At 46.9% G+C, this 72089-nt stretch overlaps 1 protein-coding gene across 1 annotated transcript; it reads left to right on the top strand.

Moving 5' to 3' along the window:
* Nucleotides 1-1892: 1892 nt before the first annotated feature.
* On the top strand, nt 1893-45213 carry LOC106594288 (receptor expression-enhancing protein 3). The gene is made up of 8 exons (XM_045701198.1): nt 1893-2127; nt 15651-15723; nt 20609-20685; nt 23474-23594; nt 23839-23952; nt 33493-33652; nt 41765-41895; nt 43669-45213. The coding sequence occupies exons 1-8, from the start codon at nt 2096-2098 to the stop codon at nt 43741-43743; spliced, it is 783 nt and encodes a 260-aa protein (XP_045557154.1). The 5' UTR covers nt 1893-2095; the 3' UTR covers nt 43744-45213.
* The last annotated feature ends 26876 nt before the right edge of the window (nt 45214-72089 follow it).

Here is a 72089-nt window from a genome sequence, read left to right on the forward strand (position 1 = left end):
AAGTTACTATTATTACTCATCTCTGTGTCCTGCGCCTGACTCCGCCTTACCCACATCACCTAGACTCTATGACATGAGGAAATAGTCAATATACTGTGATGAACATCATGCCACTGAAAATCAGAGTTTAGTCTGTTTAGTCTCCTGTCCTGCTAATGTTGCTATATCATTGTGGGCCATTAGACTGCCTACATTCTTGGACATTAGCATTTACTAAATAGAAATACATCTATATTTTATATTTCCCGACAAGGGGCTATTATTATGCAAGTAAGCAGTCCACTACTGTATATTAGTAGCAAAGTCTTGTGAGCTAATGTAAAGCTCACTAAAGACCTTGGAAGAAAGCCCATTTGGGTTTAATACAATGGTTTCTTATTACATTAGTCCTCTGCAGTGCATTTGGAGAATGTCTCCCGTAGCTGGGGGTTGATTGGATTAGGTCATGTGCAATGGGATGGTGTGCTGGGGTTTACTTCAATGTGGAGTGGAGTGGACATTTATATTTTTATCTGTTTAAAATAGTTGAAATACACTGTAGGGCTTTCCCCTGTTCACAGACTAAATCCACTGCATGGAAGAAGAGGCTCCCAGTGTACTGCTATACCTCTGATCTCCCATCTGTAGGCTACTGACCAGAACACAATAGTACGGTTCATCAGAAACCTGACCAGACATTTTCTTTTTTGTGATTGTAGTAATCAACATCCACCATGTTAAAGATTTATTCGTGATCTACTCTACTGCGTATATCGTAATATTTTCTAAACCCTATGAAACGGCTCAATGCCTCAAATTATTTTGTTGTTGGACTTTGTACAGTGTTGTATAAGAGAGAATACTTTATAGTACAGGGCATGAAATTAATCAATATATAAATATATTTTTTAATTTAACTAGGCAAGTCAGTTAATAAGGACAAATTCTACACATATAATATTTTCCAATAATTACAGATATAGGTTTCTCTCTGTGTTATGGCTCATTATGTGCTCTCTCTGCAAATGAAAACTACGTGATGTGCATTAATCCAGTATAATTTGTCTATTTTTAAATAAATCCCTGCTAACCGATAAGGTTGTTATTTTACAGTACTTCCTCGCAACAACAACAGCGCATTGTAAAGCAACAATACTATTCTCAACGCTTTGTACCGTGATTGGTTCATACTCGCCACGCATGGAAATCTACACCAATCAGATATTTCATCATAATTCACAAGTACCATCTTCACTAGCCAATAGTTATGCGGCATTGGTGTAACCAGGCACTTCTGTCCAATGAGATAAAGCAGGAGGAAGGTCTATTTGATTTTCCGTCACCTGGTGTGGAGCGTCTTTCTGCGTGCCAAGCACAGACATAGGAGAGGTGAAGGAGTTGGACCCAAAGGAGTTGGACCCAAAGGAGTTGGACCCAAATCATTTAAACATAGCTATATCTAAGTCGTAACTTCTCTCTTTATCCGATGGCTGCTTTAACTTAGATTGTGAAACAACACGTTTTATATATTATTTTTCAAAGTCATGGTTGAGAAGATAGCTCGTAGTTAACTTGTTACCCCTACGGGAGTGTTTTCCGGTGTTTTACCACCACCCCGGTGTAGCCGTTACCTCTCCGGCCCCTGGGCCTCCTCTCTCTCTCTCTCTCCTGCCCCTCTCTCTCTCTCTCCTGCCCCTCTCTCTCTCTCTCCTGCCCCTCTCTCTCTCTCTCCTGCCCCTCTCTCTCTCTCTCTTGCCCCTCTCTCTCCTGCCCCTCTCTCTCTCTCCTGCCTCTCTCTCTCTCTCCTGCCTCTCTCTCTCTCTCCTGCCTCTCTCTCTCTCCTGCCTCTCTCTCTCTCTCCTGCCTCTCTCTCTCTCCTGCCTCTCTCTCTCTCCTGCCTCTCTCTCTCTCTCTCCTGCCCCTCTCTCTCTCTCTCCTGCCCCTCTCTCTCTCTCTCTTGCCCCTCTCTCTCCTGCCCCTCTCTCTCTCTCCTGCCTCTCTCTCTCTCTCCTGCCTCTCTCTCTCTCCTGCCTCTCTCTCTCTCTCTCCTGCCTCTCTCTCTCTCCTGCCTCTCTCTCTCTCTCTCTTGCCTCTCAACAAACCTCCATCTGGAAACATGGTGTCGTGGATGATCTCCAGAAGCGTTGTGTAAGTTAAGGGCGAATTTTATATTGTATTTTGCGGAAATGATTATCATTTATAACTTTAAAAAAAAAGTGTTTTCTATAGCTAGCTAGCTGGAGAGGTAAACAACGTTACAAGTTTAGCTAGCTAACCAATTAGCATGCTAACGCTAATGTTAGCATGGCACTTTAAAATTACTTTTAGGCAAAGCAATTTCGCTTATTCTATGGCATTCATTTCGAAGTTATATATTTGTAGAAGTTATGTAAAAAAAAAAATTAAAGTCATAATTTTGTCAACATTTTAATAACAACTATTAGCTAACGTTAGCTAGCAAGCTGTCTTAACGTTAGCTTGTTGTTGTTTAGGTGTTTGGCCCTGTAAGAGTTGTACCATTAGGATGTTGTTTAGCTACTTGTTAACTAGCTAGGGGCAGGTCAGCAAGTCAACTTATACTATCTAGAAACTAGTTAAGTTAGTTAGCGTTGGAACCGCATTACATTCCTGCTGTGTGTACTGGGGGTAGATTTAGAGGTAGGATGTTGTTTCGGGTGAAGTTTGGTGTAATTGAAGCACGGAATGTGGTGCGGTTCAGATTCAGTTTATTTGATAGCGAAGGACATTTCACTTTACGTCAAGTAGAGTTCCTAGAGAGAATACATATGTCTTTGCTGACAGGAAACTATTTTTATTGTTGTTGTAAAGCCGGCTAAGTTACAATGTGGTAGGGTTATTTTCTGTCGCCGTCCACCAGAATAATGCACAACTCAAGTAGCCCAACCAATACACACTCCCATGACTACTAGTTAGCTTGCTGAACGACACAAGTATGTGAGACCAGATGATGGACGAGTTTGTACATTTTTAGAGAAAGAAAACGCCCTAGTTTTTTTATGCTCTGAGTTCCCCTCACAACTCATGGTCCAGTACAATTACATAACTGTACTGTAGGCCACAGTACATAGGAGGGGGGAGACTGCTTCAGGTGTGATTGGGAGAAGAGACAGCACAGTATTTGCAGTCTACTCAGTGTTATGTTCTTCCACTGTAGCCGACACTGGACATGAGTCACTGGTAAAGGCATCCTGTCAATGCTTCAAAACAATCAGACAATTCATTTAAAAGTAATACATAAGTGAAAGCATTAGATGGCATATGTTCTAGTATACAGGGCTAGCTAGCTATATGCATTAGATAACACATGTTCTAGTATACAGGGATAGCTAGCTATATGCATTAGATAACACATGTTCTAGTATACAGGGATAGCTAGCTATATGCATTAGATAACACATGTTCTAGTATACAGGGATAGCTAGCTATATGCATTAGATAACACATGTTCTAGTATACAGGGATAGCTAGCTATATGCATTAGATAACACATGTTCTAGTCTACAGGGCTATATGCATTAGATAACACATGTTCTAGTCTACAGGGCTATATGCATTAGATAACACATGTTCTAGTCTACAGGGCTATATGCATTAGATAACACATGTTCTAGTCTACAGGGCTAGCTAGCTAGCCATATGCATTAGATAACACATGTTCTAGTCTACAGGGCTATATGCATTAGATAACACATGTTCTAGTATACAGGGATAGCTAGCTATATGCATTAGATAACACATGTTCTAGTATACAGGGATAGCTAGCTATAGCTAGCCATATGCATTAGATAACACATGTTCTAGTCTACAGGGCTATATGCATTAGATAACACATGTTCTAGTCTACAGGGCTAGCTAGCTAGCCATATGCATTAGATAACACATGTTCTAGTCTACAGGGCTAGCTAGCTAGCCATATGCATTAGATAACACATGTTCTTGTCTACAGGGCTAGCTAGCTAGCCATATGCATTAGATAACACATGTTCTAGTCTACAGGGCTAGCTAGCCATATGCATTAGATAACACATGTTCTAGTCTACAGGGCTAGCTAGCTAGCCATATGCATTAGATAACACATGTTCTAGTCTACAGGGCTAGCTAGCTAGCCATATGCATTAGATAACACATGTTCCAATCTACAGGGCTAGCTAGCTAGCCATATGCATTAGATAACACATGTTCTAGTCTACAGGGCTAGCTAGCTAGCCATATGCATTAGATGACACATGTTCTAGTCTACAAGGCTGGCTAGCCATATGCATTAGATGACACATGTTCTAGTCTACAGGGCTGGCTAGCCATATGCATTAGATAACACATGTTCTAGTCTACAGGGCTGGCTAGCCATATGCATTAGATAACACATGTTCTAGTCTACAGGGCTGGCTAGCCATATGCATTAGATAACACATGTTCTAGCCTACAGGGCTGGCTAGCCATACGCATTAGATAACACATGTTCTAGTCTACAGGGCTGGCTAGCCATACGCATTAGATAACACATGTTCTAGTCTACAGGGCTGGCTAGCCATACGCATTAGATAACACATGTTCTAGTCTACAGGGCTGGCTAGCCATATGCATTAGATAACACATGTTCTAGTCTACAGGGCTGGCTAGCCATATGCATTAGATAACACATGTTCTAGTCTACAGGGCTGGCTAGCCATATGCATTAGATAACACATGTTCTAGTCTACAGGGCTGGCTAGCCATATGCATTAGATAACACATGTTCTAGTCTACAGGGCTGGCTAGCCATATGCATTAGATAACACATGTTCTAGTCTACAGGACTGGGTAGCCATATGCATTAGATAACACATGTTCTAGTCTACAGGGCTGGGTAGCCATATGCATTAGATAACACATGTTCTAGTCTACAGGGCTGGCTAGCCATATGCATTAGATAACACATGTTCTAGTCTACAGGGCTGGCTAGCCATATGCATTAGATAACACATGTTCTAGTCTACAGGCCTGGCTAGCCATATGCATTAGATAACACATGTTCTAGTCTATAGGGCTGGCTAGCCATATGCATTAGATAACACATTTTCTAGTCTACAGGGCTGGCTAGCCATATGCATTAGATAACACATGCTCTAGTCTACAGGGCTGGCTAGCCATATGCATTAGATAACACATGCTCTAGTCTACAGGGCTGGCTAGCCATATTACGCTGCAGACAAGTTAACTTGGCAGTTAAGGTCTGCCTGTATCCACGTTTAGCGTTTACAGTTCTAAGTCTGAAGTCTTGAGGGCAGAACTAGGCTCAATGCACTGATTCTGACCTCTCTTCCTGTCTGCTTTCACCGAATCAAATTAACCTGCCATGTCATTGATCACATGATTTAATTCACCAATGACAAAAATAACTTCAAGGTACTGGGGCATGTATTGTAGAGCCTTCTTTAAGTGGTTATTACAGTTATTTAACCACGTTATGGTTTAGTGGATTATCTTGTCTCCCAAGTCAGTTTTTCCAGACTGCTGTGTGGCGTTGGCTGGGTCCTTTTCATACCTTTCCATAGGTTAGTCATTATAAGGTGTGTTTATGATTGATTTGTTTTTGAGGCATCGTGGAATAGGAATGTGAAATGAGTCATGTAATATACAATGGACTCTACTCACTGTTTATGGATGATTTACATTTGCTTACATCAATGGAAATGTTGCGGGCTCAATTTTAGTTTTCTAACTACTGAACAAAAATATAAACGCAAAATGCAACAATTTCAAAGTTATAGTTCATATAAGGAAATCAGTCAATTTAAATAAATTAGGCCCTAATCTATGTATTTCACATGACTGGGAATACAGATATGCTTCTGTTAGTCACATATACAGTGCCTTTGGAAAGTATTCAGACCCCTTGACTTTTTCCACATTTTTATGTTACAGCCTTATTCTAAAATTACTTTTTTCCGCCCTCATCAATCTACACACACTACACGCATAATGACAAAGCACAAACTGTTTTTTAGACATGGTTGTTAATTTATTCACTGCTCAAAAAAATAAAGGGAACACTTAAACAACACAATGTAACTCCAAGTCAATCACACTTCTGTGAAATCAAACTGTCCACTTAGGAAGCAACACTGATTGACAATAAATTTCACATGCTGTTGTGCAAATGGAATAGACAACAGGTGGAAATTATAGGTAATTAGCAAGACACCCCCAATAAAGGAGTGGTTCTGCAGGTGGGGACCACAGACCACTTCTCAGTTCCTATGCTTCCTGGCTGATGTTTTGGTCACTTTTGAATGCTGGCGGTGCTTTCACTCTAGTGGTAGCATGAGACGGAGTCTACAACCCACACAAGTGGCTTAGGTAGTGCAGCTCATCCAGGATGGCACATCAATGCGAGCTGTGGCAAGAAGGTTTGCTGTGTCTGTCAGCGTAGTGTCCAGAGCATGGAGGCGCTACCAGGAGACAGGCCAGTACATCAGGAGACGTGGAGGAGGCCGTTGGAGGGCAACAACCCAGCAGCAGGACCGCTACCTCCGCCTTTGTGCAAGGAGGAGCAGGAGAAGCACTGCCAGAGCCCTGCAAAATGACCTCCAGCAGGCCACAAATGTGTATGCGTCTGCTCAAACGGTCAGAAACAGACTCCATGAGGGTGGTATGAGGGCCCGACGTCCACAGGTGGGGGTTGTGCTTACAGCCCAACACCGTGCAGGACGTTTGGCATTTGCCAGAGAACACCAAGATTGGCAAATTCGCCACTGGCGCCCTGTGCTCTTCACAGATGAAAGCAGGTTCACACTGAGCACATGTGACAGACGTGACAGAGTCTGGAGACGCCGTGGAGAATGTTCTGCTGCCTGCAACATCCTCCAGCATGACCGGTTTGGCGTTGGGTCAGTCATGGTGTGGGGTGGCATTTCTTTGGGGGGCCGCACAGCCCTCCATGTGCTCGCCAGAGGTAGCCTGACTGCCATTAGGTACCGAGATGAGATCCTCAGACCCCTTGTGAGACCATATGCTGGTGCGGTTGGCCCTGGGTTCCTCCTAATGCAAGACAATGCTAGACCTCATGTGGCTGGAGTGTGTCAGCAGTTCCTGCAAGAGGAAGGCATTGATGCTATGGACTGGCCCGCCCGTTCCCCAGACCTGAATCCAATTGAGCACATCTGGGACATCATGTCTCGCTCCATCCACCAACGCCACGTTACACCACAGACTGTCCAGGAGTTGGCGGATGCTTTAGTCCAGGTCTGGGAGGAGATCCCTCAGGAGACCATCCGCCACCTCATCAGGAGCACGCCCAGGCGTTGCAGGGAGGTCATACAGGCACGTGGAGGCCACACACACTACTGAGCCTCATTTTGACTTGTTTTAAGGACATTACATCAAAGTTGGATCAGCCTGTAGTGTGGTTTTCCACTTTAATTTTGAGCGTGACTCCAAATCCAGACCTCCATGGGTTGATAAATTGGATTTCCATTGATTATTTTTGTGTGATTTTGTTGTCAGCACATTCAACTATGTAAAGAAAAAAGTATTTAATAAGATTATTTCTTTCATTCAGATCTAGGATGTGTTGTTTAAGTGTTCCCTTAATTTTTTTTGAGCAGTATATTTAGAAAACTAATTTAGTCAGTACTTTGTTGACACAGCGACTACAGCCTCGCGTCATCTTGGGTATGACGCGACAAGCTTGGCACACCTGTATTTAGGGAGTTTATCCCATTCTTCTCTGCAGATCCTCTCAATCTCTGTCAGGTTGGATGGGGAGCATTGTTGCATAGCTATTTCCCCTCAATCCTGACTATTCTCTCTGTTCCCGCCACTGAAAAACATCCCCACAGCATGATGCTTCCACCACCATGCTTCACCGTAGGGATGGTGCCAGGTTTCCTCCAGACGTGACGCTTGGCATTCAGGCCAAAGAGTTCAATCTTGGTTTCATCAGACCAGAGAATCTTGTTTCTCATGGTCTGAGAGTCCTTTAGGTGCCTTTTAGCAAACTCCAAGTTGGCTGTCATGTGCCTTTTACTGAGGAGTGGCTTCCGTCTGGCCTCTCTACTAGACAGATGGCTGGTCTCAGACGATCCTGCAGGTGGCGAAGCCGATGTGGAGGTCCTGGGCTGGCGTGATTACATGTGGTCTGTGGTTGAGGCCGGTTGGATGTAATGACAAATGATCTAAATTGACGTTGGAGGCGGCTTCTCTGGCAGAAGCTCTGGTGGACATTCCTGCAGTCAGCATGCCAATTGCATGCTCCGTCATCATATCTTGGCAAAGGAGAAATGCTCCCTAACAGGGATGTAAACAAATTTGTGCACAAAAATATGCTTTTTGTCTGTATGGAAAATGTCTGGCATCTTTTATTTTGGCTCATCAAACATGGGACCAACACTTTGTTTTTCTATTGTTTTTACTTCTACTGGAACGTTGTGATTTTAGTTAGGATAATGACCAGGACAGATCTGGTTATAAAGGGCTGGAATTTTAACTCGTCTATTTTTCCCAACGCAGTTAATCCTAAACCTTGCCCTGTTATTCAGAGGGCCGTTCTACAGTGCTTTGAGCGCTCTCCAAGTCTCCAAGTCCGGAAGTGAATATCATGGCACGTGAAATTTCAGTCACTGATTTAATAACATTTGCCCTTGTATTTAAAGATTGAAAATATAATAACATAATGACGTGGACCGAACTAGCCATTAAACATCCCTTAACGCTCAGACAGATTCAATGGCTGTAGCATAGTGTATTCCACTGACTGATTTAGCTAATAAATATTAGAGAAATTATGAATAATAAGCATATGCTTTTAACCCGATTTATAGACCACTAATGATAATATAACTTGAAATACCGACCTAGTAACGTTGAGTAGCCTCAGTTAACTAGTAACGTTGAGTAGCCTCGGTTAACTTAGCTGACCTTCAACTGAGGGAATTCAGCAGAGTTCTCTCACATTTTTACAACTTATTGAAACTCTGAAAATAAATACATGGGCAAATGTTAACAAACATGATAATAGGCCTGCATTATGGTAGGACATGATGATGATGATGATAATAGGCTTGCATTATGGTAGGACATGAGGATGATGATGATGATGATGATGATAATAGGCCTGCATTATGGTAGGACATGATGATGATGTTGATGATAATAGGCCTGCATTATGGTAGGCAGCTAATTGTTAAATTACACTTTCCATCCTTACCTTAGAAGGTCACTGTCTCTGCGCTGATCGCCTGTGAGTGAGACAACGCTAGCTAGCCAACGGGAGCGTAGTAATACTGAATAACGGGGTGTAGTTTTGGCTTAACTGCGTTGGGGGGGAAAGGAAAGACGCCATTTTTAACCACAAAAGATGTCTGAAAGGACTGTAGCGACAGATGTGTATTTCCACAGAGGAAAGCTGTCAGCCCTTTACCCTGTAGCTGAAACCAGATGTTGGAGGTGAGCTCTCTGCCTGGATCTTAAAATCCTAACTCTGTCTTTATCCCAGTAACTCTACATCTGACTCTCTCCCAGGCTTCATGCTAGGAGCCGTGAGCGAGCGGTGGGTGTGCTGTCCGAGATTACATTTTATTTTTTATTTCTATTTTTACCAGAACTGGGAAAGTTAATCTAAAACAGAATGTTAAGGCTTGTGTATGGGTGTATTTTTTTTCAGCTACATGCTGCTAGTGAGGCCCCATTTCACACAATTGTTTCAAGAAGCCTCTCTGCAGGCTCTTTCTCCTTCATGTTCAAGGTTTATGGAGAAATAGTCCTCCTTCCCTGTGTGAAAATACTGTGGCCTTCCCCGAGCGAGACAGGGTCTATTTCTGCAGGCCAGGCAAACAATGATTTATGTTTCATTTGGATAGCCCTTCTGTAGATGCTCTACAGACTAACACTAGCTCTAACCTTCACCCTTCTCCTAACCCTTAACATGAACCCTAACCTCTTAACCGTTATCCTAAGCCTGAACTTAACCCTAGCCTTAATGTTAACCCTAAGCCTAAACTTAACCCTAGCCTTAACCCTTATCCTAAGCCTAAACTTAACCCTAGCCTTAACGTTAACCCTTATCCTAAGCCTAAACTTAACCCTAGCCTTAATGTTAACCCTTATCCTAAGCCTAAACTTAACCCTAGCCTTAACGTTAACCCTTAACTTAACCGTAGCAAGTAATTGCTTATCAACAGGTAGTTTGTTGATAGTATGACCATCCTGTAATAAAAAAAATCCAAATACTATCCAAATAAAGCGTGACCCAATGATTGTGTCCCAGAGACTTGACCGTGGGGTACCAGGGACGACAACTTCTCCTTCGACGTCAGCAAGATAAAGGAGCTGATGGTGTACTACAGGAAACGGAGGGCTGAGCGTGCCCCCATTCACGTCGACGGGGCTGTAGTGGAGCGGGTTGAGGAAACGGAGGGCTGAGCACGCCCCCGTTCACGTCGACGGGGCTGTAGTGGAGCGGGTTGAGGAAACGGAGGGCTGAGCACGTCCCCGTTCACGTCGACGGGGCTGTAGTGGAGCGGGTTGAGGAAACGGAGGGCTGAGCACGCCCCTTTCACGTCGACGGGGCTGTAGTGGAGCGGGTTGAGGAAACGGAGGGCTGAGCACGCCCCCGTTCACGTCGACGGGGCGGTAGTGGAGCGGGTCGAGAGCGTCCAGTTCCACTGTGTTTGCATCAATAACAATCTATCGTGGTCCAAACGCACCTACGCAGTCGTGAAGATGGTACCCTCACATCCTCAAAGTTCTTCAGCTGCACCATTGAGAGCGTCTTGACTGACTGCTTGACATCCCACCGCAAGGCGCTGCAGAGGGTAGTGCGTACTGCCCAGTACATAACTGGGGCCAAGCTTCCTGCCATCCAGGACCTCTATACCAGGCGGTGTCATAGGAAGGCCCAAAAAATTGTCAAAGACTCCAGCCACGCTTGTCATAGATTGTTCTCTGTTTCCGCACGGCAAGTGGTACCGATACACCAAGTCTGGAACCAATTGGACCCTGAACAGCTTCTACCCCCCAAGGGTGGCAGGTAGCCTAGCGGGTAAGGGTGTTGCTACGGTAACCGAAAGATCGCTGGTTCGAATCCCCGAACTGCCAGTTAACTCACAACAACTGCTCCCCGGGCGCCGACAACGTCGTTTTGTTTAAGGCAGCCCTCTCTGTGAGTCAGAGGGGTTGGGTTAAATGCAGAAGACTCAGTTTGGTTGAATGCATTGTTGTACAACTGACTAGGTATTCCCTTCTCATTTAGATTTCTAACTAGTTAGTTCAGGATGCTATTTGAACTATTCAACTACCTACATTTTGCACTAACTTGTATGACATCATCACATACGCTGCTACTCTGCTCTGTCTCTATATTCCTAGTTATATGTACATATCTACCTCAATTACCCGGTACTTCCTGTATATAGCCATGTTATTACCTGGTACTTCCTGTATATAGCCATGTTATTACCTGGTACTTCCTGTATATAGCCGCGTTATTACCCGGTACTCCCTGTATATAGCCGCGTTATTACCCGGTACTCCCTGTATATAGCCGCGTTATTACCCGGTACTCCCTGTATATAGCCGCGTTATTACCCGGTACTCCCCGTATATAGCCGCGTTATTACCCGGTACTCCCCGTATGTAGCCGCGTTATTACCCGGTACTCCCCGTATGTAGCCGCGTTATTACCCGGTACTCCCCGTGTGTAGCCGCGTTATTACCCGGTACTCCCCGTGTGTAGCCGCGTTATTACCCGGTACTCCCCGTGTGTAGCCGCGTTATTACCCGGTACTCCCCGTGTGTAGCCGCGTTATTACCCGGTACTCCCCGTGTGTAGCCGCGTTATCGTTATTCATTGTGTATCGATTGTAATTTATTATTACGTGTTTTACTTTTCTATTATTTCTCTATGGTCTTTATCTCTGCAGTCAGGAAGCATTTCACAGTTAGTCTACACCTGTTGTTTACTAAGCATGTGACAAAAAAAATAAAAGATTCTCCTGATGGTGATGGTCTGGGAGTGCTGCCTGAACTCAATGCGCTCTAAACAGTCATTTCATTACACTACCTAATACAGCTGAATATACTGTAGGCAGCCTGTTGATATCCTATAGGACAGATCCTGCTCAAACAGAAGAACTTGGTGAGGTGTAATAATATGAACAGGCTTTATAATTAGTCCACCATTTTTAATGTAAAGCTAAGTCGTTGCTGTCCAGTAGGAAGGGATGTTGTTGTTGTTTTCTTCCCAGTGTAAATCTACTTCCATGGTGTGTCTACCTCCTGCTGTCTGTGTTGTGGGTGGTGCTAAATGAAGCTGATTTTTTTTTTAAAGAACAGCAGCCAAATTAAGGAGAAATGGCACCTATTAACTAAGCACATCACCATTTTAATTTAATAAGTCGCTGTTACATGGAAGGACTTTTTACAAATTAGGTTCCTTCCTTCCTTCCTTCCTTCCTTGTTGGAGGGAGGCTGAGAGAAAGGACTGTCTGACTACAGCCTTCCTTCCTTCCTTCCTTCCCTGTTGTGAGGGAGGCTGAGAGAAAGGACTGTCTGACTACAGCCTTCCTTCCTTCCTTCCTTCTGTCCTTCCTTCCCTGTTGTGAGGGAGGCTGAGAGAAAGGACTGTCTGACTACCTCCTTCCTTCCTTCCTTAGCTTCCTTCCTTCCTTCCCTCCCTGACGTGAGGGAGGCTTAGAGAAAGGACTGCCTGACTACAGCCAACCAGGACTATTCTTAGAGCCCCTGTGTAGCTCCTCTGCTGTTTCTATGGCAACAGCTAAATAAACTCTGTGTTGGAGGCGAGTGAGGTGGGTCCCTGGACAGAGGCCATGAAACACACAACGAACAGGAAGAGAATTTCACTCTTATACGCTCAGTAGGCCAGTTTATTAGGTACACCCATCTAGTACTGGGTTGGATCCTCCAGGACGCTGTGAATTCTTCAGGGAATCCATTTTTATAAAGGGACCTTGAATAAAGAAAAAGCCTTGGAATGAGTAGATGTGTCCAAACTTTTGACTGGTACTGTGTGTAAAGAGTTTTCAGTTTTTACTTATAAAACCAGTTGTTGCTTTGTTGTATATGTGGTGTTGTTGGGCAGTATAAACATTTAGAGTACGGCTGTAACGTAGAAAAAGTCAAGGGGTCTGAATACTTTCCGACTGCATTATACATAGATGCATACATACATACATACATACATACACTGCTCAAAAAAATAAAGGGAACACTAAAATAACACATCCTAGATCTGATTGAATGAAATAATCTTATTAAATACTTTTTTCTTTACATAGTTGAATGTGCTGACAACAAAATCACACAACAATAATCAATGGAAATCCAATTTATCAACCCATGGAGGTCTGGATTTGGAGTCACACTCAAAATTAAAGTGGAAAACCACACTAAAGGCTGATCCAACTTTGATGTAATGTCCTTAAAACAAGTCAAAATGAGGCTCAGTAGTGTGTGTGGCCTCCACGTGCCTGTATGACCTCCCTACAATGCCTGGGCATGCTCCTGATGAGGTGGCGGATGGTCTCCTGAGGGATCTCCTCCCAGACCTGGACTAAAGCATCTGCCAACTCCTGGACAGTCTGTGGTGCAACGTGGCGTTGGTGGATGGAGCGAGACATGATGTCCCAGATGTGCTCAATTGGATTCAGGTCTGGGGAACGGGCGGGCCAGTCCATAGCATCAATGCCTTCCTCTTGCAGGAACTGCTGACACACTCCAGCCACATGAGGTCTAGCATTGTCTTGCATTAGGAGGAACCCAGGGCCAACCGCACCAGCATATGGTCTCACAAGGGGTCTGAGGATCTCATCTCGGTACCTAATGGCAGTCAGGCTACCTCTGGCGAGCACATGGAGGGCTGTGCGGCCCCCCAAAGAAATGCCACCCCACACCATGACTGACCCACCGCCAAACCGGTCATGCTGGAGGATGTTGCAGGCAGCAGAACGTTCTCCACGGCGTCTCCAGACTCTGTCACGTCTGTCACATGTGCTCAGTGTGAACCTGCTTTCATCTGTGAAGAGCACAGGGCGCCAGTGGCGAATTTGCCAATCTTGGTGTTCTCTGGCAAATGCCAAACCTCCTGCACGGTGTTGGGCTGTAAGCGCAACCCCCACCTGTGGACGTCGGGCCCTCATACCACCCTCATGGAGTCTGTTTCTGACCGTTTGAGCAGACACATGCACATTTGTGGCCTGCTGGAGGTCATTTTGCAGGGCTCTGGCAGTGCTCCTCCTACTCCTCCTTGCACAAAGGCGGAGGTAGCGGTCCTGCTGCTGGGTTGTTGCCCTCCAACGGCCTCCTCCACGTCTCCTGATGTACTGGCCTGTCTCCTGGTAGCGCCTCCATGCTCTGGACACTACGCTGACAGACACAGCAAACCTTCTTGCCACAGCTCGCATTGACGTGCCATCCTGGATGAGCTGCACTACCTGAGCCACTTGTGTGGGTTGTAGACTCCGTCTCATGCTACCACTAGAGTGAAAGCACCACCAGCATTCAAAAGTGACCCAAAACATCAGCCAGGAAGCATAGGAACTGAGAAGTGGTCTTTGGTCACCACCTGCAGAACCACTCCTTTATTGGGGGTGTCTTGCTAATTGCCTATAATTTCCACCTGTTGTCTATTCCATTTGCACAACAGCATGTGAAATGTATTGTCAATCAGTGTTGCTTCCTAAGTGGACAGTTTGATTTCACAGAAGTGTGATTGACTTGGAGTTACATTGTGTTGTTTAAGTGTTCCCTTTATTTTTTTGAGCAGTATACATGCATACATACATGCATACATACATGCATGCATACATACATACATGCATGCATACATACATACATACATGCATACATGCATGCATGCATACATACATGCATACATGCATGCATACATACATGCATGCATGCATACATACATGCATACATGCATGCATGCATACATACATGCATGCATACATACATGCATACATACATGCATGCATACATGCATACATACATACATACATACATAGTGACTCCTCACTGCAGCCCTGTCTCCGATCAGGTCAGAGAGAATCCTATAGGGACTGTATATAATACATGGAGTACATCCCATATGGCAGCATCCTCTATATAGTGCACTACTTTTAGACCAGGGCCCCATGGGTAGTGCACTACTTTTAGACCAGGGCCCCATGGGTAGTGCACTATAAAGGGAATAGGATGCCATTTGGCATACAGCCATGTGTAGGCTTTACATCTGGTATGGGTCATCCACTCACTGGGACGTGCTGGGTTGGGGGGGGGGTTCTCTTCCTGAGTCCTCACAGAACCCAATACCCCCTCCCAGAACCCAATACCCCCTCCCAGACAAGCCTGGACCCCAGGATGTAAACGAAGAGCACATGTTAGATCAAATCTCTGTTGAAGTCACAGCTCCCCCTATGTGTAGGGAGTGGTAGTGCATCCTAACACCAGGCTACATAGAGGACGACAGGAAACTCAGGAGGCTGGTTTAGTACAGTCCCAGCTCCCCCCATGTATAGGGAGTGGTAGCGCATCCTAACACCAGGCTACATGGAGGACGACAGGAACCTGAATGTGTCCTTTTGTGTTTTCTCTTGGTGGTAAATGATTTGCCTTGACGCTGATAGTTTCATATTTCTCTGGTCTCTACACAGGCTCGTCTTCGGGACCCTGTATCCTGCATACTATTCCTACAAAGCAGTGAAAACCAAAAATGTCAAGGAATATGTAAGTACAAAGACCCTTATTTCAACATCATTGCTTTCATCATACTAGTGTGTGTGTGTGGGCTTCCCCCAAGGGCGTAAGACGAGGGTGTGTCTTCTATGAGTTTGAAACGCAGCCCGTGTCTAGTCTGAAGGTATTGAGAACAAGTCCAGGCATGTGAATGGGAGTTAACTGCCTATGACTGGAAACAAACACATTGACATGCCTATCTGTGGAGACATGCAGCAGGCTGGGCTCCTGTCATCACTAGAATAATCCAAGCAGGGGCCTTACAGGAATGCTATATTGAGCGTGTGGCCAACAGGTTTTAGGAGAGGTTCTTTATGAGGATATCATCCGTCTCCTCTCCTCAATTTCTTTTTTTTCCCTTTGTTTACTTCATTCCACGCAGATAGGGCTGTGCGGTATATTGTATTTTACTATAGACAGGTATTGTTTTTTTTACGTTACCTTCTATAACGGTATTTCAATGTTTTGGTTTGTTAAATGTGATACGCGGTGTGTAACGTCCATGTTTATAGTTTACTACGTTAGTTGAGTCCTCTCTCTCGCTCTCCTAGCCCCGCCCCGTACTCAAGGTGCGCGTTTGTTGTCTCTTGACCACGAGACGCATGCGTTCAGTCTGCCTGGTCAATGCAGCACAAGCAACAATGATGGCATTTCTACTTTGCTTCTTTAATAGAAATCCACAAGCATTTCTATAATGACACTTTGTGTTCCTTACATCTGCAAACGGCTAGTTTTGTATTTTAGCAAGTTGGGCCTAAATCTTGTTCGCCGCTAATCACTAGTTAGCTGGCTAGCTAGCTAGTAAATGTACTGAGTCGGAGCAAACATAGCTAGCTATTTAGCCTGATAAATACCTTTTGGTGTAGGCCTAAATCAGCATGTTTGTGCAACAGTATCTTCTAAATCAAAGAGGAATAGGTGAAGCTTGAATATGTTAGCTACATGAAGTAGCTAAGATAACATTTTAATGTAACCAAAGATTATAGGGTCCCCTAGGAAACCCTGACCAACACTTTGGTTCCTACCCTGTCACAATAACGCCTCTGACATTTTAATTCATTGTCATGTCAAACAACACTTTTATTCAAAGTGCCTACTTATCTTCTAACTATATAATTAGAATAATCATCATTTTTTTCCCGTTATTCCAACAGTTCGCCCAAGTGTTCTGATCTAAATCGCAAGTCAAATCGCAATTGCAACGTTTGGTTAAAAAAAAGTCCTAGATTATTTGCATGTATCGTGCAGCCCGACATGGCAGTGTGGAAATTATCTCAAATGAGTGCAGGAAATTCAGAAATATAAATTGGTTGAAGTTTATTTGAACAGTCTAAAACAATCAGAATGGAGAAAGACCCATTTTGAAATCACTTAGAATGTATGTGTTGTCACACTCCACTCATAAAGCATTATGATATTTTTGGCGTTATGTCTCCCAGCATGCACCAAGACAACTTCTTTTTAAAGAAATGTGTTGTGTCGTATTATTGCCTGTCCCAGTTTCATAGACACAGCATCATATCTATCAAGGCAGAAGTGGTGTTTTTAGTAGTATTTTATTAGGATCCCTAATTATCTGTTTTCCAAGGCAGTGGCTGCTCTTCCTGGGGTCCAAACAGGAACCAGAACACCACAAACGGAATGAATGCATAATATTCATAACACTACATACAGTGCATTCGCAAAGTACTCAGACCTCTTTTTCCACCTTTTTTTTGTTACGCTACAACCTTGTTCTAAATTAGTTCAAATAAAAAAAAAATCTTTATCAGTCTACACACAGTAACCCTATAATGACAAAGGGAAAACATGTTATTATAATTTTTCGCAAATTTATTTGTCTTTAGACCTTTTGCTCTGAGACTCGAAATTGAGCTCAGTTGCATCCTGTTTCCCATTGATCATCCTTGAGATGTTTCTACAACTTGATTGGAGTCCACCTGTGGTAAATTTAAATTGATTGGACGTGATTTGGAAAGGCACACACCTGTCTAAACTACAGGTCAAAAGTTTTACAACACCTACTCATTCCAGGGTTTTTATTTATGTTTTTACTATTTTCTACATTGTAGAATAATAGTGAAGACATCAAAACTATGAAATAACACATATGGAATCATGTAGTAACCAAAAAAGTGTTAAACAAATCTAAATATATTTTATGTTTGAGATTCTTCAAATAGCCACCCTTTGCCTTGATGACAGCTTTGCACACTCTTGGCATTCTCTCAACCGGTTTCACCTGGAATGCTTTTCCATCAGTCTTGAAGGATATTCCCATAATATGCTAGGCACTTGTTGGCTGCTTTTTTTCTCTGCGGACTCTGCGGTCCGACTCATCCCAAACCATCTCAATTGGGTTGAGGTTGGGTGATTGTGGAGGCCAGGTCATCTGATGCAGCACTCCATCACTCTCCTTCTTGGTCAAATAGTCCTAACACAGCCTGGAGGTGTGTTGGGTCATTGTCCTGATGAAAAACAAATGATAGTCCCACTAAGCCCAAATGTAGGCCTACTGAACCAGCATGGTTAACACAGCATTCTGCAGTGATACGCCATCCCATCTGGTTTGGGCTTAGTGGGACTATCATTTGTTTTTAGATAAACATTAGCATGTGTTGTTATAGTGGGTCTAGTGATCAGGGAACGACTGGAGCCTTCAGACCTGATCTTATAAGACCTTTTCACAATGAGGAAAGGACCGGCACTCGGACCTGTGAGTTAAGACGTTCTGTTATCAAGTCTTACACTTTCTAGATACTAAATGTACAAGTAAAAAAGTGTAGGACCTACTTAATAAGACTGTTGTCATTCATGGCAGTAACTGGGACATGTGGACTAGTGTCAAGATTTGAAAGTTAATTTCAGTAAATCCTCCAGTCAGACTTTAACCGGCTGGGTTTGGTTGTAGAACACGGAGTACAGAGCTTTCTACCACGAAGCCATTTCAGAACGGCATGACTTTGGTTACGATCGCATTTAAATGCACAGTGAACGGCAGACTAGTAATGGAGAAACCTCTCCTGAAAATAGCCTGGACAAATCACGCTTCGTGTTGTTGCTCTTTTCATAGTTGCTTGTTTGTTCTGAAGTAAATACAAAGATCGAAATTATGTAACTATCTGTGTATATGACAACACATACACATAGGACTATAGTTACGACTACACATACAGATAGGAATACACATACACATAGGACTATAGTTAGGACAACACATACACATAGGACTATAGTTAGGACAACACATACACATAGGACTATAGTTAGGACTGCACATACACATAGGACTATAGTTAGGACTGCACATACACATAGGACTATAGTGAGGACTGCACATACAGATAGGACTACACATTCACATAGGACTATAGTTAGGATTACACATTCACATAGGACTATAGTTACGACTACACATTCACATAGGACTATAGTTACGACTGCACATTCACATAGGACTATAGTTACGACTGCACATTCACATAGGACTATAGTTACGACTGCACATTCACATAGGACTATAGTTACGACTGCACATACACATAGGACTATAGTTAGGACTGCACATTCACATAGGACTATAGTTAGGACTGCACATTCACATAGGACTATAGTTAGGACTACACATTCACATAGGACTATAGTTAGGACTGCATATACAGATAGGACTATAGTGAGGACTGCACATTCACATAGGACTGCACATTCACATAGGACTACACATTCACATAGGACTACACATACACATAGGACTATAGTTAGGACTACACATTCACATAGGACTATAGTTAGGACTGCACATACAGATAGGACTACACATTCACATAGGACTACACATTCACATAGGACTACACATTCACATAGGACTACACATTCACATAGGACTACACATTCACATAGGACTACACATACACATAGGACTATAGTTAGGACTGCACATTCACATAGGACTATAGTTAGGACTGCACATACAGATAGGACTGTAGTTGACTGCTGAGCCCATGTAAAGTGAGAAGTACTTTTATACTTATTTTCTGTTGCCAGTGCCTTGTATGTTATAACAAAAATTAATATTTTCAACAACTGTATTTGAGAGAGAGACACTGCCTACCAAACTGATTGCAGCCTTAAGGCCTGCTGTGTGAACAAGGCTTTAGTTACAAATGAGGAATAATCTAGCTGGAACAAGTTGACGTCTCATTTCTCAGAGGCCGTGGCTTGTTGGCTAGGTATGTCCTCTCCCAGAGTCTGTCTGAGAGGGAGGAATGCTTGCTTTGGATGGGAGCCTGTAGGCCTGTAGGCCTGTAGCCTGCAGGCCTGTACTGAGCTGCTCCTGCCTTATTGCAGGCTTCCCTGGTGCTTCTTTTTTGGACATAAAAGACTGTAAAACACCAGCCAATCAGCTCCAAGTGATTTTAATTCAGGAAATCTGTTCCAAAGTATTCCCATCCATAATAGAGAGAGATATCCTATCTCTGTTGTTCCAACAGGTGTATGTCTAGCATACTGTAACATGTATAAAGTGTTGACCATCTCTCTCTCTCTCTGTTCCAACAGGTGTACTGTAACATGTAGAAAGTGTTGACCATCTCTCTCTCTCTCTCTCTCTCTCTCTCTCTGTTCCAACAGGTGTATGTCTAGCATACTGTAACATGTAGAAAGTGTTGACCATCTCTCTCTCTCTGTTCCAACAGGTGTACTGTAACATGTAGAAAGTGTTGACCATCTCTCTCTCTCTCTCTGTTCCAACAGGTGTACTGTAACATGTAGAAAGTGTTGACCATCTCTCTGTCTCTCTGTCTCTCTCTCTCTCTGTTCCAACAGGTGTACTGTAACATGTAGAAAGTGTTGACCATCTCTCTCTCTGTTCCAACAGGTCCGCTGGATGATGTACTGGATTGTGTTTGCTCTCTACACCGTAGTGGAGACCATCACAGACCTCACTGTAGCCTGGTAAGACTGAATACAGACCTCACTGTAGCCTGGTAAGACTGAATACAGACCTCACTGTAGCCTGGGGAGACTGAATACAGACCTCACTGTCGCCCGGGGAGACTGAATACAGACCTCACTGTCGCCCGGGGAGACTGAATACAGACCTCACTGTCGCCCGGGGAGACTGAATACAGACCTCACTGTCGCCCGGGGAGACTGAATACAGACCTCACTGTCGCCCGGGGAGACTGAATACAGACCTCACTGTCGCCCGGGGAGACTGAATACAGACCTCACTGTCGCCCGGGAGACTGAATACAGACCTCACTGTAGCCCGGGGAGACTGAATACAGACCTCACTGTAGCCCGGGAGACTGAATACAGACCTCACTGTAGCCCGGGGAGACTGAATACAGACCTCACTGTAGCCCGGGGAGACTGAATACAGACCTCACTGTAGCCCGGGGAGACTGAATACAGACCTCACTGTAGCCCGGGGAGACTGAATACAGACCTCACTGTAGCCCGGGGAGACTGAATACAGACCTCACTGTAGCCCGGGGAGACCATCACAGACCTCACTGTAGCCCGGTAAGACTGAATACAGACCTCACTGTAGCCCGGGGAGGCTGAAGACAGACCTCACTGTAGCCTGGGAAGGCTGAAGACAGACCTCACTGTAGCCTGGGGAGACTGAATACAGACCTCACTGTAGCCTGGGGAGACTGAATACAGACAGAAGCATTGATTTTTATGCTAATTCTTCATTTGGTTGATTGGCCTTGAATGTGTTAAACCAAACAAACAAGCCCATGTAGTTTTCCGTGTTGTCTTTGATCATCACGCTGTGCCGAAAACAATCCAGGCTTAATGAGATTTAATTGAGATTCAGTCTTATAAATTTGTTGTTCAGTTTTAATGAGGAGCGTCATGTCGGCTGGTTAATAGGATTTCAGCAGTGGATATTACACTGGCAGAAAATGAATAGCGGCGGTAAGCTAACCCAGTGCCTTTCCCTAACCCTAATGCTAACGCTAACCCCAATGCCTTTCCCTAATGCTAACGCTAACCCCAATGCCTTTCCCTAATGCTAATGCTAACCCAATGCCTTTCCCTAACCCTAATGCTAATGCTAACCCAATGCCTTTCCCTAACCCTAATGCTAACGCTAACCCCAATGCCTTTCCCTAATGCTAACGCTAACCCCAATGCCTTTCCCTAATGCTAATGCTAACCCAATGCCTTTCCCTAACCCTAATGCTAATGCTAACCCAATGCCTTTCCCTAACCCTAATGCTAACCCAATGCCTTAACCTAACGCTAATCCCAATGCCTTTCCCTAACCATAATGCTAACGCTAACCCAATGCCTTTCCCTAACCCTAATGCTAACCCTAACCCAATGCCTTTCCCTAACGCTAACCCAATGCCTTTCCCTAACCCTAATGCTAACCCTAACGCTTACCTGAACCTCAGTGAAACTATACCTAACCTTAATCTGACCCTCGTTCCTAACCCTAATGCTAACGCTACCCTAATGCCTTTCCATAACCCTAATGCTAACCCTAACCCAATGCCTTTCCCTAACCTTAATCTGACCCTCGTTCCTAACCCTAATGCTAACCCTAATGCTAACCCTAACCCAATGCCTTTCCCTAACCTTAATCTGACCCTCGTTCCTAACCCTAATGCTAACCCTAACCCAATGCCTTTCCCTAACCTTAATCTGACCCTCGTTCCTAACCCTAATGTGTTGTCAATAAGACAGAAATGAGCTGTTGGCTAAATCTTTTCTCAAGTCTACTTAGACTTTTTGTTGTACGTTGTCCCTGTTCAAATTAACATAATGCTCTCTAGGTTCCCCCTGTACTATGAGATATCTGGTCTCTCTAGGTTCCCCCTGTACTATGAGATATCTGGTCTCTCTAGGTTCCCCCTGTACTATGAGATATCTGGTCTCTCTAGGTTCCCCCTGTACTATGAGATATCTGGTCTCTCTAGGTTCCCCCTGTACTATGAGATATCTGGTCTCTCTCTCTAGGTTCCCCCTGTACTATGAGATATCTGGTCTCTCTCTCTAGGTTCCCCCTGTACTATGAGATATCTGGTCTCTCTCTCTAGGTTCCCCCTGTACTATGAGATATCTGGTCTCTCTCTCTAGGTTCCCCCTGTACTATGAGATATCTGGTCTCTCTCTCTAGGTTCCCCCTGTACTATGAGATATCTGGTCTCTCTCTCTCTAGGTTCCCCCTGTACTATGAGATATCTGGTCTCTCTCTCTCTAGGTTCCCCCTGTACTATGAGATATCTGGTCTCTCTCTCTCTAGGTTCCCCCTGTACTATGAGATATCTGGTCTCTCTCTCTCTAGGTTCCCCCTGTACTATGAGATATCTGGTCTCTCTCTCTCTAGGTTCCCCCTGTACTATGAGATATCTGGTCTCTCTCTCTCTCTAGGTTCCCCCTGTACTATGAGATATCTGGTCTCTCTCTCTCTAGGTTCCCCCTGTACTATCAGATATCTGGTCTCTCTCTCTCTAGGTTCCCCCTGTACTATCAGATATCTGGTCTCTCTCTCTCTAGGTTCCCCCTGTACTATCAGATATCTGGTCTCTCTCTCTAGGTTCCCCCTGTACTATCAGATATCTGGTCTTTCTCTCTAGGTTCCCCCTGTACTATGAGATATCTGGTCTCTCGCTAGGTTCCCCCTGTACTATGAAATATCTGGTCTCTCTACACCAGAGGACCTAGTGTATTATGGGTCAGTGTTAACACTGTGTTAATAATGTAATGCGTTGTCTCTCTCTAGGTTCCCTCTGTACTATGAGATAAAGATAGCGTTTGTTATCTGGTTGCTGTCTCCCTACACCAGAGGAGCTAGTCTCATCTACAGGAAGTGTCTCCATCCTCTACTGTCCTCAAGAGAGAGGGTAAGACTGACTGACTGAATACTGAGCACTTTGTTAATGGTGTATTGAATGTGTTTGAATATGAAGCCAAGGCAAGCAATAGAAGAATACCTTTTTGAATCCTGTATTTGTTTTTTATCCTTCTACTTAAAAAAAGCTGTCAGTTGACAAGATATTTAGCGGTTGTGTTGTCATGGGTGGACATGTTGCGTACTACAGTTGGTGTTCTGTAAATGGACTCTCTGTAACGGTTGTCGTCACCCAGGAGATAGACGAGTACATTGTCCAGGCCAAGGAGCGTAGTTACGAGACCATGGTGACCTTCGGCAAGCAGGGCCTCAGTATAGCTGCTACTGCAGCTGTCTCCGCAGCTGTCAAGGCAAGTACTGCACGAGTCCCCCACCCCCCAGCCCTTGTTACTGGCTGTGACTTTGCTAATGTGATACTTTATTGAGGAAAAATGTACTTACTGTGATATGTGGTTTTCCTACCTAGCTATCTGAAGATGAATGCCCTAACTAAGTCGCTCTGGATAAAGAGTCTGTTAACTTCTCTAGGGCCGGCGGGACGAAATCGTCCCACCTACGTAACAGCCAGTGGAATCCTGTGGCGCGTTATTCAAATACCTTAGAAATGCTATTACTTCAATTTCTCAAACATATGACCATTTTAAAGACAAGACTCTCGTTAATCTAACCACACTGTCCGATTTCAAAAAGGCTTTACAACGAAAGCAAAACATTAGATTATGTCAGCAGAGTGCCCAGCCAGAAATAATCAGACACCCATTTTTCAAGCTAGCATATAATGTCACAAAAACCCAGAAGACAGCTAAATGCAGCACTAACCTTTGATCTTCATCAGATGACACACCTAGGACATTATGTTATACAATACATGCATGTTTTGTTCAATCAAGTTCATATTTATATCAAAAACCAGCTTTTTACATTAGCATGTGATGTTCAGAACTTGCATACTTGCAAACTTCCGGTGAATTTACTAAATTACTCACGATAAACGTTCACAAAAAGCATAACAATTATTTTAAGAATTATAGATACAGAACTCCTCTATGCACTCGATATGTCCGATTTTAAAATAGCTTTTCGATGAAAGCACATTTTGCAATATTCTAAGTAGATAGCCCGGCATCACAGGGCTAGCTATTTAGACACCCAGCAAGTTTAGCACTCACCAAAGTCAGATTTACTATAAGAAAAATGTTATTACCTTTGGTGTTCTTCGTCAGAATGCACTCCCAGGACTTCTACTTCAATAACAAATGTTGGTTTGGTCCCAAATAATCCATAGTTATATCGAAATAGCGGCGTTTTGTTCGTGCGTTCAAGACACTATCCGAAAGGGTAAATAAGGGTGACGAGCATGGCGCATTTCGTGACAAAAAATGTCTAAATATTCCATTACCGTACTTGGAAGCATGTCAACCGCTGTTTAAAATCCATTTTTATGCCATTTTTCTCATAAAAAAGCGATAATATTCCGACCGGGAATCTGCGTTTAGGTAAACAGACGAAAGAAAATAAAGCATGGGGTCGACTCGGGCACGCGCCTAAGCCCATAGTACTCTGATCGGCCACTTGCCAAAAGCGATAAAGTGTTTCAGCCAGAGGCTGCCTCGATATCGTTCAGCTTTTTCCCGGGCTCTTAGAGCCTATGGGAGCGTCACGTTAGAGCAAAGATCCTCAGTCTTCAATAAAAAGAGCCCAGATGAACAACAACTTGTCAGACAGGCCACTTCCCATATAGAATCCTCTCAGGTTTTTGCCTGCCATATGAGTTCTGTTATACTCACAGACACCATTCAAACAGTTTTAGAAACTTTAGGGTGTTTTCTATCCAAAGCCAATAATTATATGCATATTCTAGTTACTGGGCAGGAGTAGTAACCAGATTAAATCGGGTACGTTTTTTATCCGGCCGTGTCAATACTGCCCCCTACCCCCAACAGGTTAAAGGACTGGCGTGTGTGTGTGTGTGTGTGTGTGTGTGTGTGTGTGTGTGTGTGTGTGTGTGTGTGTGTGTGTGTGTGTGTGTGTGTGTGTGAGAGACTCTCTATTGGGTGTAACTGGGCAAACAGCAATGCGCAGACTAGAGGTTGGCCGATTATGATTTTTCAATGCCGATACTGATTATTGGAGGACCAAAAAAAGCCGATACCGATTAATCGGCTGATTTAATTTAGTTGTGTGTATATATATATATAACTTTTTTTATTTTTTTTATAATGACAACTATACTGAATGAACACTTATTTTAACTTAATACATCAATAAAATCAATTTAGCCTCAAATAAATAATGAAACATGTTCAATTTGGTTTAAATAATGCAAAAACAAAGTGTTGGAGAAGAAAGTAAAAGTGCAATATGTGCCATGTAAAAAAGCTAACGTTTAAGTTCCTTGCTCAGAACGAGAACATATGAAAGCTGGTGGTTCCTTTTAACATGAGTCTTCAATATTCCCAGGTAAGATGTTTTAGGTTGTAGTTATTATAGGAATTATAGAACTATTTCTCTCTCTACGATTTGTATTTCATATAACTTTGACTATTGGATGTTCTTATAGGCACTTTAGTATTTCCAGTGTAACAGTATAGCTTCCGTCCCTCTCCTCGCTCCTATCTGGGCTCGAACCAGGAACAGATCGACAACAGCCACCCTCGAAGCAACGTTACCCATGTAGAGGAAGGGGAACAACTACTCCAAGTCTCAGAGCGAGTGATGTTTGAAACGCTATTAGCGCGCACCCGGCTAACAAGCTAGCCATTTCACATCGGTTACACCAGCCTCATCTTGGGAGTTGACAGGCTTGAAGTCATAAACAGCGCAATGCATTGCGAAGGGCTGCTGGCAAAATGCACGAAAGTGCTGTTTGAATGAATGCTTACGAGCCTGCTGCTGCCTACCACCGCTCAGACTGCTATATCAAATCATAGACTTAATTACAACATAATAACACACAGAATTACGAGCCTTAGGTCATTAATATGGTCGAATCCGGAAACTATCATCTCAAAAACAAAACGTTATTCATGTTACATTGCACAACCTTCAATGTTATGTCATAATTACGTAAAATTCTGGCAAATTAGTTCACAACGAGCCAGGCGGCCCAAACTGTTGCATATACCCTGACTCTGCGTGAAATGAATGTGTAGTACCCAGTTAATTTTGCCTGCTAACCTGGATTTCATTTAGCTAAATATGCAGGTTTAAAAATATATACTTCTGTGTATTGATTTTAAGAAAGGCATTGATGTTTATGGTTAGGTACAGTCGTGCAACGATTGTGCTTTTTTTTGTTGCAAATGCGCTTTTGTTAAATCATCCCCCGTTTGGCGAAGTCGGCTGTCTTTGTTAGGAAGAAATAGTCTTCACAGTTCGCAACGAGTCAGGCGGCCCAAACTGCTGCATATACCCTGACTCTGTTTGCAAGAGAAGTGACACATTTTCCCTAGTTAAAAGAAATTCATGTTAGCAGGCAATATTAACTAAATATGCAGGTTCAAAAATATATACTTGTGTATTGATTTTAAGAAAGGCATTGATGTTTATGGTTGGAGCAACGTGTACCTAAGTGATTATATGCAACGCAGGACAGGCTAGATAAATTAGTAATATCATCAACCATGTGTAGTTAACTTTTTATGGATAGGGGGCAGTATTTTCACGGCCGGATAAAAAACGTACCTGATTTAATCTGATTATTACTCCTGCCCAGAAACTAGAATATGCATATAATTGTTTGATTTGGATAGAAAACACCCTAAAGTTTCTAAAACTGTTTGAATGGTGTCTGTGAGTATAACAGAACTAATTTGGCAGGTCAAAACCTGAGAAGATTCCAAACAGGAAGCGCCCTCTCTATTTCTTGGCCTTCTTGATCATCTCTATCCAAAACAGGGGATCTCTGCTGTAACGTGACATTTTCTAACGCTCCCATAGGCTCTCAGAAGGCGCCAGAACGTTGAATGATGACTTTGCAGGCCATGGCTGAAAAACAGTAGCGCATTTGGATAGTGGTCGATCTGAGAACAATGAGACTGCATGCACGAGACGACTCCATGTTTTTATTTTTTCGTCTTTGAACGAAAACAAGGTTTCCCGGTCGGAATATTATCGCTTTTTTACGAGAAAAATCGCATAAAAATTGATTTTAAACAGCGTTTGACATGCTTCGAAGTACGGTAATGGAATATTTTGTTATTGAAGTAGAAGTCCTGGGAGTGCATTCTGACGAAGAACAGCAAAGGTAATCAAATTTTTCTTATAGTAAATCTGAGTTTGGTGAGTACCACACTTGGTGGCTGTCAAAATAGCTAGCCCGTGATGGCGAGCTATCTACTCATAATATTGCAAAATGTGCTTTCACTGAAAAGCTATTTTAAAATCTGACACCGCGATTGCATAAAGGAGTTCTGTATCTATAATTCTTAAAATAATTATGTTTTTTGTGAACGTTTATCGTGAGTAATTTAGTAAATTCACCGGAAGTGTTCGGTGGGAATGCTAGTTCTGAACGTCACATGCTAATGTAAAAAGCTGGTTTTTGATATAAATATGAACTTGATTGAACAAAACATGCATGTATTGTATAACAATGTCCTAGGAGTGTCATCTGATGAAGATCATCAAAGGTTAGTGCTGCATTTAGCTGTGGTTTTGGTTTTTGTGACATTATATGCTAGCTTGAAAAATGGGTGTCTGATTATTTCTGGCTGGATACTCTGCTGACATAATCTAATGTTTTGCTTTCGTTGTAAAGCCTTTTTGAAATCGGACAGTGTGGTTAGATAAAGGAGAGTCTTGTCTTTAAAATGGTGTAAAATAGTCATATGTTTGAAAACTTCAATTTTTCGGATTTTCGACGACTTTGTATTTCGCGCCACGCCCATCATTGGATATTGGAGCAGGTGTTCCGCTAGCGGAACGTCTAGATCAAATCAAATCAAATTTATTTTTATATAGCCCTTCGTACATCAGCTGATATTCTCAAAGTGCTGTACAGAAACCCAGCCTAAAACCCCAAACAGCAAGCAAGCATGTGAAAGAAGCACGGTGGCTAGGAAAAACTCCCTAGGAAAAACTCCCTAGAAAGGCCAAAAACCTAGGAAGAAACCTAGAGAGGAACCAGGCTATGAGGGGTGGCCAGTCCTCTTCTGGCTGTGCAGGGTGGATATTATAACAGAACATGGTCAAGATGTTAAAATGTTCATAAATGACCAGCATGGTCAAATAATAATAATCATAGTAGTTGTCGAGGGTGCAACAAGCACGTCCGGTGAACAGGTCAGGGTTCCATAGCCGCAGGCAGAACAGTTGAAACTGGAGCAGCAGCACGGCCAGGTGGACTGGGGACAGCAAGGAGTCATCATACCAGGTAGTCCTGAGGCATGGTCCTAGGGCTCAGGTCCTCCGAGAGAAAGACAGAAAGAGAGAATTAGAGAGAGCATATTTAAATACACACAGGACACCGGATAAGACAAGAGAAATACTCCAGATGTAACAGACTGACCCTAGCCCCCGACACATAAACTACTGCAGCATAAATACTGGAGGCTGAGACAGGAGGGATCAGAAGACACTGTGGCCCCATCCGATGATACCCCCGGACAGGGCCAAACAGGCAGGATATAACCCCACCCACTTTGCCAAAGCACAGCCCCCACACCACTAGAGGGATGTCTCCAACCACCAACTTACCGTCCTAAGACAAGGCCGAGTATAGCCCACAACGATCTCCGCCATGGCACAACCCAAGGGGGGGGCGCCAACCCAGACAGGAGGACCACGTCAGTGACTCAACCCACTCAAGTGACGCACCCCTCCCATGGACGGCATGGAAGAACACCAGTAGGCCAGTGACTCAGCCCCTGTAAAAGGGTTAGAGGCAGAGAATCCCAGTGGAAAGAGGGGAACCGGCAAGGCAGAGACAGCAAGGGCGGTTCGTTGCTCCAGCCTTTCCGTTCACCTTCACACTCCTGGGCCAGACTATACTTAATCATAGGACCTACTGAAGAGATAAGTCTTCAGTAAAGACTTAAAGGTTGAGACTGAGTCTGCGTCTCTCACATTGGTAGGCAGACCATTCCATAAAAATGGAGCTCTATAGGAGAAAGCCCTACCTCCAGCCGTTTGCTTAGAAATTCTAGGGACAATTAGGAGGCCTGCGTCTTGTGACCGTAGCGTACGTGTAGGTATGTACGGCAGGACCAAATCGGAAAGATAGGTAGGAGCAAGCCCATGTAATGCTTTGTAGGTTAGCAGTAAAACCTTGAAATCAGCCCTTGCCTTAACAGGAAGCCAGTGTAGGGAGGCTAGCACTGGAGTAATATGATCAAATTTTTTGGTTCTAGTCAGGATTCTAGCAGCCGTATTTAGCACTAACTGAAGTTTATTTAGTGCTTTATCCCGGGTAGCCGGAAAGTAGAGCATTGCAGTAGTCAGCCTAGAAGTAACAAAAGCATGGATAAATTTTTCTGCGTCATTTTTGGACAGAAAATTTCTGATTTTTGCAATGTTACGTAGATGGAAAAAAGCTGTCCTTGAAACAGTCTTGATATGTTCTTCAAAAGAGAGATCAGGGTCCAGAGTAACGCCGAGGTCCTTCAGTTTTATTTGAGACGACTGTACAACCATCCAGATTAATTGTCAGATTCAACAGAAGATCTCTTTGTTTCTTGGGACCTAGAACAAGCATCTCTGTTTTGTCCGAGTTTAAAAGTAGAAAGTTTGCAGCCATCCACTTCTTTATGTCTGAAACACAGGCTTCTAGCGAGGGCAATTTTGGGGCTTCACCATGTTTCATTGAAATGTACAGCTGTGTGTCGTCCGCATAGCAGTGAAATTTAACATTATGTTTTCGAATGACATCCCCAAGAGGTAAAATATATAGTGAAAACAATAGTGGTCCTAAAATGGAACCTTGAGGAACACCGAAATTTACAATTGATTTGTCAGAGGACAAACTATTCACAGAGACAAACTGATATCTTTCCGACAGATAAGATCTAAACCAGGCCAGAACTTGTCCATGTAGACCAATTTGGGTTTCCAATCTCTCCAAAAGAATGTGGTCATCGATGGTATCAAAAGCGGCACTAAGATCTAGGAGCACGAGGACAGATGCAGAGCCTCGGTCTGACGTCATTAAAAGGTCATTTACCACCTTCACAAGTGCAGTCTCAGTGCTATGATGGGGTCTAAAACCAGACTGAAGCGTTTCGTATACATTGTTTGTCTTCAGGAAGGCAGTGAGTTGCTGTGCAACAGCTTTTTCTACAATTTTTGAGAGGAATGGAAGATTCGATATAGGCCGATAGTTTTTTATAATTTCTGGATCAAGATTCGGCTTTTTCAAGAGAGGCTTTATTACTGCCACTTTTAGTGAGCTTGGTACACATCCGGTGGATAGAGAGCCGTTTATTATGTTCAACATAGGAGGGCCAAGCACAGGAAGCAGCTCTTTCAGTAGTTTAGTTGGAATAGGGTCCAGTATGCAGCTTGAGGGTTTGGAGGCCATGATTATTTTCATCATTGCGTCAAGAGATATAGTACTAAAACACTTTAGCATCTCCCTTGATCCTAGGTCCTGGCAGAGTTGTGTAGACTCAGGACAATGGAGCTTTGGAGGAATACCCAGATTTAAAGAGGAGTCTGTAATTTGCTTTCTAATGATCATGATCTTTTCCTCAAAGAAGTTCATAAATGTATTACTGCTGAAGTGAAAGCCATCCTCCATTTGCGAAGGCTGCTTTTTAGTTAGCTTTGCGACAGTATCAAAAAGACATTTCGGCTTGTTCTTATTTTCCTCAATTAAGTTGGAAAAATAGGATGATCGAGCAGCAGTGAGGGCTCTTCGATACTGCACGGTACTGTCTTTCCAAGCTAGTCGGAAGACTTCCAGTTTGGTGTGGCGCCATTTCCGTTCCAATTTTCTGGAAGCTTGCTTCAGAGCTCGTGTATTTTCTGTATACCAGGGAGCTAGTTTCTTATGACAGATGTTTTTAGGGGTGCAACTGCATCTAGGGTATTGCGCAAGGTTAAATTGAGTTCCTCGGTTAGGTGGTTAACTGATTTTTGTCCTCTGACGTCCTTGGGTAGGCAGAGGCAGTCTGGAAGGGCATCAAGGAATCTAGTTAGGTTAACTAGTGATTATGATTGATTGTTTTTTATAAGATAAGTTTAATGCTAGCTAGCAACTTACCTTGGCTTCTTACTGCATTCACGTAACAGGCAGGCTCCTCGTGGAGTGCAATGTAAAGCAGGTGGTTAGAGCGTTGGACTAGTTAACCGTAAGGTTGCAAGATCGAATCCCCGAGCTGACAAGGTAAAAATCTGTCGTTCTGCCCCTGAACAAGGCAGTTAACCCACCGTTCCCAGGCCGTCATTGAAAATAAGAATGTGTTCTTAACTGACTTGCCTAGTTAAATAAAGGTCTAAAAAATATATATCGAAAAAAATATCGGCCAAATCGGCGTCCAAATATACCGATTTCCGATTGTTATGAAAACTTGAAATCGGCCCTAATTAATCGGCCATTCTGATTTAATCGGTCGACCTCTAGCACAGAGCAGCACGTGCCAGTCCCTGGGCTAACAGCAATGCACAGAGCAGCACGTGCCAGTCCCTGGGCTAACAGCAATGCACAGAGCAGCACGTGCCAGTCCCTGGGCTAACAGCAATGCACAGAGCAGCACGTGCCAGTCCCTGGGCTAACAGCAATGCACAGAGCAGCACGTGCCAGTCCCAGGGCTAACAGCAATACACAGAGCAGCACGTGCCAGTCCCTGGCCTGTGTCATCAGGACTCAACACAGAGGGACTAGTGTTTTGTTCTCCTTTTCTACTCTTAATGGGACTGTTTTTGCTTCAGAGAGCGAGAGAGAGAGAGTTCCATGGAGGCGTCAGTCTTGTCTGTTGAAGTCAGAGGGATCTGATTGATTGTGCTGGTATTGTGTCTGACTGGTTGTAACTAACAATATGAACATGCTAGTGTTGAGCCCTGTAAAGTTTACCATGAGGACGGAATCCACACCATTTAAAACGGAATTCAACAATATTCTAAAATGTGTTGAATTTAGTAGGAAATCAACTAAATGTGTTGAATTTAGTAGGAAATCAACTAAATGTGTTAAATTTAGTAGGAAATCAACTAAATGTGTTGAATTTAGTAGGAAATCAACTAAATGTGTTAAATTTAGTAGGAAATCAACTAAATGTGTTAAATTTAGTAGGAAATCAACTAAATGTGTTGAATTTAGTAGGAAATCAACTAAATGTATTGAATATAGTAGGAAATCAACTAAATGTATTGGTTTGAACCCAGTTAATGAAAACACATAGTGATTGGTATTTTTCTACAACTTCCTGAAAGGGCACAGGAATGTCCCAGTGTGTGTTGCGTTTGTCTACCTCCCTCAGCATGTTACTGTATGTGTCAGATTACAATAACACAAACACTCCCTCGGCGTGTTACCGTAACGCTCCCTCGGCGTGTTGCCGTGACGCTCCCTCGGCGTGTTGCCGTGGCGCTCCCTCGGCGTGTTGCCGTGGCGCTCCCTCGGCGTGTTGCTGTATTTTGTCAGATTACAATAACACACACTCCCTTAACATGTTGCCGTGACGCTCCCTCGGCGTGTTGCTGTATTTTGTCAGATTACAATAACACACACTCCCTTAACATGTTACTGTAACGCTCCCTCGGCGTGTTACTGTATTTTGTCAGATTACAATAACAAACGCTCCCTCGGCATGTTGCCGTGACGCTCCCTCGGCGTGTTACTGTATTTTGTCAGATTACAATAAGATGCTGTAGCCATGATGTCATGAGGAGGCGTTTAGAGGACAGTGTTATCCCAGTGGTGACGCTAACTGTGTGTGTGTGTGTGTGTGTAGGGCCAGGGAGCGATCTCAGAGAAGCTGAGGAGCTTCAGTATGCACGACCTGACTCAGATACCCCTCGACGACGCAGCAGCCAATCAGATCTATACAGCCCATGCCGGCAACCCTGCCGTGAGCAGGAGGGCACTCGCCGCAAACTTGACCGACAGAACAGGTAGGACGTGGTGTACACACACACACACACACACACACACACACACACACGTCCTTACATGAACCCGTCACCTAGTACCTTCCGGTGGTCTGTTAATCATTGATCTGAAGTGGGATCCATTTATACCACAGTAAGGCTCTGTTCTCCACCTTCCTCAAACGTCCACATGGTTGGGTCTTCTATTGGTTCTGTTCCCCTCGGGTTAACAGAGGATCAGTACAGGGAGGGGTTGGTTCTGTTCTCCTCGGGTTAACAGAGGATCAGTACAGGGAGGGGTTGGTTCTGTTCTCCTCGGGTTAACAGAGGATCAGTACAGGGAGGGGTTGGTTCTGTTCTCCTCGGGTTAACAGAGGATCAGTACAGGGAGGGGTTGGTTCTGTTCTCCTCAGGTTAACAGAGGATCAGTACAGGGAGGGGTTGGTTCTGTTCTCCTCGGGTTAACAGAGGATCAGTACAGGGAGGGGTTGGTTCTGTTCTCCTCAGGTTAACAGAGGATCAGTGGGGCTGGACTGCTCTGGGCTGGGCTGCTCTGGGCTGGACCAGCTCAGCCATGACCTGTCAGAGGTGTGCTAGAAGACAGATAAATCCAGGATATTAAAGATCCTAATAATGGATATAGATCATTGGTGAGATGAATTCGCTGGGCTGGACTGCTCGACCAATAGGTCTCAACAGCTTCATATGATACATAGCCGTTTGCCTTGGACTGTGTGAAGACTAGCATTAAAAAACAAAAAACAACATTTCTTAGCTTACAGAAAGTTTCAATCCTCAAACAAGTATGAATATCCTTGTAGATTTTAATAGTGGCTCCAGATCCCGAGGATACTTTGAGAATGGAGAGCAGATGTGACGAGCTACAGGAACAAAGGAGAGCACTAGAGGCTGTTACTGTGTTACTGCTCCCCCTGGTGGTGGCTGGTAGAATGGCAGCTGTCGTGACTCACAACACAGAACAGACCCAGTCAGTTAGTAGTGGTCATATCCCAGTGACGATATTACAGAACAGACCAGACCCAGTCAGTTAGTAGTGGTCGTATCCCAGTGATGATATTACAGAACAGAACAGACCCAGTCAGTTAGTAGTGGTTGTATCCCAGTGATGATATTACAGAACAGACCCAGTCAGTTAGTTGTGGTTGTATCCCAGTGATGATATTACAGAACAGACCCAGTCAGTTAGTTGTGGTCGTATCCCAGTGATGATATTACAGAACAGACCCAGTCAGTTAGTAGTGGTCATATCCCAGTGATGATATTACAGAACAGACCCAGTCAGTTAGTAGGGGTCGTATCCCAGTGATGATATTACAGAACAGACCCAGTCAGTTAGTAGTGGTCATATCCCAGTGATGATATTACAGAACAGACCCAGTCAGTTAGTAGTGGTCATATCCCAGTGATGATATTACAGAACAGAACAGACCCAGTCAGTTAGTAGTGGTCATATCCCAGTGATGATATTACAGAACAGACCCAGTCAGTTAGTAGTGGTCATATCCCAGTGATGATATTACAGAACAGACCCAGTCAGTTAGTAGTGGTCATATCCCAGTGATGATATTACAGAACAGACCCAGTCAGTTAGTAGTGGTCATATCCCAGTGATGATATTACAGAACAGAACAGACCCAGTCAGTTAGTAGTGGTCATATCCCAGTGATGATATTACAGAACAGAACAGACCGAGTCAGTTAGTACTGGTCATATCCCAGTGATGATATTACAGAACAGAACAGACCCAGTCAGTTAGTACTGGTCATATCCCAGTGATGATATTACAGAACAGACCCAGTCAGTTAGTAGTGGTCATATCCCAGTGATGATATTCACAGAACAGACCCAGTCAGTTAGTAGTGGTCATATCCCAGTGATGATATTACAGAACAGACCCAGTCAGTTAGTAGTGGTCATATCCCAGTGATGATATTACAGACCAGACCCAGTCAGTTAGTAGTGGTCATATCCCAGTGATGATATTACAGACCAGACCCAGTCAGTTAGTAGTGGTGGTCGTATCCCAGTGATGATATTACATAACAGACCAGACCCAGTCAGTTAGTAGTGGTGGTCGTATCCCAGTGATGATATTACAGAACAGACCAGACCCAGTCAGTTAGTAGTGGTGGTCGTATCCCAGTGATGATATTACAGAACAGACCAGACCCAGTCAGTTAGTAGTGGTCGTATCCCAGTGATGATATTACAGAACAGACCCAGTCAGTTAGTAGTGGTGGTCGTATCCCAGTGATGATATTACAGAACAGACCAGACCCAGTCAGTTAGTAGTGGTGGTCGTATCCCAGTGATGATATTACAGAACAGACCAGACCCAGTCAGTTAGTAGTGGTCGTATCCCAGTGATGATATTACAGAACAGACCCAGTCAGTTAGTAGTGGTGGTCGACTGACCAGTCAGTTAGTAGTGGTCATATCCCAGTGATGATATTACAGAACAGACCCAGTCAGTTAGTTGTGGTCGTATCCCAGTGATGATATTACAGAACAGAACAGACCCAGTCAGTTAGTTGTGGTCGTATCCCAGTGATGATATTACAGAACAGAACAGACCCAGTCAGTTAGTAGGGTCATATCCCAGTGATGATATTACAGAACAGAACAGACCCAGTCAGTTAGTAGGGGTCATATCCCAGTGATGATATTACAGAACAGACCCAGTCAGTTAGTAGGGGTCATATCCCAGTGATGATATTACAGAACAGACCCAGTCAGTTAGTAGTGGTCATATCCCAGTGATGATATTACAGAACAGACCCAGTCAGTTAGTAGTGGTCATATCCCAGTGATGATATTACAGAACAGACCCAGTCAGTTAGTAGTGGTCATATCCCAGTGATGATATTACAGAACAGACCAGACCCAGTCAGTTAGTAGTGGTGGTCGTATCCCAGTGATGATATTACAGAACAGACCCAGTCAGTTAGTAGTGGTGGTCGTATCCCAGTGATGATATTACAGAACAGACCAGACCCAGTCAGTTAGTAGTGGTCGTATCCCAGTGATGATATTACAGAACAGACCAGACCCAGTCAGTTAGTAGTGGTCGTATCCCAGTGATGATATTACAGAACAGACCCAGTCAGTTAGTAGTGGTCATATCCCAGTGATGATATTACAGAACAGACCCAGTCAGTTAGTTGTGGTCGTATCCCAGTGATGATATTACAGAACAGAACAGACCCAGTCAGTTAGTAGGGGTCATATCCCAGTGATGATATTACCGAACAGAACAGACCCAGTCAGTTAGTAGGGGTCATATCCCAGTGATGATATTACAGAACAGAACAGACCCAGTCAGTTAGTAGGGGTCGTATCCCAGTGATGATATTACAGAACAGACCCAGTCAGTTAGTAGTGGTCGTATCCCAGTGATGATATTACAGAACAGACCCAGTCAGTTAGTAGGGGTCATATCCCAGTGATGATATTACAGAACAGACCCAGTCAGTTAGTAGTGGTTGTATCCCAGTGATGATATTACAGAACAGACCCAGTCAGTTAGTTGTGGTTGTATCCCAGTGATGATATTACAGAACAGACCCAGTCAGTTAGTTGTGGTCGTATCCCAGTGATGATATTACAGAACAGACCCAGTCAGTTAGTAGTGGTTGTATCCCAGTGATGATATTACAGAACAGACCCAGTCAGTTAGTAGTGGTCATATCCCAGTGATGATATTACAGAACAGACCAGACCCAGTCAGTTAGTAGTGGTGGTCGTATCCCAGTGATGATATTACAGAACAGACCAGACCCAGTCAGTTAGTAGTGGTGGTCGTATCCCAGTGATGATATTACAGAACAGACCAGACCCAGTCAGTTAGTAGTGGTCGTATCCCAGTGATGATATTACAGAACAGACCCAGTCAGTTAGTTGTGGTCGTATCCCAGTGATGATATTACAGAACAGACCCAGTCAGTTAGTAGTGGTCATATCCCAGTGATGATATTACAGAACGGACCCAGTCAGTTAGTAGTGGTCGTATCCCAGTGATGATATTACAGAACGGACCCAGTCAGTTAGTAGTGGTCGTATCCCAGTGATGATATTACAGAACAGACCCAGTCAGTTAGTAGTGGTCGTATCCCAGTGATGATATTACAGAACAGACCCAGTCAGTTAGTAGTGGTTGTATCCCAGTGATGATATTACAGAACAGACCCAGTCAGTTAGTTGTGGTCGTATCCCAGTGATGATATTACAGAACAGACCCAGTCAGTTAGTAGTGGTTGTATCCCAGTGATGATATTACAGAACAGACCCAGTCAGTTAGTAGTGGTCATATCCCAGTGATGATATTACAGAACAGACCAGACCCAGTCAGTTAGTAGTGGTGGTCGTATCCCAGTGATGATATTACAGAACAGACCAGACCCAGTCAGTTAGTAGTGGTGGTCGTATCCCAGTGATGATATTACAGAACAGACCAGACCCAGTCAGTTAGTAGTGGTCGTATCCCAGTGATGATATTACAGAACAGACCAGACCCAGTCAGTTAGTAGTGGTCGTATCCCAGTGATGATATTACAGAACAGACCCAGTCAGTTAGTTGTGGTCGTATCCCAGTGATGATATTACAGAACAGACCCAGTCAGTTAGTAGTGGTCATATCCCAGTGATGATATTACAGAACGGACCCAGTCAGTTAGTAGTGGTCGTATCCCAGTGATGATATTACAGAACAGACCCAGTCAGTTAGTAGGGGTCGTATCCCAGTGATGATATTACAGAACGGACCCAGTCAGTTAGTAGTGGTCGTATCCCAGTGATGATATTACAGAACAGACCCAGTCAGTTAGTTGTGGTCGTATCCCAGTGATGATATTACAGAACAGACCCAGTCAGTTAGTAGTGGTCGTATCCCAGTGATGATATTACAGAACAGAACAGACCCAGTCAGTTAGTAGGGGTCATATCCCAGTGATGATATTACAGAACAGAACAGACCCAGTCAGTTAGTAGTGGTCATATCCCAGTGATGATATTACAGAACAGAACAGACCCAGTCAGTTAGTAGTGGTCATATCCCAGTGATGATATTACAGAACAGACCCAGTCAGTTAGTAGTGGTCATATCCCAGTGATGATATTACAGAACAGACCAGACCCAGTCAGTTAGTAGTGGTGGTCGTATCCCAGTGATGATATTACAGAACAGACCCAGTCAGTTAGTAGTGGTGGTCGTATCCCAGTGATGATATTACAGAACAGACCAGACCCAGTCAGTTAGTAGTGGTCGTATCCCAGTGATGATATTACAGAACAGACCAGACCCAGTCAGTTAGTAGTGGTCGTATCCCAGTGATGATATTACAGAACAGACCCAGTCAGTTAGTAGTGGTCATATCCCAGTGATGATATTACAGAACAGACCCAGTCAGTTAGTTGTGGTCGTATCCCAGTGATGATATTACAGAACAGAACAGACCCAGTCAGTTAGTAGGGGTCATATCCCAGTGATGATATTACCGAACAGAACAGACCCAGTCAGTTAGTAGGGGTCATATCCCAGTGATGATATTACAGAACAGAACAGACCCAGTCAGTTAGTAGGGGTCGTATCCCAGTGATGATATTACAGAACAGACCCAGTCAGTTAGTAGTGGTCGTATCCCAGTGATGATATTACAGAACAGACCCAGTCAGTTAGTAGGGGTCATATCCCAGTGATGATATTACAGAACAGACCCAGTCAGTTAGTAGTGGTTGTATCCCAGTGATGATATTACAGAACAGACCCAGTCAGTTAGTTGTGGTTGTATCCCAGTGATGATATTACAGAACAGACCCAGTCAGTTAGTTGTGGTCGTATCCCAGTGATGATATTACAGAACAGACCCAGTCAGTTAGTAGTGGTTGTATCCCAGTGATGATATTACAGAACAGACCCAGTCAGTTAGTAGTGGTCATATCCCAGTGATGATATTACAGAACAGACCAGACCCAGTCAGTTAGTAGTGGTGGTCGTATCCCAGTGATGATATTACAGAACAGACCAGACCCAGTCAGTTAGTAGTGGTGGTCGTATCCCAGTGATGATATTACAGAACAGACCAGACCCAGTCAGTTAGTAGTGGTCGTATCCCAGTGATGATATTACAGAACAGACCAGACCCAGTCAGTTAGTAGTGGTCGTATCCCAGTGATGATATTACAGAACACAGACCCAGTCAGTTAGTAGTGGTCGTATCCCAGTGATGATATTACAGAACAGACCCAGTCAGTTAGTAGTGGTCATATCCCAGTGATGATATTACAGAACGGACCCAGTCAGTTAGTAGTGGTCGTATCCCAGTGATGATATTACAGAACGGACCCAGTCAGTTAGTAGTGGTCGTATCCCAGTGATGATATTACAGAACAGACCCAGTCAGTTAGTAGGGGTCGTATCCCAGTGATGATATTACAGAACAGACCCAGTCAGTTAGTAGTGGTTGTATCCCAGTGATGATATTACAGAACAGACCCAGTCAGTTAGTTGTGGTCGTATCCCAGTGATGATATTACAGAACAGACCCAGTCAGTTAGTAGTGGTTGTATCCCAGTGATGATATTACAGAACAGACCCAGTCAGTTAGTAGTGGTCATATCCCAGTGATGATATTACAGAACAGACCAGACCCAGTCAGTTAGTAGTGGTGGTCGTATCCCAGTGATGATATTACAGAACAGACCAGACCCAGTCAGTTAGTAGTGGTGGTCGTATCCCAGTGATGATATTACAGAACAGACCAGACCCAGTCAGTTAGTAGTGGTCGTATCCCAGTGATGATATTACAGAACAGACCAGACCCAGTCAGTTAGTAGTGGTCGTATCCCAGTGATGATATTACAGAACAGACCCAGTCAGTTAGTTGTGGTCGTATCCCAGTGATGATATTACAGAACAGACCCAGTCAGTTAGTAGTGGTCATATCCCAGTGATGATATTACAGAACGGACCCAGTCAGTTAGTAGTGGTCGTATCCCAGTGATGATATTACAGAACAGACCCAGTCAGTTAGTAGGGGTCGTATCCCAGTGATGATATTACAGAACGGACCCAGTCAGTTAGTAGTGGTTGTATCCCAGTGATGATATTACAGAACAGACCCAGTCAGTTAGTTGTGGTCGTATCCCAGTGATGATATTACAGAACAGACCCAGTCAGTTAGTAGTGGTCGTATCCCAGTGATGATATTACAGAACAGAACAGACCCAGTCAGTTAGTAGGGGTCATATCCCAGTGATGATATTACAGAACAGAACAGACCCAGTCAGTTAGTAGTGGTCATATCCCAGTGATGATATTACAGAACAGAACAGACCCAGTCAGTTAGTAGTGGTCATATCCCAGTGATGAGGTGGTGTAAATCTCGCCACCGTTGGACTGTGGATCAGTGGAAACTCGTTCTCTGGAGTGATGAATCATGTTTCACCATCTGACAGTCCGATGGATGAATCTGGGTTTGGTGGATGCCAGTAGAACATTACCTGTTCCAACTGTAAAGTTTGGTGGAGGAGGAATACTGGTCTGGGCCTGTTTTTCATGGTTCGGGCCCCTTTGTTCCAGTGAAGGAAAATATTAACGCTACAGCATACAATGAAATTCTAGACAATTCTGTGCTTCGAACTTTATGACAACAGTTTGGGGAAAGCCCTTTCCTGTTTCAGCATGACAATGCCCCCGTGCACAAAGTGAGGTCCAATCAGAAATGGATTGTGGAGATGAGTGCGGAAGAACTTGACTGTCCTGCACTGTGTCCACATACTTTAGGTAATGTAGTGTATGTCATAGCAATCTGTCAGGGGATGACAGCGTTTGGTTGTTGTGGCCTCGGCTGTGGAATTCAGCCCCAGTGATTGGCTTTGTCCCCAGGCAGCCCGTCTCTCTCTCTCTCCAACACACCAGTCTGTCCCCCTCGGACTCAGCACTTTTACCATGAGGACACGATCTAGGAGTCATGTCAGAAGACCAAGTTAACCTGCTTCTGGTTTAGTTGTCCATATCAGTTAGGCATAGTACTCTGGGGAGACATGCACTATGTCTAACTGATATGGACGTGTCTCCCCAGAGTACTATGTCTAACTGATATGGACGTGTCTCCCCAGAGTACTATGAGCAGGAGGACAGGACAGACGAGGAGGGGGAGCAACTTTTCTCAGAGGACGAGGCTGTCACCCAGAGAGGTCTGAGGAGGTCCCAGAGTGTCAAGATCACACGCTCTAAAGCCCGCAAAGATGTAAGTCTGACTATAACACGCCGTAAAGATGTATGTCTGACTATAACACGCCGTAAAGATGTATGTCTGACTATAACACGCCGTAAAGATGTAAGTCTGAATATAACACGCTGTAAAGATGTACGTCTGACTATAACACGCTGTAAAGATGTACGTCTGACTATCACACGCTGTAAAGATGTACGTCTGACTATCACACGCTGTAAAGATGTACATCTGACTATCACACGCTGTAAAGATGTACGTCTGACTATCACACGCTGTAAAGATGTACGTCTGACTATCACACGCCGTAAAGATGTACGTCTGACTATCACACGCCGTAAAGATGTACGTCTGACTATCACACGCCGTAAAGATGTACGTCTGACTATCACACGCCGTAAAGATGTACGTCTGACTATCACACGCCGTAAAGATGTACGTCTGACTATCACACGCCGTAAAGATGTACGTCTGACTATCACACGCCGTAAAGATGTACGTCTGACTATCACACGCCGTAAAGATGTACGTCTGACTATCACACGCCGTGAAAATGTACGTCTGACTACAACGCGCCGTGAAGATGTACGTCTGACTACAACGCGCCGTGAAGATGTACGTCTGACTACAACGCGCCGTGAAGATGTACGTCTGACTACAACGCGCCGTGAAGATGTACGTCTGACTACAACGCGCCGTGAAGATGTACGTCTGACTACAACGCGCCGTGAAGATGTACGTCTGACTACAACGCGCCGTAAAGATGTACGTCTGACTACAACGCGCCGTAAAGATGTACGTCTGACTACAACGCGCCGTGAAGATGTACGTCTGACTACAACGCGCCGTGAAGATGTACGTCTGACTACAACGCGCCGTGAAGATGTACGTCTGACTACAACGCGCCGTGAAGATGTTCGTCTGACTACAACGCGCCGTGAAGATGTACGTCTGACTACAACGCGCTCTGCCGCTGCTCTCTTCTGGCTTGGATGTGTTAAATACTAGCTCTCTAATGCAGTGGTCACCAACCGGTTGATCACCAAACAATTTGTGTAGAAAAGCCAACAATGGGGTATAACGAGAAAGATGCCTAAAAATAAAAACCACTAATTATTTCAATTTATTCTCAGCTGTGCCTGGCAGGTGCTACATCAACTGATCTCTTTTGTTATCAACGCTCAAGTTCTGAAATATAATATGGTCTGAGAATAACAATATTGACAGGCCAGAGAGCTAGCCATTATGCTGTGATAATGTATTACACCAGACATGTAGCAATTATGCTGGGATAATGTATTAGACCAGGCATATAGCCATTATGCTGTGATAATGTATTAGACCAGACACATAGCCATTATGCTGTGATAATGTATTAGACCAGGCATATAGCCACTATGCTGTGATAATGTATTAGGCCTGGCAGATAGCCACTATGTTGTGATAATGTATTAGGTGTACTGCCCAAACCACATTCCTACAGAACTGTTTTTATTGGGTTAATGTTACATTGAATGTTTTAAATAAAAATCTCTGCTTGCTTTTTGAATGTTTAAATAAACATCTCTGCTTGCTTTTTGACACTGAAAGTGATCTCTACTGAGGAAAGGCTGGTGACCACCTCTACAGTCTATACAACTGTCTTCTTCTTCTTCAGTCTTTTAAAGGCTCTGTTCTGTTTCAGGAGGCTGTAATCCTTGTTATTGTACATTAACTAGGTCAGAGTTATACCAGTCTGATGATGATGATGATGAATACATTGTTGTTCTAATCTATTCTGTCCAACAGGCCCGTTATGGATCTCTGAAGATCAAAGGGAAGCGGAGACCGGTTCTGACTGCTGCGACCTACAGTCCAATGTAATGAACACTCCAGGAGAAGTGAACGCTGACTGAATACCATGGATGGGTTTTTCCCTTCTATAGTGCACTGCTGTTGACCAGAGCACTATTGGGGGCCCTGGCCAAAAGTAGTGCACTATTGGGGACCCTGGCCAAAAGTAGTGCACTATTGGGGACCCTGGCCAAAAGTAGTGCACTATTGGGGACCCTGGCCAAAAGTAGTGCACTATTGCGGGCCCTGGTCAAAAGTAGTGCACTATTGCGGGCCCTGGTCAAAAGTAGTGCACTATTGGGGCCCTGGCCAACAGTAGTGCACTAGAAAGGGAATAGGCTTTTGGGACGGACCACGAAATCAGTCAACGATTCAGGAAGGGCTAGAGACGGCTCAGACATCCATATTAGTGACTGGCTACTGACATGTTAGGCCATCCGTTCTATGGAGAACGATGCTGTTGAACTGTTCTCCAGGTGTTTTTTTTATAAACTGTCCTGGGGTCTGTTCTCTTCATGCTGGGGAGCATCTGTCCTTTTTAATTAACCATTAACTCGCTATATTTATTACTTTATTCTGACTCTCTCTCTGTGTGTGGTGTGTGTGTGTGTGTGTGTGTGTGTGTGTGTGTGTGTGTGTGTGTGTGTGTGTGTGTGTGTGTGTGTGTTTAAAAGCATTGTACAGCGGTAGCTGTATAGGAAGAATCTTAAGGTTTCCTGTCTTTTTTTAGTTAGAAGTGTTTTTTTGTTGCATGGATCTTATTTTCTGGAATAGTAGTTTTTAGTTGCGGATGTGGACTTTATATTATCTTTACTTTTTTCTTTAAAGGGTTATATAATTCATTTAGCTTCATTTTGTCATATATGCTGCCTTGCAGATGTTGTATTTTGCGTTTAGCCTATTAAATAGTCGAATTACATTATAATTATAGTAGTGATCATTTTGGCACACTTGAAAAGATTGTTACAAAGTAACAGCCGACCAAAAGTGTCCCTTTATTCCTTCAGGAGGAACATACCAAGGGTGGAGGGAGGGAACAGAGAATCCTGTTATTAGGTGTGTGTGTCCCAAATGGCATCATTTCCTATACAGTGCACTACTACCCTATGGGCCCTGGTCTAAAGTAGTGCACCAAGTAGAGAATCGGGGTGCCATTAGGGATGCAAACCCCAATGTTGAGGTATGTTTGTGTTGACCGTAACTGGCCTGTCCAATTTGAATGACTGCATTTCCTGTTTTTTAGATTTGAATCTAAGCTCTTTTTTTTTTTTTTTTTTTCATAACCAATCTTTTGCACAGTCTTCCAAAAACGATGTCGTTTTGTAATGCTTTGATGTCATCTCGGAATGTATCCAGCTGCACTCTGGGATGCTTTTAACCACGTGGTGAAACGTATTTAATACCAAAGCTTTATCTACTAAACCCGGTGACTTGGGTCTGATTTTCGTGTGGGATTGTATCATAAGGGTGCTGTAAATAAATGTATAAATTCAACAACAACAAAAAATGTCTGAATGTTTTTGTAGAGTAATTCAACTTTGATCATGTGGTTTTTCAATTAAAAACAATGGCAACAGGTAGAATATAATCCATTACTACCGATCAATAGCTGATAGGGATTCCTCGGATGGGAGTTGCAGTTGTCACATGCAGATTTATAACGGCTGTCGACCCTCACTGAGATTCTAACTTACAAGCTCTTTCCCAACGACGCAGAGTCATGACCGTGAATGATGACAGCCATTCTGAGGTCAGACCACAATCACTTAAGAAAACTCTCCTGGTCTGATCTATAAGGAGAGACTGGTCCAGAGACGGTCCGATCTGTCAGGAGAGACGGTCCGATCTGTCAGGAGAGACGGTCCGATCTGTCAGGAGAGACGGTCCGATCTGTCAGGAGAGACGGTCCGATCTGTCAGGAGAGACGGTCCGATCTGTCAGGAGAGACGGTGTGATCTGTCAGGAGAGACTAGTCCAGAGATGGTCTGATCTGTCAGGAGAGACTAGTCCAGAGACGGTCTGATCTGTCAGGAGAGACGGTCTGATCTGTCAGGAGAGACGGTCTGATCTGTCGGGAAAGACTGGTCCAGAGACTAGTCTGATCTGTCAGGAGAGATGGTCTGATCTGTCAGGAGAGACGGTCTGATCTGTCAGGAGAAACTAGTCTGATCTGTCAGGAGAGACTGGTCTGATCTGTCAGGAGAAACTAGTCTGATCTGTCAGGAGAGACTGGCCTGATCTGTCAGGAGAGACGGTCTGATCTGTTAGGAGAGACTGGTCCAGAGACGGTCTGATCTCTCTTGAGAGAATGGTCCAGAGACGGTCTGATCTGTCAGGAGAGACGGTCCGATCTGTCAGGAGAGACTGGTCTGATCTGTCAGGAGAGACTGGTCTAATGTCAGGAGAGACGGTCTGATCTGTTAGGAGAGACTGGTCCAGAGACGATCTGATCTGTCAGGAGAGACTGGTCTAGAGACGGTCTGATCTGTCAGGAGAGACTGGTCTGATCTGTCAGGAGAGACTGGTCTGATCTGTCAGGAGAGATGGTCTGATCTGTCAGGAGAGACTAGTCTGATCTGTCAGGAGAGACTGGTCCGATCTGCCAGGAGAGACTAGTCTGATCTGTCAGGAGAGACTGGTCCGATCTGCCAGGAGAGACTGGTCCGATCTGTCAGGAGAGACGGTCTGATCTGTAAGTAGAAACTAGCCTGATCTGTCAGGAGAGACTGGCCTGATCTGTCAGGAGAGACTGGTCCAGAGACGGTCTGATCTCTCTTGAGAGACTGGTCCAGAGACGGTCTGATCTCTCTTGAGAGAATGGTCCAGAGACGGTCTGATCTGTCAGGAGAGACGGTCCGATCTGTCAGGAGAGACTGGTCCAGAGACGGTCTGATCTGTCAGGAGAGACTGGTCTAGAGACGGTCTGATTTGTCAGGAGAGACGGTCTGATCTGTCAGGAGAGACTGGTCTGTCAGGAGAGACTAGTCTGATCTGTCAGGAGAAACTGGTCTGATCTGTCAGGAGAGACTGGTCCAGAGACGGTCTGATCTGTCAGGAGAGACTGGTCTGTCAGGAGAGATGGTCTGATCTGTCAGGAGAGACTAGTCTGATCTGTCAGGAGAGACGGTCTGATCTGTCAGGAGAAACTAGTCTGATCTGTCAGGAGAGACTAGTCTGATCTGTCAGGAGAGACTGGTCTGATCTGTCAGGAGAGACTGGTCTAGAGACGGTCTGATTTGTCAGGAGAGACTGGTCTGATCTGTCAGGAGAAATGGTCTGATCTGTCAGGAGAGACTAGTCTGATATGTCAGGAGAGACTGGTCTGATCTGTCAGGAGAGATGGTCTGATCTGTCAGGAGAGATGGTCTGATCTGTCAGGAGAGACTGGTCCGATCTGTCAGGAGAGACTAGTCCGATCTGTCAGGAGAGACGGTCTGATCTGTCAGGAGAAACTAGTCTGATCTGTCAGGAGAGACTAGCCTGATCTGTCAGGAGAGACTGTCCGATCTGTCAGGAGAGACTGTCCGATCTGTCAGGAGAGACGGTCCGATCTGTCAGGAGAGACGGTCCGATCTGTCAGGAGAGACGGTCCGATCTGTCAGGAGAGACTTGTCCAGAGAGTAGTCTGATCTGTCAGGAGAGACGGTCTGATATGTCAGGAGACACTAGTCTGATCTGTCAGGAGAGACTAGTCTGATCTGTCAGGAGAAACTGGTCTGATCTGTCAGGAGAGACTGGTCTGATCTGTCAGGAGAGACTGGTCTAGAGACGGTCTGATCTGTCAGGAGAGACTGGTCTAGAGACGGTCTGATTTGTCAGGAGAGACTGGTCTGATCTGTCAGGAGAGACTAGTCTGATCTGTCAGGAGAGACTGGTCTGATCTGTCAGCAGAGACTGTTCCGATGTGTCAGGAGAGACTGGTCCGATCTGTCAGGAGAGACTAGTCCGATCTGTCAGGAGAGACGGTCTGATCTGTCAGGAGAAACTAGTCTGATCTGTCAGCAGAGACTGTTCCGATCTGTCCGGAGAGACTGGTCCGATCTGTCAGGAGAGACGGTCCGATCTGTCAGGAGAGACTTGTCCAGAGACTAGTCTGATCTGTCAGGAGAGACTGGTCTGATCTGTCAGGAGAGACTGGTCCGATCTGTCAGGAGAGACGGTCCAGAGCCTAGTCTGATCTGTCAGGAGAGACTAGTCCAGAGACGGTCTGATCTGTCAGGAGAGACTGGTCTGATCTGTCAGGAGAGACGGTCCGATCTGTCAGGAGAGACTGGTCTGATCTGTCAGGAGAGACTGGTCTGATCTGTCAGAAGAGATGTTCTGATCTGTCAGGAGAGACTGGTCCAGAGACGGTCCGATCTGTCAGGAGAGACGGTCTGATCTGTCAGGAGAGACTGTCCGATCTGTCAGGAGAGACTGTCCGATCTGTCAGGAGAGACTAGTCCAATCTGTCAGGAGAGACGGTCTGATCTGTCAGGAGAAACGGTCTGATCTGTCAGGAGAAACTAGTCTGATCTGTCAGGAGAGACTAACCTGATCTGTCAGGAGAGACGGTCTGATCTGTCAGGAGAAACTAGTCTGATCTGTCAGGAGAGACTAGTCTGATCTGTCAGGAGAGACGGTCTGATCCGTCAGGAGAGACGGTCTGATCTGTCAGGAGAGACGGTCTGATCTGTCAGGAGAGACGGTCCGATCTGTCAGGAGAGACTGTCCGATCTGTCAGGAGAGACTGTCTGATCTGTTAGGAGAGACGGTCTGATCTGTCAGGAGAGACTGGTCTGATCTGTCAGGAGAGACTGTCTGATCTGTCAGGAGAGACGGTCCGATCTGTCAGGAGAGACTGGTCTGATCTGTCAGGAGAGACTGGTCTGATCTGTCAGGAGAGACGGTCCGAACTGTCAGGAGAGACGGTCCGAACTGTCAGGAGAGACGGTCCGATCTGTCAGGAGAGACTGTTCGAGAGACTAGTCTGATCTGTCAGGAGAGACGGTCTGATCTGTCAGGAGAGACGGTCTGATCTGTCAGGAGAGACTGGTCTGATCTGTCAGGAGAGACTGGTCTGATCTGTCAGGAGAGACTGTCTGATCTGTCAGGAGAGACGGTCCTATCTGTCAGGAGAGACGGTCCTATCTGTCAGGAGAGACTGGTCCAGAGACTTTCTGATCTGTCAGGAGAGATGGTCCGATCAGTCAGGAGAGACTAGTCCGATCTGTCAGGAGAGACTGGTCTAGAGACGGTCTGATCTGTCAGGAGAGACTGGTCTGATCTGTCAGGAGAGACTGGTCCAGAGACGATCTGATCTGTCAGGAGAGACTGGTCCAGAGACGATCTGATCTGTCAGGAGAGACTGGTCTGATCTGTCAGGAGAGATGGTCTGATCTGTCAGGAGAGACTAGTCTGATCTGTCAGGAGAGACTGGTCCGATCTGCCAGGAGAGACTAGTCCGATCTGTCAGGAGAGACTAGTCTGATCTGTCAGGAGAGACTGGTCCGATCTGCCAGGAGAGACTAGTCCGATCTGTCAGGAGAGACGGTCTGATCTGTAAGTAGAAACTAGCCTGATCTGTCAGGAGAGACTGGCCTGATCTGTCAGGAGAGACTGGTCCAGAGACGGTCTGATCTCTCTTGAGAGACTGGTCCAGAGACGGTCTGATCTCTCTTGAGAGAATGGTCCAGAGACGGTCTGATCTGTCAGGAGAGACGGTCCGATCTGTCAGGAGAGACTGGTCCAGAGACGGTCTGATCTGTCAGGAGAGACTGGTCTAGAGACGGTCTGATCTGTCAGGAGAGACTGGTTTGTCAGGAGAGACGGTCTGATCTGTCAGGAGAGACGGTCTGATCTGTCAGGAGACACTAGTCTTATCTGTCAGGAGAGACGGTCTGATCTGTCAGGAGAGACTGGTCTGTCAGGAGAGACGGTCCGATCTGTCAGGAGAGACTAGTCTGATCTGTCAGGAGAAACTGGTCTGATCTGTCAGGAGAGACTGGTCCAGAGACGGTCTGATCTGTCAGGAGAGACTGGTCTGTCAGGAGAGATGGTCTGATCTGTCAGGAGAGACTAGTCTGATCTGTCAGGAGAGACGGTCTGATCTGTCAGGAGAAACTAGTCTGATCTGTCAGGAGAGACTAGTCTGATCTGTCAGGAGAGACTGGTCTGATCTGTCAGGAGAGACTGGTCTAGAGACGGTCTGATTTGTCAGGAGAGACTGGTCTGATCTGTCAGGAGAAATGGTCTGATCTGTCAGGAGAGACTAGTCTGATATGTCAGGAGAGACTGGTCTGATCTGTCAGGAGAGATGGTCTGATCTGTCAGGAGAGATGGTCTGATCTGTCAGGAGAGACTGGTCCGATCTGTCAGGAGAGACTAGTCCGATCTGTCAGGAGAGACGGTCTGATCTGTCAGGAGAGACTAGCCTGATCTGTCAGGAGAGACTGTCCGATCTGTCAGGAGAGACTGTCCGATCTGTCAGGAGAGACGGTCCGATCTGTCAGGAGAGACGGTCCGATCTGTCAGGAGAGACTTGTCCAGAGAGTAGTCTGATCTGTCAGGAGAGACGGTCTGATATGTCAGGAGACACTAGTCTGATCTGTCAGGAGAGACTAGTCTGATCTGTCAGGAGAAACTGGTCTGATCTGTCAGGAGAGACTGGTCCAGAGACGGTCTGATCTGTCAGGAGAGACTGGTCTAGAGACGGTCTGATTTGTCAGGAGAGACTGGTCTGATCTGTCAGGAGAGACTAGTCTGATCTGTCAGGAGAGACTGGTCTGATCTGTCAGCAGAGACTGTTCCGATGTGTCAGGAGAGACTGGTCCGATCTGTCAGGAGAGACTAGTCCGATCTGTCAGGAGAGACGGTCTGATCTGTCAGGAGAAACTAGTCTGATCTGTCAGCAGAGACTGTTCCGATCTGTCCGGAGAGACTGGTCCGATCTGTCAGGAGAGACGGTCCGATCTGTCAGGAGAGACTTGTCCAGAGACTAGTCTGATCTGTCAGGAGAGACTGGTCTGATCTGTCAGGAGAGACTGGTCCGATCTGTCAGGAGAGACTGGTCCGATCTGTCAGGAGAGACTGGTCCGATCTGTCAGGAGAGACTAGTCCGATCTGTCAGGAGAAACTGGTCCAGAGACGGTCTGATCTCTCAGGAGAGAATGGTCCAGAGACGGTCTGATCTGTCAGGAGAGACGGTCTGATCTGTCAGGAGAGACAGTCTAATCTGTCAAGAGAGACGGTCTGATCTGTCAGGAGAGACTGGTCCGATCTGTCAGGAGAGACGGTCCAGAGCCTAGTCTGATCTGTCAGGAGAGACTAGTCCAGAGACGGTCTGATCTGTCAGGAGAGACTGGTCTGATCTGTCAGGAGAGACTGGTCTGATCTGTCAGGAGAGACGGTCCGATCTGTCAGGAGAGACGGTCCGATCTGTCAGGAGAGACTGGTCTGATCTGTCAGGAGAGACTGGTCCGATCTGTCAGGAGAGACTGGTCTGATCTGTCAGGAGAGACTGGTCTGATCTGTCAGGAGAGACTGGTCTGATCTGTCAGGAGAGACGGTCCGATCTGTCAGGAGAGACGGTCCGATCTGTCAGGAGAGACTGGTCTGATCTGTCAGGAGAGACTGGTCTGATCTGTCAGAAGAGATGTTCTGATCTGTCAGGAGAGACTGGTCCAGAGACGGTCCGATCTGTCAGGAGAGACGGTCTGATCTGTCAGGAGAGACTGTCCGATCTGTCAGGAGAGACTGTCCGATCTGTCAGGAGAGACTAGTCCAATCTGTCAGGAGAGACGGTCTGATCTGTCAGGAGAAACGGTCTGATCTGTCAGGAGAAACTAGTCTGATCTGTCAGGAGAGACTAACCTGATCTGTCAGGAGAGACGGTCTGATCTGTCAGGAGAAACTAGTCTGATCTGTCAGGAGAGACTAGTCTGATCTGTCAGGAGAGACGGTCTGATCCGTCAGGAGAGACGGTCTGATCTGTCAGGAGAGACTGTCTGATCTGTCAGGAGAGACGGTCCGATCTGTCAGGAGAGACTGGTCTGATCTGTCAGGAGAGACTGGTCTGATCTGTCAGGAGAGACGGTCCGAACTGTCAGGAGAGACGGTCCGAACTGTCAGGAGAGACGGTCCGAACTGTCAGGAGAGACGGTCCGATCTGTCAGGAGAGACTGTTCGAGAGACTAGTCTGATCTGTCAGGAGAGACGGTCTGATCTGTCAGGAGAGACGGTCTGATCTGTCAGGAGAGACTGGTCTGATCTGTCAGGAGAGACTGTCTGATCTGTCAGGAGAGACGGTCCTATCTGTCAGGAGAGACTGGTCCAGAGACTTTCTGATCTGTCAGGAGAGATGGTCCGATCAGTCAGGAGAGACTAGTCCGATCTGTCAGGAGAGACTGGTCTAGAGACGGTCTGATCTGTCAGGAGAGACTGGTCTGATCTGTCAGGAGAGACTGGTCCAGAGACGATCTGATCTGTCAGGAGAGACTGGTCCAGAGACGATCTGATCTGTCAGGAGAGACTGGTCTGATCTGTCAGGAGAGATGGTCTGATCTGTCAGGAGAGACGGTCTGATCTGTCAGGAGAAACTAGTCTGATCTGTCAGGAGAGACTGGCCTGATCTGTCAGGAGAGACGGTCTGATCTGTCAGGAGAAACTAGTCTGATCTGTCAGGAGAGACTGGTCCAGAGACGATCTGATCTGTCAGGAGAGACTGGTCCAGAGACGATCTGATCTGTCAGGAGAGACTGGTCTGATCTGTCAGGAGAGATGGTCTGATCTGTCAGGAGAAACTAGTCTGATCTGTCAGGAGAGACTGGTCCAGAGACGGTCTGATCTCTCTTGAGAGAATGGTCCAGAGACGGTCTGATCTGTCAGGAGAGACGGTCCGATCTGTCAGGAGAGACTGGTCTGATCTGTCAGGAGAGACTGGTCTAATCTGTCAGGAGAGACGGTCTGATCTGTTAGGAGAGACTGGTCCAGAGACAGTCTGATCTGTCAGGAGAGACTGGTCTGATCTGTCAGGAGAGACTGGTCCAGAGACGATCTGATCTGTCAGGAGAGACGGTCTGATCTGTCAGGAGAGACTGGTCTGATCTGTCAGGAGAGACTAGTCTGATCTGTCAGGAGAGACAGGTCCGATCTGCCAGGACAGACTGGCCTGATCTGTCAGGAGAGACGGTCTGATCTGTCAGGAGAAACTAGTCTGATATGTCAGGAGAAACTAGTCTGATCTGTCAGGAGAGACTGGTCCAGAGACGGTCTGATCTCTCTTGAGAGAATGGTCCAGAGACGGTCTGATCTGTCAGGAGAGACGGTCCGATCTGTCAGGAGAGACTGGTCCAGAGACGGTCTGATCTGTCAGGAGAGACTGGTCTAGAGACGGTCTGATTTGTCAGGAGAGACGGTCTGATCTGTCAGGAGAGACGGTCTGATCTGTCAGGAGACACTAGTCTTATCTGTCAGGAGAGACGGTCTGATCTGTCAGGAGAGACTGGTCTGTCAGGAGAGACGGTCCGATCTGTCAGGAGAGACTAGTCTGATCTGTCAGGAGAAACTGGTCTGATCTGTCAGGAGAGACTGGTCCAGAGACGGTCTGATCTGTCAGGAGAGACTGGTCTAGAGACGGTCTGATCTGTCAGGAGAGACTGGTCTGATCTGTCAGGAGAGACTGTTCCGATCTGTCAGGAGAAACTAGTCTGATCTGTCAGGAGAGACTAGTCTGATCTGTCAGGAGAGACGGTCTGATCTGTCAGGAGAGACGGTCTGATCTGTCAGGAGAGACGGTCTGATCTGTCAGGAGAGACGGTCTGATCTCTCAAGAGAGACTGGTCCAGAGACGGTCTGATCTGTCAGGAGAGACTGGTCTGATCTGTCAGGAGAGACGGTCTGATCTGTCAGGAGAGACGGTCCGAACTGTCAGGAGAGACGGTCCGATCTGTCAGGAGAGACTGTTCCAGAGACTAGTCTGATCTGTCAGGAGAGACGGTCTGATCTGTCAGGAGAGACGGTCTGATCTGTCAGGAGAGACTGGTCTAGAGACGGTCTGATTTGTCAGGAGAGACTGGTCTGATCTGTCAGGAGAAATGGTCTGATCTGTCAGGAGAGACTAGTCTGATATGTCAGGAGAGACTGGTCTGATCTGTCAGGAGAGAAAGTCTGATCTGTCAGGAGAGATGGTCCGATCTGTCAGGAGAGACTTGTCCAGAGAGTAGTCTGATCTGTCAGGAGAGACTTGTCCAGAGACTAGTCTGATCTGTCAGGAGAGACTGGTCTGATCTGTCAGGAGAGACTGGTCCGATCTGTCAGGAGAGACTGGTCCGATCTGTCAGGAGAGACTAGTCCGATCTGTCAGGAGAAACTAGTCTGATCTGTCAGGAGAAACTAGTCTGATCTGTCAGGAGAAACTGGTCCAGAGACGGTCTGATCTCTCAGGAGAGAATGGTCCAGAGACGGTCTGATCTGTCAGGAGAGACTGATCTAGAAACTATATGATCTGTCAGGAGAGACGGTCTAATCTGTCAGGAGAGACGGTCTGATCTGTCAGGAGAGACTGGTCTGATCTGACAGGAGAAACTAGTACAGAGATGGTCTGATCTGTCAGGAGAGACTAGTCTGATCTGTCAGGAGAAACTAGTCTGATCTGTCAGGAGAGACTGTCTGATCTGTCAGGAGAGACGGTCTGATCTGTCAGGAGAGACAGTCTAATCTGTCAAGAGAGACGGTCTGATCTGTCAGGAGAGACTGGTTTGATCTGACAGGAGAAACTAGTCCAGAGACGGTCTGATCTGTCAGGAGAGACTGGTCTAGAGACGGTCTGATTTGTCAGGAGAAATGGTCTGATCTGTCAGGAGAGACTGGTCTGATCTGTCAGGAGAGACTGGTCCGATCTGTCAGGAGAGATGGTCTGATCTGTCAGGAGAGACTGCTCCGATCTGTCAGGAGAGACTAGTCCGATCTGTCAGCAGAGACGGTCTGATCTGTCAGGAGAAACTAGTCTGATCTGTCAGGAGAAACTAGTGTGATCTGTCAGGAGAGACAGTCCGATCTGTCAGGAGAGACTGTCTGATCTGTCAGGAGAGACTAGTCTGATCTGTTAGGAGAGACGGTCTGATCTGTCAGGAGAGACGGTCTGATCTGTCAGGAGAGACTGGTCTGTCAGGAGAGACGGTCCGATCTGTCAAGAGAGACGGTCCGATCTGTCAGGAGAGACTGTTCCAGAGACTAGTCTGATCTGTCAGGAGAGACGGTCTGATCTGTCAGGAGAGACGGTCTGATCTGTCAGGAGAGACTAGTCTCATCTGTCAGGAGAGACGGTCTGATCTGTCAGGAGAGACCGTCTGATCTGTCAGGAGAGACTGGTCTGTCAGGAGAGACGGTATGATCTGTCAGGAGAGACGGTCTGATCTGTCAGGAGAGACTGTCCGATCTGTCAAGAGAGACGGTCCGATCTGTCAGGAGAGACTAGTCTGATCTGTCAGGAGAAACTAGTGTGATCTGTCAGGAGAGACAGTCCGATCTGTCAGGAGAGACTGTCTGATCTGTCAGGAGAGACTAGTCTGATCTGTTAGGAGAGACGGTCTGATCTGTCAGGAGAGACGGTCTGATCTGTTAGGAGAGACTGGTCTGTCAGGAGAGACGGTCCGATCTGTCAAGAGAGACGGTCCGATCTGTCAGGAGAGACTGTTCCAGAGACTAGTCTGATCTGTCAGGAGAAACTAGTCTGATCTGTCAGGAGAAACTAGTGTGATCTGTCAGGAGAGACAGTCCGATCTGTCAGGAGAGACTGTCTGATCTGTCAGGAGAGACTAGTCTGATCTGTTAGGAGAGACGGTCTGATCTGTCAGGAGAGACGGTCTGATCTGTCAGGAGAGACTGGTCTGTCAGGAGAGACGGTCCGATCTGTCAAGAGAGACGGTCCGATCTGTCAGGAGAGACTGTTCCAGAGACTAGTCTGATCTGTCAGGAGAGACGGTCTGATCTGTCAGGAGAGACGGTCTGATCTGTCAGCAGAGACTGTTCCGATCTGTCAGGAGAGACGGTCTGATCTGTCAGGAGAGACTGGTCTGTCAGGAGAGATGGTCTGATCTGTCAGGAGACACTAGTCTTATCTGTCAGGAGAGCCGGTCTGATCTCTCAAGAGAGACTGGTCCAGAGACGGTCTGATCTGTCAGGAGAGACTGGTCTGATCTGTCAGGAGAGACTGGTCCAGAGACGGTCTGATCTGTCAGGAGAAACTGGTCTGATCTGTCAGGAGAGACTGGTCCAGAGACGGTCTGATCTGTCAGGAGAGACTGGTCTAGAGACGGTCTGATTTGTCAGGAGAGACTGGTCTGATCTGTCAGGAGAGACTAGTCTGATCTGTCTGGAGAGACTGTCCGATCTGTCAGGAGAGATGGTCCGATCTGTCAGGAGAGACTAGTCTGATCTGTCAGGAGAAACTGGTCTGATCTGTCAGGAGAGACTGGTCCAGAGACGGTCTGATCTGTCAGAAGAGACTGGTCTAGAGACGGTCTGATTTGTCAGGAGAGACTGGTCTGATCTGTCAGGAGAAACTAGTCTGATCTGTCAGGAGAGACTAGTCTCATCTGTCAGGAGAGACGGTCTGATCTGTCAGGAGAGACCGTCTGATCTGTCAGGAGAGACTGTCCGATCTGTCAAGAGAGACGGTCCGATCTGTCAGGAGAGACTGTTCCAGAGACTAGTCTGATCGGTCAGGAGAGACGGTCTGATCTGTCAGGAGAGACTAGTCTGATCTGTCAGGAGAGACTAGTCTGATCTGTCAGGAGAGACGGTCTGATCTGTCAGGAGAGACGGTCTGATCTGTCAGGAGAGACGGTCTGATCTGTCAGGAGAGACGGTCTGATCTGTCAGGAGAGACGTTCCGATCTGTCAGGAGAGACGGTCCGAACTGTCAGGAGAGACGGTCCGATCTGTCAGGAGAGACTGTTCCAGAGACTAGTCTGATCGGTCAGGAGAGACGGTCTGATCTGTCAGGAGAGACTAGTCTGATCTGTCAGGAGAGACTAGTCTGATCTGTCAGGAGAGACGGTCTGATCTGTCAGGAGAGACGGTCTGATCTGTCAGGAGAGACGGTCTGATCTGTCAGGAGAGACGGTCTGATCTGTCAGGAGAGACGGTCTGATCTGTCAGGAGAGACGGTCTGATCTGTCAGGAGAGACGTTCTGATCTGTCAGGAGAGACTGGTCTGTCAGGACAGACGGTCTGATCTGTCAGGAGAGACTAGTCCAGAGACGGTCTGATTTGTCAGGAGAGACTGGTCTGATCTGTCAGGAGAAACTAGTCTGATCTGTCAGGAGAGACTGGTCTCATCTGTCAGGAGAGACGGTCGGATCTGTCAGGAGAGACGGTCTGATCTGTCAGGAGAGACTGGTCCGATCTGTCAGGAGAGATGGTCTGATCTGTCAGGAGAGACTGCTCCGATCTGTCAGGAGAGACTAGTCCGATCTGTCAGGAGAGACGGTCTGATCTGTCAGGAGAAACTAGTCTGATCTGTCAGGAGAATCTAGTCTGATCTGTCAGGAGAGACAGTCCGATCTGTCAGGAGAGACTGTCTGATCTGTCAGGAGAGACTAGTCTGATCTGTCAGGAGAATCTAGTCTGATCTGTCAGGAGAGACAGTCCGATCTGTCAGGAGAGACTGTCTGATCTGTCAGGAGAGACTAGTCTGATCTGTTAGGAGAGACGGTCTGATCTGTCAGGAGAGACGGTCTGATCTGTCAGGAGAGACTGGTCTGTCAGGAGAGACGGTCCGATCTGTCAAGAGAGACGGTCCGATCTGTCAGGAGAGACTGTTCCAGAGATTAGTCTGATCTGTCAGGAGAGACGGTCTGATCTGTCAGGAGAAACTAGTCTGATCTGTCAGGAGAAACTAGTCTGATCTGTCAGGAGAGACAGTCCGATCTGTCAGGAGAGACTGTCTGATCTGTCAGGAGAGACTAGTCTGATCTGTTAGGAGAGACGGTCTGATCTGTCAGGAGAGACGGTCTGATCTGTCAGGAGAGACTGGTCTGATCTGTCAGGAGAGATGTTCTGATCTGTCAGGAGAGACTAGTCTGATCTGTCAGGAGAGACGGTCTGATCTGTCAGGAGAGACTGGTCTAGAGACGGTCTGAATTGTCAGGAGAGACTGGTCTGTCAGGAGAGACGAGTCCAGAGACGGTCTGATCTGTCAGGAGAGACGGTCTGATCTGTCAGGAGACACTAGTCTTATCTGTCAGGAGAGACGGTCTGATCTGTCAGGAGAGACTGGTCTGTCAGGAGAGACGGTCCGATCTGTCAGGAGAGACTAGTCTGATCTGTCAGGAGAAACTGGTCTGATCTGTCAGGAGAGACTGGTCCAGAGACGGTCCGATCTGTCAGGAGAGACGGTCCGATCTGTCAGGAGAGACGGTGTGATCTGTCAGGAGAGACTAGTCCAGAGATGGTCTGATCTGTCAGGAGAGACTAGTCCAGAGACGGTCTGATCTGTCAGGAGAGACGGTCTGATCTGTCAGGAGAGACGGTCTGATCTGTCGGGAAAGACTGGTCCAGAGACTAGTCTGATCTGTCAGGAGAGATGGTCTGATCTGTCAGGAGAGACGGTCTGATCTGTCAGGAGAGACTGATCTGTCAGGAGAGACGGTCAGATCTAACAGGAGAGACGGTCTGATCTGTCGGGAAAGACTGGTCCAGAGACAGTCTGATCTGTCAGGAGAGACTGGTCTGATCTGTCAGGAGAGACTGGTCTGATCTGTCAGGAGAGACTGGTCCGATCTGTCAGGAGAGACGGTCCAGAGCCTAGTCTGATCTGTCAGGAGAGACTAGTCCAGAAACGGTCTGATCTGTCAGGAGAGACTGGTCTGATCTGTCAGGAGAGACTGGTCTGATCTGTCAGGAGAGACGGTCCGATCTGTCAGGAGAGACGGTCCGATCTGTCAGGAGAGACTGGTCCGATCTGTCAGGAGAGACTGGTCTGATCTGTCAGGAGAGATGTTCTGATCTGTCAGGAGAGACTAGTCTGATCTGTCAGGAGAGACGGTCTGATCTGTCAGGAGAGACTGGTCCAGAGACGGTCCGATCTGTCAGGAGAGACGGTCTGATCTGTCAGGAGAGACTGTCCGATCTGTCAGGAGAGACTGTCCGATCTGTCAGGAGAGACTAGTCCAATCTGTCAGGAGAGACGGTCTGATCTGTCAGGAGAAACGGTCTGATCTGTCAGGAGAAACTAGTCTGATCTGTCAGGAGAGACTAACCTGATCTGTCAGGAGAGACGGTCTGATCTGTCAGGAGAAACTAGTCTGATCTGTCAGGAGAGACTAGTCTGATCTGTCAGGAGAGACGGTCTGATCCGTCAGGAGAGACGGTCTGATCCGTCAGGAGAGACGGTCCGATCTGTCAGGAGAGACTGGTCTGATCTGTCAGGAGAGACTGGTTTGATCTGTCAGGAGAGACGGTCCGAACTGTCAGGAGAGACGGTCCGAACTGTCAGGAGAGACGGTCCGATCTGTCAGGAGAGACTGTTCGAGAGACTAGTCTGATCTGTCAGGAGAGACGGTCTGATCTGTCAGGAGAGACGGTCTGATCTGTCAGGAGAGACTGGTCTGTCAGGAGAGACGGTATGATCTGTCAGGAGAGACGGTCTGATCTGTCAGGAGAGACTGTCCGATCTGTCAAGAGAGACGGTCCGATCTGTCAGGAGAGACTAGTCTGATCTGTCAGGAGAAACTAGTGTGATCTGTCAGGAGAGACAGTCCGATCTGTCAGGAGAGACGGTCTGATCTGTCAGGAGAGACTAGTCTGATCTGTTAGGAGAGACTGGTCTGTCAGGAGAGACGGTCCGATCTGTCAAGAGAGACGGTCCGATCTGTCAGGAGAGACTGTTCCAGAGACTAGTCTGATCTGTCAGGAGAAACTAGTCTGATCTGTCAGGAGAAACTAGTGTGATCTGTCAGGAGAGACAGTCCGATCTGTCAGGAGAGACTAGTCTGATCTGTTAGGAGAGACGGTCTGATCTGTCAGGAGAGACGGTCTGATCTGTCAGGAGAGACTGGTCTGTCAGGAGAGACGGTCCGATCTGTCAAGAGAGACGGTCCGATCTGTCAGGAGAGACTGTTCCAGAGACTAGTCTGATCTGTCAGCAGAGACTGTTCCGATCTGTCAGGAGAGACGGTCTGATCTGTCAGGAGAGACTGGTCTGTCAGGAGAGATGGTCTGATCTGTCAGGAGAGACTGGTCCAGAGACGGTCTGATCTGTCAGGAGAGACTGGTCTGATCTGTCAGGAGAGACTGGTCCAGAGACGGTCTGATCTGTCAGGAGAAACTGGTCTGATCTGTCAGGAGAGACTGGTCCAGAGACGGTCTGATCTGTCAGGAGAGACTGGTCTAGAGACGGTCTGATTTGTCAGGAGAGACTGGTCTGATCTGTCAGGAGAGACTAGTCTGATCTGTCTGGAGAGACTGTCCGATCTGTCAGGAGAGATGGTCCGATCTGTCAGGAGAGACTAGTCTGATCTGTCAGGAGAAACTGGTCTGATCTGTCAGGAGAGACTGGTCCAGAGACGGTCTGATCTGTCAGAAGAGACTGGTCTAGAGACGGTCTGATTTGTCAGGAGAGACTGGTCTGATCTGTCAGGAGAAACTAGTCTGATCTGTCAGGAGAGACTGGTCCAGAGACGGTCTGATCTGTCAGAAGAGACTGGTCTAGAGACGGTCTGATTTGTCAGGAGAGACTGGTCTGATCTGTCAGGAGAAACTAGTCTGATCTGTCAGGAGAGACTAGTCTCATCTGTCAGGAGAGACTGTCCGATCTGTCAAGAGAGACGGTCCGATCTGTCAGGAGAGACTGTTCCAGAGACTAGTCTGATCGGTCAGGAGAGACGGTCTGATCTGTCAGGAGAGACGGTCTGATCTGTCAGGAGAGACGGTCTGATCTGTCAGGAGAGACGGTCTGATCTGTCAGGAGAGACGGTCTGATCTGTCAGGAGAGACGGTCTGATCTGTCAGGGAGACGGTCTGATCTGTCAGGAGAGACGGTCTGATCTGTCAGGAGAGACGTTCCGATCTGTCAGGAGAGACGGTCCGAACTGTCAGGAGAGACGGTCCGATCTGTCAGGAGAGACTGTTCCAGAGACTAGTCTGATCTGTCAGGAGAGACGGTCTGATCTGTCAGGAGAGACGGTCTGATCTGTCAGGAGAGACGGTCTGATCTGTCAGGAGAGACTGGTCTGTCAGGACAGACGGTCTGATCTGTCAGGAGAGACTAGTCCAGAGACGGTCTGATTTGTCAGGAGAGACTGGTCTGATCTGTCAGGAGAAACTAGTCTGATCTGTCAGGAGAGACTAGTCTCATCTGTCAGGAGAGACGCTCGGATCTGTCAGGAGAGACGGTCTGATCTGTCAGGAGAGACTGGTCCGATCTGTCAGGAGAGATGGTCTGATCTGTCAGGAGAGACTGCTCCGATCTGTCAGGAGAGACTAGTCCGATCTGTCAGGAGAGACGGTCTGATCTGTCAGGAGAAACTAGTCTGATCTGTCAGGAGAATCTAGTCTGATCTGTCAGGAGAGACAGTCCGATCTGTCAGGAGAGACTGTCTGATCTGTCAGGAGAGACTAGTCTGATCTGTCAGGAGAATCTAGTCTGATCTGTCAGGAGAGACAGTCCGATCTGTCAGGAGAGACTGTCTGATCTGTCAGGAGAGACTAGTCTGATCTGTTAGGAGAGACGGTCTGATCTGTCAGGAGAGACGGTCTGATCTGTCAGGAGAGACTGGTCTGTCAGGAGAGACGGTCCGATCTGTAAAGAGAGACGGTCCGATCTGTCAGGAGAGACTGGTCTGATCTGTCAGGAGAGATGTTCTGATCTGTCAGGAGAGACTAGTCTGATCTGTCAGGAGAGACGGTCTGATCTGTCAGGAGAGACTGGTCTAGAGACGGTCTGAATTGTCAGGAGAGACTGGTCTGTCAGGAGAGACGAGTCCAGAGACGGTCTGATCTGTCAGGAGAGACGGTCTGATCTGTCAGGAGACACTAGTCTTATCTGTCAGGAGAGACGGTCTGATCTGTCAGGAGAGACTGGTCTGTCAGGAGAGACGGTCCGATCTGTCAGGAGAGACTAGTCTGATCTGTCAGGAGAAACTGGTCTGATCTGTCAGGAGAGACTGGTCCAGAGACGGTCCGATCTGTCAGGAGAGACGGTCCGATCTGTCAGGAGAGACGGTGTGATCTGTCAGGAGAGACTAGTCCAGAGATGGTCTGATCTGTCAGGAGAGACTAGTCCAGAGACGGTCTGATCTGTCAGGAGAAACTAGTCTGATCTGTCAGGAGAGACTGGTCCAGAGACGGTCTGATCTGTCAGAAGAGACTGGTCTAGAGACGGTCTGATTTGTCAGGAGAGACTGGTCTGATCTGTCAGGAGAAACTAGTCTGATCTGTCAGGAGAGACTAGTCTCATCTGTCAGGAGAGACGGTCTGATCTGTCAGGAGAGACTGTCCGATCTGTCAAGAGAGACGGTCCGATCTGTCAGGAGAGACTGTTCCAGAGACTAGTCTGATCTGTCAGGAGAGACGGTCTGATCTGTCAGGAGAGACGGTCTGATCTGTCAGAAGACAGTCTGATCTGTCAGGAGAGACGGTCTGATCTGTCAGGAGAGACGGTCTGATCTGTCAGGAGAGACGGTCTGATCTGTCAGGAGAGACGGTCTGATCTGTCAGGAGAGACGGTCTGATCTGTCAGGAGAGACGTTCCGATCTGTCAGGAGAGACGGTCCGAACTGTCAGGAGAGACGGTCCGATCTGTCAGGAGAGACTGTTCCAGAGACTAGTCTGATCTGTCAGGAGAGACGGTCTGATCTGTCAGGAGAGACGGTCTGATCTGTCAGGAGAGACGTTCTGATCTGTCAGGAGAGACTGGTCTGTCAGGACAGACGGTCTGATCTGTCAGGAGAGACTAGTCCAGAGACGGTCTGATTTGTCAGGAGAGACTGGTCTGATCTGTCAGGAGAAACTAGTCTGATCTGTCAGGAGAGACTAGTCTCATCTGTCAGGAGAGACGCTCGGATCTGTCAGGAGAGACGGTCTGATCTGTCAGGAGAGACTGGTCCGATCTGTCAGGAGAGATGGTCTGATCTGTCAGGAGAGACTGCTCCGATCTGTCAGGAGAGACTAGTCCGATCTGTCAGGAGAGACGGTCTGATCTGTCAGGAGAAACTAGTCTGATCTGTCAGGAGAATCTAGTCTGATCTGTCAGGAGAGACAGTCCGATCTGTCAGGAGAGACTGTCTGATCTGTCAGGAGAGACTAGTCTGATCTGTCAGGAGAATCTAGTCTGATCTGTCAGGAGAGACAGTCCGATCTGTCAGGAGAGACTGTTCCAGAGATTAGTCTGATCTGTCAGGAGAGACTGGTCTGATCTGTCAGGAGAAACTAGTCTGATCTGTCAGGAGAAACTAGTCTGATCTGTCAGGAGAGACAGTACGATCTGTCAGGAGAGACTGTCTGATCTGTCAGGAGAGACTAGTCTGATCTGTTAGGAGAGACGGTCTGATCTGTCAGGAGAGACGGTCTGATCTGTCAGGAGAGACTGGTCTGTCAGGAGAGACGGTCCGATCTGTCAAGAGAGACGGTCCGATCTGTCAGGAGAGACTGGTCTGATCTGTCAGGAGAGATGTTCTGATCTGTCAGGAGAGACTAGTCTGATCTGTCAGGAGAGACGGTCTGATCTGTCAGGAGAGACTGGTCTAGAGACGGTCTGAATTGTCAGGAGAGACTGGTCTGTCAGGAGAGACGAGTCCAGAGACGGTCTGATCTGTCAGGAGAGACGGTCTGATCTGTCAGGAGACACTAGTCTTATCTGTCAGGAGAGACGGTCTGATCTGTCAGGAGAGACTGGTCTGTCAGGAGAGACGGTCCGATCTGTCAGGAGAGACTAGTCTGATCTGTCAGGAGAAACTGGTCTGATCTGTCAGGAGAGACTGGTCCAGAGACGGTCCGATCTGTCAGGAGAGACGGTCCGATCTGTCAGGAGAGACTGGTGTGATCTGTCAGGAGAGACTAGTCAGGTCTGATCTGTCAGGAGAAACTAGTCTGATCTGTCAGGAGAGACGGTCCGATCTGTCAGGAGAGACGGTCTGATCTGTCGGGAAAGACTGGTCCAGAGACTAGTCTGATCTGTCAGGAGAGATGGTCTGATCTGTCAGGAGAGACGGTCTGATCTGTCGGGAAAGACTGGTCCAGAGACTAGTCTGATCTGTCAGGAGAGATGGTCTGATCTGTCAGGAGAGACGGTCTGATCTAACAGGAGAGACGGTCTGATCTGTCGGGAAAGACTGGTCCAGAGACAGTCTGATCTGTCAGGAGAGACTGGTCTGATCTGTCAGGAGAGACTGGTCCGATCTGTCAGGAGAGACGGTCCAGAGCCTAGTCTGATCTGTCAGGAGAGACTAGTCCAGAAACGGTCTGATCTGTCAGGAGAGACTGGTCTGATCTGTCAGGAGAGACTGGTCTGATCTGTCAGGAGAGACGGTCCGATCTGTCAGGAGAGACGGTCCGATCTGTCAGGAGAGACTGGTCCGATCTGTCAGGAGAGACTGGTCTGATCTGTCAGGAGAGATGTTCTGATCTGTCAGGAGAGACTAGTCTGATCTGTCAGGAGAGACGGTCTGATCTGTCAGGAGAGACTGGTCCAGAGACGGTCCGATCTGTCAGGAGAGACGGTCTGATCTGTCAGGAGAGACTGTCCGATCTGTCAGGAGAGACTGTCCGATCTGTCAGGAGAGACTAGTCCAATCTGTCAGGAGAGACGGTCTGATCTGTCAGGAGAAACGGTCTGATCTGTCAGGAGAAACTAGTCTGATTTGATCTGTCAGGAGAGCGGTCTGATCTGTCAGGAGAAACTAGTCTGATCTGTCAGGAGAGACTAGTCTGATCTGTCAGGAGAGACGGTCTGATCCGTCAGGAGAGACGGTCTGATCCGTCAGGAGAGACTGTCTGATCTGTCAGGAGAGACGGTCCGATCTGTCAGGAGAGACTGTCCGATCTGTCAGGAGAGACTGTCTGATCTGTTAGGAGAGACGGTCTGATCTGTCAGGAGAGACTGGTCTGATCTGTCAGGAGAGACGGTCCGATCTGTCAGGAGAGACTGGTCCGATCTGTCAGGAGAGACAGTCTGATCTGTCAGGAGAGACGGTCCGATCTGTCAGGAGAGACTGGTCTGATCTGTCAGGAGAGACTGGTTTGATCTGTCAGGAGAGACGGTCCGAACTGTCAGGAGAGACGGTCCGAACTGTCAGGAGAGACGGTCCGATCTGTCAGGAGAGACTGTTCGAGAGACTAGTCTGATCTGTCAGGAGAGACGGTCTGATCTGTCAGGAGAGACGGTCTGATCTGTCAGGAGAGACTGGTCTGATCTGTCAGGAGAGACTGTCTGATCTGTCAGGAGAGACGGTCCTATCTGTCAGGAGAGACGGTCCGATCTGTCAGGAGAGACTGGTCCAGAGACTTTCTGATCTGTCAGGAGAGATGGTCCGATCAGTCAGGAGAGACTAGTCCGATCTGTCAGGAGAGACTGGTCTAGAGACGGTCTGATCTGTCAGGAGAGACTGGTCTGATCTGTCAGGAGAGACTGGTCCAGAGACGATCTGATCTGTCAGGAGAGACTGGTCCAGAGACGATCTGATCTGTCAGGAGAGACTGGTCTGATCTGTCAGGAGAGATGGTCTGATCTGTCAGGAGAGACGGTCTGATCTGTCAGGAGAAACTAGTCTGATCTGTCAGGAGAGACTGGCCTGATCTGTCAGGAGAGACGGTCTGATCTGTCAGGAGAAACTAGTCTGATCTGTCAGGAGAGACTGGTCCAGAGACGATCTGATCTGTCAGGAGAGACTGGTCCAGAGACGATCTGATCTGTCAGGAGAGACTGGTCTGATCTGTCAGGAGAGATGGTCTGATCTGTCAGGAGAGACGGTCTGATCTGTCAGGAGAAACTAGTCTGATCTGTCAGGAGAGACTGGCCTGATCTGTCAGGAGAGACGGTCTGATCTGTCAGGAGAAACTAGTCTGATCTGTCAGGAGAGACTGGTCCAGAGACGGTCTGATCTGTCAGGAGAGACTGGTCTAGAGACGGTCTGATTTGTCAGGAGAGACGGTCTGATCTGTCAGGAGAGACGGTCTGATCTGTCAGGAGACACTAGTCTTATCTGTCAGGAGAGACTGGTCTGTCAGGAGAGACGGTCCGATCTGTCAGGAGAGATTAGTCTGATCTGTCAGGAGAAACTGGTCTGATCTGTCAGGAGAGACTGGTCCAGAGACGGTCTGATCTGTCAGGAGAGACTGGTCTTTCAGGAGAGATGGTCTGATCTGTCAGGAGAGACTAGTCTGATCTGTCAGGAGAGACGGTCTGATCTGTCAGGAGAAACTAGTCTGATCTGTCAGGAGAGACTAGTCTGATCTGTCAGGAGAGACTGGTCTGATCTGTCAGGAGAGACTGGTCTAGAGACGGTCTGATTTGTCAGGAGAGACTGGTCTGATCTGTCAGGAGAAATGGTCTGATCTGTCAGGAGAAATGGTCCGATCTGTCAAGAGAGACGGTCCGATCTGTCAGGAGAGACTGTTCCAGAGACTAGTCTGATATGTCAGGAGAGACTGGTCTGATCTGTCAGGAGAGATGGTCTGATCTGTCAGGAGAGATGGTCTGATCTGTCAGGAGAGACTGGTCCGATCTGTCAGGAGAGACTAGTCCGATCTGTCAGGAGAGACGGTCTGATCTGTCAGGAGAAACTAGTCTGATCTGTCAGAAGAAACTAGTCTGATCTGTCAGGAGAGACAGTCTGATCTGTCAGGAGAGACTGTCTGATCTGTCAGGAGAGACGGTCTGATCTGTCAGCAGAGACGAGTCTGATCTGTCAGGAGAGACTGGTCTGATCTGTCAGGAGAGACTAGTCTGATCTGTCAGGAGAGACGGTCTGATCTGTCAGGAGAGACGGTCCGATCTGTCAAGAGAGACGGTCCGATCTGTCAGGAGAGACTGTTCCAGAGACTAGTCTGATCTGTCAGGAGAGACGGTCTGATCTGTCAGGAGAGACTAGTCTGATCTGTCAGGAGAGACTAGTCTGATCTGTCAGCAGAGACGAGTCTGATCTGTCAGCAGAGACGAGTCTGATCTGTCAGGAGAGACTGGTCTGATCTGTCAGCAGAGACTGTTCCGATCTGTCAGGAGAGACGGTCTGATCTGTCAGGAGAGACGGTCTGATCTGTCAGGAGAGCCGGTCTGATCTCTCAAGAGAGACTGGTCCAGAGACGGTCTGATCTGTCAGGAGAGACGGTCCGAACTGTCAGGAGAGACGGTCCGATCTGTCAGGAGAGACTGTTCCAGAGACTAGTCTGATCTGTCAGGAGAGACGGTCTGATCTGTCAGTAGAGACGGTCTGATCTGTCAGGAGAGACGGTTTGATCTGTCAGGAGTGACGGTCTGATCTGTCAGGAGAGACTAGTCTGATCTGTCAGGAGACACTAGTCTGATCTGTCAGGAGAAACTAGTCTGATCTGTCAGGAGAGACTAGTCTGATCTGTCAGGAGAGACGGTCTGATCTGTCAGGAGAGACCGTCTGATCTGTCAGGAGAGACTGGTCTGTCAGGAGAGACTGGTCTGTCAGGAGAGACGGTCTGATCTGTCAGGAGAGACGGTCTGATCTGTCAGGAGAGACTGTCCGATCTGTCAAGAGAGACGGTCCGATCTGTCAGGAGAGACTGTTCCAGAGACTAGTCTGATCTGTCAGGAGAGACGGTCTGATCTGTCAGGAGAGACGGTCTGATCTGTCAGGAGAGACGGTCTGATCTGTCAGGAGAGACGGTCTGATCTGTCAGGAGAGACTGTCCGATCTGTCAAGAGAGACGGTCCGATCTGTCAGGAGAGACTGTTCCAGAGACTAGTCTGATCTGTCAGGAGAGACGGTCTGATCTGTCAGGAGAGACGGTCTGATCTGTCAGGAGAGACGTTCTGATCTGTCAGGAGAGACTGGTCTGTCAGGAGAGACGGTCTGATCTGTCAGGAGAGACTAGTCCAGAGACGGTCTGATCTGTCAGGAGAGACGGTCTGATCTGTCAGGAGAGACGGTCTGATCTGTCCGGAGAGACGGTCCGATCTGTCAGGAGAGACGGTCCGAACTGTCAGGAGAGACGGTCCGATCTGTCAGGAGAGACTGTTCCAGAGACTAGTCTGATCTGTCAGGAGAGACGGTCCGATCTGTCAGGAGAGACTAGTCTGATCTGTCAGGAGACACTAGTCTGATCTGTCAGGAGACACTAGTCTGATCTGTCAGGAGACACTAGTCTGTCAGGAGAGACGGTCTGATCTGTCAGGAGAGATGGTCTGATCTGTCAGGAGAGACTAGTCTGATCTGTCAGGAGAGACTGGTCTGATCTGTCAGCAGATACTGTTCCGATCTGTCAGCAGAGACTGTTCCGATCTGTCAGGAGAGACTGGTCCGATCTGTCAGGAGAGACTGGTCCGATCTGTCAGGAGAGACGGTCTGATCTGTCAGGAGAAACTAGTCTGATCTGTCAGGATAGACTAGTCTGATCTGTCAGGATTGACTGGTCTGATCTGTCAGGAGAGACTGGTCCAGAGACGGTCTGATCTGTCAGGAGAGACTGGTCTAGAGACGGTCTGATTTGTCAGGAGAAACTAGTCTGATCTGTCAGGATAGACTAGTCTGATCTGTCAGGATTGACTGGTCTGATCTGTCAGGAGAGACTAGTCCAGAGACGGTCTGATCTGTCAGGAGAGACGGTCTGATCTGTCAGGAGACACTAGTCTTATCTGTCAGGAGAGACGGTCTGATCTGTCAGGAGAGACGGTCTGATCTGTCAGGAGAGACTAGTCTGATCTGTCAGGAGAAACTGGTCAGATCTGTCAGGAGAGACTGGTCCAGAGACGGTCTGATCTGTCAGGAGAGACTGGTCTAGAGACGGTCTGATTTGTCAGCAGAGACTGGTCTGATCTGTCAGGAGAGATGGTCTGATCTGTCAGGAGAGACTAGTCTGATCTGTCAGGAGAGACGGTCTGATCTGTCAGGAGAAACTAGTCTGATCTGTCAGGAGAGACGTGATCTGTCAGGAGAGACTGGTCTGATCTGTCAGGAGAAATGGTCTGATCTGTCAGGAGAGACTAGTCTGATCTGTCAGGAGAGACTGGTCTGATCTGTCAGGAGAGATTGGTCCGATCTGTCAGGAGAGACGGTCTGATCTGTCAGGAGAGACTAGTCTGATCTGTCAGGAGAGACGGTCTGATCTGTCAGGAGAAACTAGTCTGATCTGTCAGGAGAGACTAGTCTGATCTGTCAGGAGAGACTGGTCTGATCTGTCAGGAGAAATGGTCTGATCTGTCAGGAGAGACTAGTCTGATCTGTCAGGAGAGACTGGTCTGATCTGTCAGGAGAGATTGGTCCGATCTGTCAGGAGAGACGGTCTGATCTGTCAGGAGAAACTAGTCTGATCTGTCAGGAGAGACTAGCCTGATCTGTCAGGAGAGACTGTCTGATCTGTCAGGAGAGACTGTCCGATCTGTCAGGAGAGACGGTCCGATCTGTCAGGAGAGACGGTCCGATCTGTCAGGAGAGACGGTCCGATCTGTCAGGAGAGACGGTCTGATCTGTCAGGAGAGACTTGTCCAGAGACTAGTCTGATCTGTCAGGAGAGATGGTCTGATCTGTCAGGAGAGACTGGTCCGATCTGTCAGGAGAGACTAGTCCGATCTGTCAGGAGAGACGGTCTGATCTGTCAGGAGAAACTAGTCTGATCTGTCAGGAGAGACTAGCCTGATCTGTCAGGAGAGACAGTCCGATCTGTCAGGAGAGACTGTCCGATCTGTCAGGAGAGACGGTCCGATCTGTCAGGAGAGACGGTCCGATCTGTCAGGAGAGACGGTCTGATCTGTCAGGAGAGACTTGTCCAGAGACTAGTCTGATCTGTCAGGAGAGACTGGTCTGATCTGTCAGGAGAGACTGTTCCGATCTGTCAGGAGAGACGGTCCGATCTGTCAGGAGAGACGGTCCGATCTGTCAGGAGAGACGGTCCGATCTGTCAGGAGAGACTTGTCCAGAGACTAGTCTGATCTGTCAGGAGAGACTGGTCTGATCTGTCAGGAGAGACTGGTCCGATCTGTCAGGAGAGACTGGTCCGATCTGTCAGGAGAGACTGGTCCGATCTGTCAGGAGAGACTAGTCCGATCTGTCAGGAGAAACTGGTCCAGAGACGGTCTGATCTCTCAGGAGAGAATGGTCCAGAGACGGTCTGATCTGTCAGGAGAGACGGTCTGATCTGTCAGGAGAGACAGTCTAATCTGTCAAGAGAGACGGTCTGATCTGTCAGGAGAGACTGGTCTGATCTGACAGGAGAAACTAGTACAGAGACGGTCTGATCTGTCAGGAGAGACTGGTCTAGAGACGGTCTGATTTGTCAGGAGAAATGGTCTGATCTGTCAGGAGAGACTGGTCTGATCTGTCAGGAGAGACTGGTCCGATCTGTCAGGAGAGATGGTCTGATCTGTCAGGAGAGACTGCTCCGATCTGTCAGGAGAGACTAGTCCGATCTGTCAGCAGAGACGGTCTGATCTGTCAGGAGAAACTAGTCTGATCTGTCAGGAGAAACTAGTGTGATCTTTCAGGAGAGACAGTCCGATCTGTCAGGAGAGACTGTCTGATCTGTCAGGAGAGACTAGTCTGATCTGTTAGGAGAGATGGTCTGATCTGTCAGGAGAGACGGTCTGATCTGTCAGGAGAGACTGGTCTGTCAGGAGAGACGGTCCGATCTGTCAAGAGAGACGGTCCGATCTGTCAGGAGAGACTGTTCCAGAGACTAGTCTGATCTGTCAGGAGAGACGGTCTGATCTGTCAGGAGAGACGGTCTGATCTGTCAGGAGAGACGGTCTGATCTGTCAGCAGAGACGAGTCTGATCTGTCAGGAGAGACTGGTCTGATCTGTCAGCAGAGACTGTTCCGATCTGTCAGGAGAGACGGTCTGATCTGTCAGGAGAGACTGGTCTGTCAGGAGAGATGGTCTGATCTGTCAGGAGACACTAGTCTTATCTGTCAGGAGAGCCGGTCTGATCTCTCAAGAGAGACTGGTCCAGAGACGGTCTGATCTGTCAGGAGAGACTGGTCTGATCTGTCAGGAGAGACTGGTCCAGAGACGGTCTGATCTGTCAGGAGAGACGGTCTGATCTGTCAGGAGAGACGGTCTGATCTGTCAGGAGAGACTGGTCTGTCAGGAGAGACGGTCTGATCTGTCAGGAGAGACTAGTCCAGAGACGGTCTGATCTGTCAGGAGAAACTAGTCTGATCTGTCAGGAGAGACTAGCCTGATCTGTCAGGAGAGACAGTCCGATCTGTCAGGAGAGACTGTCCGATCTGTCAGGAGAGACGGTCCGATCTGTCAGGAGAGACGGTCCGATCTGTCAGGAGAGACGGTCTGATCTGTCAGGAGAGACTTGTCCAGAGACTAGTCTGATCTGTCAGGAGAGACTGTTCCGATCTGTCAGGAGAGACGGTCCGATCTGTCAGGAGAGACGGTCCGATCTGTCAGGAGAGACGGTCCGATCTGTCAGGAGAGACTTGTCCAGAGACTAGTCTGATCTGTCAGGAGAGACTGGTCTGATCTGTCAGGAGAGACTGGTCCGATCTGTCAGGAGAGACTGGTCCGATCTGTCAGGAGAGACTGGTCCGATCTGTCAGGAGAGACTAGTCCGATCTGTCAGGAGAAACTGGTCCAGAGACGGTCTGATCTCTCAGGAGAGAATGGTCCAGAGACGGTCTGATCTGTCAGGAGAGACGGTCTGATCTGTCAGGAGAGACAGTCTAATCTGTCAAGAGAGACGGTCTGATCTGTCAGGAGAGACTGGTCTGATCTGACAGGAGAAACTAGTACAGAGACGGTCTGATCTGTCAGGAGAGACTGGTCTAGAGACGGTCTGATTTGTCAGGAGAAATGGTCTGATCTGTCAGGAGAGACTGGTCTGATCTGTCAGGAGAGACTGGTCCGATCTGTCAGGAGAGATGGTCTGATCTGTCAGGAGAGACTGCTCCGATCTGTCAGGAGAGACTAGTCCGATCTGTCAGCAGAGACGGTCTGATCTGTCAGGAGAAACTAGTCTGATCTGTCAGGAGAAACTAGTGTGATCTGTCAGGAGAGACTGTCTGATCTGTCAGGAGAGACTAGTCTGATCTGTTAGGAGAGATGGTCTGATCTGTCAGGAGAGACGGTCTGATCTGTCAGGAGAGACTGGTCTGTCAGGAGAGACGGTCCGATCTGTCAAGAGAGACGGTCCGATCTGTCAGGAGAGACTGTTCCAGAGACTAGTCTGATCTGTCAGGAGAGACGGTCTGATCTGTCAGGAG

This window comes from Salmo salar, chromosome ssa18, assembly GCF_905237065.1.
Source record: "Salmo salar chromosome ssa18, Ssal_v3.1, whole genome shotgun sequence".
Classification (NCBI taxonomy): Eukaryota; Metazoa; Chordata; class Actinopteri; order Salmoniformes; family Salmonidae; genus Salmo; species Salmo salar.

What these genes read in the sequence shown, in the direction of transcription:
- LOC106594288 (XM_045701198.1), top strand. Translation starts at nt 2,096, where the DNA reads ATGGTGTCGTGGATGATCTCCAGAAGCGTTGT. An exon ending in ACAGACCTCACTGTAGCCTG is followed by an intron (nt 20,686 to 23,473) that starts GTAAGACTGAAT and finishes GTCTCTCTCTAG; the next exon opens with GTTCCCTCTGTACTATGAGA. An exon ending in AAACTTGACCGACAGAACAG is followed by an intron (nt 33,653 to 41,764) that starts GTAGGACGTGGT and finishes GTGTCTCCCCAG; the next exon opens with AGTACTATGAGCAGGAGGAC.